Genomic DNA, 72,089 nt, shown 5'->3' with positions numbered 1-72,089 from the left:
GGAGGCGGGGTCATAGTGGTACCATCCACTAGTCGAAGTAGGTCTTCGTCCAAAGGTTGAACAAGTGTTGAACAGTATATAAGCCATGTCTACGGCCCTATGCTGTACTTTCTACAAGATTGATGGACCGAACACATCGACTCCAGGCCGAGGGACTGATTACCTCATTCTCCTCCTCTCCTTACGCCTTCCTCTTTGTATTGGACTGATGAAGCCACTGTGTGGCAAAACGTTTCCTGAATAAAGATTCCCATATGCTGCATAAGTGTCTCAATCTTCAACTTGTCGGCTTTTCAAACCATTCATCACAACTCTCAGACACTGCAGCATCATGGGATCTTGTTACAAAGAATTTTTCAACACTTGTTCAACCTTTGGACGAAGACCTACTTCGACTAGTGGATGGTACCACTATGACCCCGCCTCCACCTGCTTCACGTCACCTCACTACAGTATATAAGCCATGTCTACGGCCCTATGCTGTACTTTCTACAAGATTGATGTACTGAACACATCGACTCCAGGACGAGGGACTGATTACCTCATACTCCTCCTCTCCTTACGCCTTCCTCTTTGTATTGGACCGATGAAGCCACTGTGTGGCGAAACGTTTCCTGAATAAAGATTTCCATATGCTGCATAAGTGTCTCAATCTTCAACTTGTCGGTTTTTCAAACCATTCATCACACATTACGTTAATATACACATTTTCATTAATCCATCCATGATATTTTTTTCAAAATTATATAATAAACATGACACATAACATATAAGGATGATAAATACACCCCACAATAGAATAAATAAACATAAATATGAGATGTGGTAGCTAGATAACTTGTACAAGTGACTCCAAGAATAACATTTTCTCTAATCTAACATAAGAGAAAATGTGTTACTGGGGGTAACTGTAGAAAATTATTCCTTTCGTATGTAAGTAAGTTTATTCAGGTATACACAAATACAGTTTCATAGATTATCATACATAACAGCATATGTGTAGAGAACCTAGGATAACCCAAAAAAGTCAGACTGACTTATTTCCTTTGCCTTCACTCAGAGCGTCATTTCTTCTCAAAATGATGTTACATGAGAATGGGAGTGTTCTTCTTTATTTATTCTACCGTATCAATGTAGAGGCAACTTGTACACAATGTAACTTGTCCACAAACCAGACGTGTACACTTTGTTTGTTTACAAAACTTACCTTCGCCTGGTTTCTTTACATAACTCTCCGCCTGTCCTCTCTCATGTACTCATTCTTTCTCTCTCTCATTTATTCGTTTTATCTCATTTACTTACTCCTGATCCTACATTAAGACTACAAATATTTTAAGGTAAGTAATGAGTGAACTGTATATACATTTTATTGCTCTGGGATACTTAAATATCATAGAATATATGTGTGGGTGGGTTGGCCTGGTATGGTAGCCCGGCTGACTACCATACATACCACACTTGATTTTTTACAATAAATACTACTCATCTCACCCTAGATTAAGACTACAAATATTTTAAGGTAAGTAATGAGTAAACTGTATATGCATTTTATCGCTCTGGGATGCTTAAATGTAATAGAATATTATGTTTAGGTGGGGTGGCCTGGTATGGTAGCCCGGCTGACTACCATACATACCACACTTGATTTTTTACAATAAATACTACTCATGTCACCCTAGATTAAGACTACAAATATTTTAAGGTAAGTAATGAGTAAACTGTATATGCATTTTATCGCTCTGAGATGCTTAAATGTAATAGAATATTATGTGTAGGTGGGGTGGCCTGGTATGGTAGCCTGGCTGACTACCATACATAGCACACTTGATTTCTTACAATAAATACTACTTGTCTCACCCTAGATGAAGACTATAAATATTTTAAGGTAAGTAATGAGTGCACTATGTGTGTATTCTACTTTTTTAATGTTTTTTTGTGCCTTGTTCTATTGCTAACTTAATATATGTTAGTGTAAACTTGTTATCTAGTATTTGTATGCATTTATAAGTAGAAAAAAAGGGTGTTCCACTTTATGGTGATTTCCACTTTACGGCAGTAGCCTGGAACCTAACCTGCCGTATAAGTGGGGCCCTACTGTATAGCATATAAACATTGCATGTTTATATGCTATGTAACATGTTTCTTATAGTATAATTTTGAAGAAAATGTCATAGATGGATTAATGAAAATGTCTATATTAACGTAAAATAAGACATTTAACCCTTTCAGGGTCCGTCCCGTAGATCTACAGCTTTACGTTCAGGGTCCAAACCGTAGATCTACGCCAGGAGCTCAGCTCACTCTGATAAGCTGTGAGTGGTAAATTTGGGCCTAGATAGGAGAGAATACATCTATGTGGTATGTGTGCACCACATAAAACAAATCCTGCAGCACACAGTGTATAATGAGAGAAAAAAAACTGAGACCGTGATTTTCGATTAAAACAGCGACTTTGCAGTGTTTTTTCGTATGTTTTTTATAGTTGTATTTCAGATTTCTTGGTCTCATTTGATAGAATGGAAGATATATTACAGAAGTAGAGATGAGTTTGATTGGTTTTAGTACTGGAAATGGCTTGAAACTGAGCTCAAAGTAGCGGAAATGTTAAATTTTTGTCAGTGTTCAAGAGTAAACAAACGACCTCACACGTCTAATACACACCAGCTGGTGGGTCTAATATACATTCACAAATGTGATGATGATATTTATACAATTATTACAATATTGCATAACAGTAAATCTTCTATTTTTTGGTTTGAATAAAAATTCATTATGTGAATAAAAATCAAAATAGAATTCATTTGTAAAGCCTGAAAACATAACTAATGAGCAGAGGAAATGTTAGTTTAGTGCCAGGAATGCCTGCATTGTTTATTCTGGACCCTATTTTGAAATTGGAATATTTTGAACTTTGTGTTAAATTGGCCAAATTACCAATTTCCGATCACATTATTTTGTAGTTGAAACAGTTGACTGGGTGATTTCTTGTGCTCAGTCGATAAAATAGAAGTAATACTAGTGAAATAGCTAAGAATTTGGTCGACTGGAATAATGTAATTGGCCTAAAATCGGAGTCAAAGTCGGCAAAATCGCCAATTCGTAAATATCGTTGACACATCAAAATTTGCGAGAGCATAATTTCGTCAATTTTCCATCAAATTTCGTACTTTTTGTTTTATTACCTTCAGAAAAAGATTCTCTACCATTTCATAAGAAAAAATAAAAAAAAAATTTTTTTGAACATTTTTGGACATTGGTGCACCCTTTGAAATTTGGCCTCTGGACCCTGAAAGGGTTAATGTGCCCCAGAGTGAGTCATGAATGTATGAGTAGCCCAGAATTTTACTATTTTTGCACTGGCTGAAAACTAACTTAGGGTCCACTGTATTATAATAATACGTACATACTACTAATAATACAGGTCTGCCATCACAAATCTGGCAATCAGACATCCGGTTTCATCAATTATTTGGCACTAATTTCGGCTTGCATAATTTCAAATTTCCAGGGTCGCCACAGCAACCTGCTGGTATTGTTTGGCTGCAATAAGTCATTCCAATTTCTTTTTCTCCATTTATTGTTATAACCTGCTTACTTTTAGCCCTAGCCATGGTTCCAACGAATAAAAGAAATGCTTCTCGTGTACAGTGACCATTAAAGATAAGGTGGCTTTGAAGCCGCTGTCGGTTGCCATGAGCTCAGTCTCGTGATGCAGGGGAATATACCTTATTATTACGCTAATGTCAACACTACGGCTTACTTGGCTATCACAATTGATTTAGTATGACATAATAAACAATATAAATCACATAACATAAAAACATGTTAAATACTCCAGAATAAATAATATTTGGCATAATACCGACCATTTCAACGGAGATATGAAGAGAATATGGGATACAAGTACCATCTTCCTATCCCTGTCTTGGGGCTTATATTAGAGAAAACGAAGTATAGCACATGGATAACTATGATTTACACTTGTACTGCACCATAAAACTGAAAGAAAAAAACTATTTTCTCTACATAAATCACCACACATAGCAGCATATGTGTAGAGAACCTAGGATAACCCAAAAAAAAGTCAGACAAAGTGGCTTATTTCTAGTACAGTGGTCCCTCAATAATCGTCCATAATCCATTCGTGGAAGTGGGACTATTATCGAAATGTACAATTTACGAATCAATTTTCCCCATGAGAAATAATGTAAATTCAATTAATCCGTTCCTGACACCCAGAAGTATTAAAACAAAAAATTTTTTTACATGAAATATAGATGTAGTACATAAACAATACAGTGGCACATGATGAATTAAACATTAACAGAATAACACTTACCTTTATTGGCGATTCTTCTTTGTGTATGGAAGACTGGAGAATGAGACTGATTGGATGAATTACTGTTTGGAAGGGGAATCCCCTTCAATCAACACCTCGGGTACCAATTGCTTTTCTGGGGTTACTTCTCTTCTCTGTTTCTTAATGCCACTAGGACCACCTTGAGAGTCACTTGAGTCCTGTCTCGCAAAAAAACTGTCCAGAGAGCTCTGTTTCTGGCATCTCTTTAAAACTTCCCTAAAATGGGCCAAGACTCTGTCACTGTACAAGTTGCCGATATGGCTTGCAACATCCTTCTCTGGGTGATGTTTCTCCATAAATCTTTCCATCCTACCCCACATTTCAAAAATCTCCTTATTTTCTGAAGAAGGCACCTTCCTCCATCTCTCTTCCTCCTCCTCTGCAGCAAGATTCAGAGCTGCCATCTGTTGTTGTTCCTGCTGAAGCTCTTGCAGCTCCTCGGTGGTTAGCTCTTTGTTGTGATCCTCCACCATCTCTTCCACATCCTCCAAACTCACATCCAACCCCATTGAAGTCCCCAGTGCCACAATGGATTTAACAACTGACATAGGCTCATCAGGGTCCGCCCCAAACCCTTCAAGATCCCTCTTGTGGACACAATCTGGCCACAATTTTCTCCAAGCAGAGTTCAAAGTCCTGGTAGTCACTCCCTCCCAAGCCTTACCTATAAGGCTTACGCAGTGGAGAATACTGAAATGTTCTTTCCAAAAATCTCGTAGGGTCAAGTGAGTGTCTGAGGTCACATTCAAGCACCTTTCAAACATTGCTTTGGTGTAGAGTTTTTTAAAGTTTGCAATGACCTGCTGATCCACGGGCTGGAGGAGAGGAGTGGTATTCGGGGGCAAGAACTTTACTGTGATGAACCCAAACTCCTTCAGAATTAGGTCATCCAAGTTTGGAGGATGAGCAGGTGCATTGTCCATTACTAGGAGGCACTTGAGATCCAATTTCTTTTCCAGGAGGTAATTCTTCACACTAGGGCCAAACACTTCATTGAACCACTCTACAAAAATTTCCCTCGTGACCCATGCCTTACTATTAGTTTTCCAAAACACACACAATTTACTCTTCATAACATTGTTTTTCTTGAACACTCTGGGATTTTCAGATGGTACACTAGTAATGGCTTCACTTTGAAATCCCCACTAGCATTAGCACAGAATATTAGCGTCAGCCTGTCTTTCATAGGCTTGTGTCCTGGCATTGCCTTTTCCTCTTGTGTAATGAAGGTCCTCTTTGGCATTTTCTTCCAAAAGAACACTTGTTCAGGTTTCAGTCCTTCAGCCTCTGTGTACTCCTGGAATTCATGCACATATTTTTCAGCCGCCTTGTGGTCCAATCTGGCAGCCTCACCATGCCTTACCACACTGTGTATGCCAGTATGCTTCTTAAATCTCTCAAACCAGCCTTTGCTGGCCTTAAATTCACTCACATCATCACTAGTTGCAGGCAATTTCTTTACCAAATCGTCATGCAACTGCCTAGCCTTTTCACAAATAAGCGACGTCATAAGACTGTCTCCTGCTAATTGTTTCTCATTTATCCACGCCAATAATAACTTCTCAACATCTTCGAGTACTGGTGATCTCATTTTTGTCAGCATATTTACCCCCTTTGCAACAACAGCGTCCTTGATTTCCTTTTTCTTGGCTATGATGGAAGATATGGTTGTACGGGATTTATTATACATCCTGGCCAGTTCGCCCACACGTACGCCGCTATCATATTGTTCAATGATGTTTTTCTTAAATTCAATCATATTTCTCACCTTCTTTACCAAAGGCTTGGCACTAGGAGCTTTCTTTGGAGCCATGGTAGCTTATTTAGCACTTAAATAACTTGCAAGCACTAAAATAAATGAAATATTATGAAATATTTCGCTGGAGCACGTGAGGGGACCGTCGCTCACTGGTAAACAATGGCACACTGGCTGGGAAGGAAAGGCCGAGGCGGCTCGAGGCCGCTCAGACCGTGAGTACGCATCCGGGACGAAGGACTATTAGCGAGTTACCAGACCATTTCCGAGCCAATATTTTGACGAAAAAACAGGACTATTTCCGAAATGGACGACTTTCAGGCCAGATGATTATTGAGGGACCACTGTACCTAGCTTGGGCTAGCCATATATGCATATATGATTTTTGGTAAATATTCGATTCCCAGCCAGGGTAGAAACGTGCGTGTTTCTTTACACCTGTTGTCTATGTTCACCCATCAGTATATGGGTACCTGGGTGTTAATGGACTGGTGTGGGTGTTATCCTGGGACACTGACCTAATTTGCCTGAAATGTTTAGCATTAACAAGGGGCTTTCTATGTAGTAGTATGTCACTGATGTCAGCTATGCCTGTATTCCATGTACATGTACGTGTAGTAAATACAGTGGAACATCTACTTGTGAGTTTAATCCGTTCTGTGACCTTGCTCGCAACTGGATTTGCTCATTTGCAGTCAATTTTCCTCGTTTAAATTAATTGAAATGCAATTAATCCGTTCCATTGAAATTCTGTACTTCAATAATTTCCCTAATATCAACTCTACAGCTTTTTTATGTATGACAATTCATCTGACATGACATAATAAACAATATAAATAACATAGAAACCTGGTATATACTCTAGAATGAATAAAATATGTCATTCATGTAGTGGTAATGTCGGCAGATGAGAGTTTGTCTGGAGACCGGACAAAATACTTCTTGAATAATTTCATTAATATCATCTATACAGCTTATTTATCTATCATCTAGTATGACATAACAAACAATATAAATAACATAGAAACCTGATACATACTCTGGAATGAATAAAATATGTCATTATATACAGTGGACCCCCGGTTAACGATTTTAATCCGTGCAAGAGGGCTCATCGTTATGCGAAATAATCGTTATGCAAATGAATTTTCCCCATAAGAAATAATGGAAATCAAATTAATCCGTGCAAGACGCCCAAAAGTATGAAAAAAATTTTTTTTTACCACATGAAATGTTAATTTTAATACACACAAACTGAAAAAGGCATGCACAATTAAATGACACTTACTTTTATTGAAGATCTGGTGATGATTGATGGGATGGGAGGAGGGGAGAGCATTATCTTCTTACTGTTTAGAAGGGGAATCCCCTTCCATTACGACTTGAGGTAGCAAGTCCTTTTCCGGGGTTACTTCCCTTCTTCTTTTAATGCCACTAGGACCAGCTTGAGAGTCACTGGACCTCTGTCGCACAACAAATCTGTCCATAGAGCTCTGTACCTCCCGTTCCTTTACGATTTGTCTAAAATGGGCCACAACATTGTCATTGAAATAGTCACCAGCACGGCTTGCAACAGCTGTGTCAGGGTGATTTTCATCTATAAAGGTTTGCAGTTCAATCCACTGTGCACACATTTCCTTAATCTTTGAAGTAGGCACAATGGATTCCACAACTGGCATAGGCTTCTCAGGGTTAGCCCCAAACCCTTCAAAATCTTTCTTAATTTCCATACTAATTCTCACCCTTTTTACCACAGGGTTGGCACTAGAAGCTTTCTTGGGGCCCATGGTCACTTATTTTCCAGAAACAGCACCGAAAACACTGTAATAATACGAAATATTCCGAGTGTATGCTTGGATGTTACCGCGGAGGCTGGCTGGTAAACAATGGGACGGCCGGCACATGTGAGGCTGGCTGAGGGCACATTGGACGCGTCTCGGACGAAAATCGGTAAGCGGGTTTTTAATCGGTATGCGCGGCAAAAATTTTGCGATAAAAGTAATCGGTATGCGGAAAAATCGCTATGTGATGCCATCGTTATGCGGGGGTCCACTGTATATGGCGGCATCGGAGGCTGACGAGCGTTTGTTTGGAGACAGGACAAAATACTTCTTGAATATTTTGCTATCATCAACTCTGCGGCTTATTTATCTATCACAGTTCATCTGACATAATAAATAATATAAATAACATAGAAACCTGATATATACTCTAGAATGAATAAAATATGTCATTATGTAACAGGTGGAAGCAGCCACAACTACTCCCTCTTTGTTGTGGTAAACACTGCCATCTAGTGACAGCCTTTTGAAGCTGTCTATTATTATAATTGTTATTATGTAGTACATTATTATTGTATATGTATTATTATACATATTATTATTATTATTATTATTATTATATTATCCTATTATTATTATACGTATTATTATTATTATACAGTGGACCCCTGCCTTACGATACCAATCCGTACCTGAGAGCTCATCGTAAGCCGAAATTATCGTTTGCTGAATTAATTTTCCCCATAAGAAATAATGGAAATCAAATTTATCCGTTCCTGACACCCCAAACTACGAAAAAAAAATTTTTTTTACCACATGAAATATTAATTTTAATACACACAAACTGAAGAAGACATGCACAATTACTACTCTACTAAGAATAGAATACATGACACTTACATTTATTGAAGATCTGGTGATGATTGATGGGATGGGAGGAGAGGAGATGGTTTAAGTTGTTATTGTTTGGAAGGGGAATCCCCTTCCATGAGGACTTCAGGTAGCAAGTTCTTTTCCGGGGTTACTTCCTTTCTTCTTTTAACCCTTTCAGGGTCGCCAGGCCCTCTCAGAGACTTGTTCTCAGGGTCGCCCAAATTTCAAAAAAAATATATATATATATTTTCTCCAATGAAAAGATAGAGAATCTTTCCCCGATCATAATGACACCACCAAAAGTATGAAATTTGATGGAAAACTTACGGAATTATGCTCTCGCGAAGTTAGCGGTCTCGATGATGTTTACGCATCAGCGATTTTGCCCACTTTGAGCTCTATTTTCGGCCAATTCCTGTGTACTTGTCGACAAAAATCATAACTATTTTGCTAGAACTCTATTTTTTCTATTGAATGAGTACAAGAAACCACCCATTTACCAATTTCAACTATCCAATACAGTGGTCAGAATTTAGCAATTTTGCCAGTTTCACACAAATTTCAAAAGATGCCAATTTCCAAATAGGGTCCAGAATAAACAAGAAAGACATTCCTGGCACTAAAATAACATTTCCTATGTTCACTAGTCACATCCCCACACCCCTCTTACATTCTTTTGCTTTCCACTTTGAATTTTTATTCTCACAAAAAATAGAAGATTTACTGTTATGCAGAGTATTGCATTAGTGTAGAAATGGTATAAATAATATTGGCGCACTTGTGAAGGAATATTATACTCACCAGTTGACATGTATTGGACGTTTAGCATGATTTGTTTACTTTTGAACTTTGATAAAAATCGAACATTTCTGCTACTTTGAGCTCAATTTTAAGGTACTTTTCTTTGGAAAACCAGTCAAAATCATCTCAATTTCTGTAATATGTCTTCCATTCTATAAAATGAGACCAGGAAAACTAGAATACAACAATAAATACCATACAAAAATACAGTGCAAAGTCGCTGTTTTAATCCAAAAACACGGTCAAAGTTTTTTTTTCTCGGTACGCACTGTGTGCTGCAGGATTTTTTTTTATACTGCGCACACTGACCACATAGACCCATTCTTTCCTATGTAGGCCTACCAGCTTTCTCTCACTAGATTTGAGTGTGCTAGAATTTAGGCGTACTAGTACATCAAAAACCCTGGTGCGTAAGCTGTACTAGTACGTCCGAAACCCCGAAAGGGTTAATGCCACTAGGACCAGCTTGAGAGTCACTTGACCTCTGCCGCACAACAAATCTGTCCATAGAGCTCTGTACCTCCCATTGATTTAAGACTTTCCTAAAATGGGCCATAACATTGTTATTGTACAGGTTGCCATAACGGCTTGCAGTAGCTGTGTCAGGGTATTTGTAGTCTTAATGTAGGGTCAGGGGTGAGTAAACAAGATACAACGAATAAAAGAGAGAGAGACAGAGAGAATTCAAATTCAAATTCAAAGTTTATTCTCTATAAGGATTACAATGCTGAGTTTACAGAATTTGGTTATTGTGTGGTTTACATGTAGTAAAATAATAATTACAGAGTGTACCACTAGAACACCTAGCATGACTAGGCATTTCGGGCAGACTTAAATTAAATCTTAAGTTTAAAATATTACAAAATTATGAGGTAAGTTGGTATTATGGCTAAGTGACTAAATACTAGTTTGTGAGTTTAGCAATGTGAATGCTTTTGTTTTTGGCACTATACATAGTTTCAGTATTGGAGTATCACAGGCCAACTTATGACTAGTTAAGATTCATTATTTTGAGATTGAGATTGATATTTCTGTTTATGGTCAAATGGGTGAGTGAGTGTGTGAACCACCAGGTGGTATTCGTGTAATTAGTTGACAGGGTGTATCAGAGAGATAAGATGTTTTCTGATAGTAGTTTTGAAGGTGATGAATGTGTCTGCAGTTTTAGAATTTTCAGGTAGGGTGTTCCAGATTTTAGGGCCTTTGACATACATTGAATTTTTATTAAGGTTTAGTCGGACACGGGGAATCTCATAGAGATGTTTGTGTCTGGTGTTGTGCCTGTGGGTTCTGTCGCAGCTATCAAGAAAGCGTTTTAGGTCAAGGTTAATATTGGAATTTAAGGTCCTGTAGATGTAGATTGCACAGTAGTAAGTGTGGATGTACTGAACAGGGAGTAAGTTTAGATCTATGAAGAGTGGGGGGGTGTGTTGCCAGGGATGGGATTTAGTGATTATTCTTACTGTGGCTTTTTGTTGGGTTATTATTGGCTTTAGGTGTGTTGCTGCAGTTGAACCCCAAGCACAGATAGCATAGGTGAGGTATGGATATATAAGTGAATGGTATAGTGAGAGAAGGGCAGTTTGCGGCACGTAGTACCGTATCTTGGAGAGGATCCCAACTGTTTTGGATACTTTTTTGGTTATGTGTTGGATATGGGTGCTGAAGTTCAGGTTGTTGTCAAGGTATAGGCCTAGGAATTTGCCCTCATTATGCCTGGCAATTAGAGTGTTGTCGATCTTAATGTTAATTTGCGCATCTCCTGCTCTGCTACCAAACATAATGTACAGTGGTCCCTCGCTTTTCGTAGTTTTCGGCAATCGTAAATTTCGCCAGTCATAGGGGTATTTTCGTATAAACATGGACTCGCTTTTCATAGGTTGACTCGCGAATAGTAGTTCGTCCAGGACGCTTACGCACGGTGTGAGCAGGGGAGGCCTCCCTACCCAGCCAGTCTGGCATTGTTTACCAGTGAGTGAAGGTCCCCTCAAGTGCTCCTACGAAATATTTCATAATATTCCACTCATTTTAGCGCTTGCAAGTACTAAATAAGCTACCATGGCTCCAAAGAAAGCTTCTAGTGCCAAGCCTGTGGTAAAGAAGGTGAGAAATATGTACAGTGACCAAGTCTTGTACCATTTTAGGGAAGTGTTAAAGAGATGCCAGAAACAGAGCTCTCTCCACAGTTACTTTGCGAGACAGGACTAGAGTGACTCTAAAGGTGGTCCTAGTGGCATTAAGAAACAGAGAAGAGAAGCAACCCCAGAGAAGCAATTGGTACCTGAGGTGTTGCTGGAAGGGGATTCCCCTTCCAAACTGTAAACAATCCAATCTCTCTCCTCCTCCAGTCTCCCATACACTAAGAAGAATCTCCAATAAAGGTAAGTGTTATGCTGTTAATGTTTCATTCATTTCCCATTGTATTATTTATGTACTACATGTATATTTCATGTAAAAAATTTTTTTGTTTTAATACTTCTGAGTGTCAGAAACGGATTAATTGTATTTACATTATTTCTTATGGGGAAAATTGATTTGCAAATCGTAAATTTCGTTTATAGTAGCTCCTCCAGGAACGGATTAATTACGAAAAACGAGGGACCACTGTAGTAGGTTTTGTCAGTGTTAAGCGTAAGTTTATTGGCTGTCATCCAAGTCGATATTTTGATCAGCTCCTCATTAACAATGGTTTTGAGGGTGGCAAGATTAGGGTGAGAGATGACATAAGTCGTGTCGTCAGCAAAGAGAATGGGGTTCAGGTGTTGAGATACGTTTGGAAGATCATTGATGTATATGAGGAAGAGCAGGGGACCAAGGACACTTCCCTGCGGAACTCCAGTATCAAGTGGCTGTGTTATTGATACTGTGTCTTTAATGGTGACATACTGATACCTATTAGTAAGGTAAGATTTGAAATATGCAAGCGCATGGCCTCTTATACCATAATGGTCAAGTTTGTGGAGTAGGATGCTGTGGTCTACTGTGTCAAAAGCTTTTCTTAGGTCAATAAAAATTCCTAGTGGATATTCCTTATTTTCCAATGCTGTGTAAAGCAGATCTAGCATTTTTATGATTGCATCGTTAGTGCTTTTATTTTTCCAGAATCCAAATTGGCAGGGGTTGAGTATGTTTTGTGCCGTTATAAATGAATATAGTCTCCTGTGCACGAGTTTCTCAAAGATTTTGGATAGCAATGGTAAGTTTGATATTGGCCTATAGTTGTTTAAATCTGTAGGGTCCACCACCTTTATGTATTGGTGTAACCCTTGCCGTCTTGAGTAGTTTCGGGAAGGTGCTAGTTTCTAGTGACTTGTTAAAAAGTAATGAGATAGCATGCGAGAGGACATGGGCCGCTCTCTTGTACAATAATGGTGGGACATGAGACAGATTCCCTGAGTTATTTTTAAGTGACCTTATAATCTCGGTGACTTCCATGGGCTCAGTTGGAGCAAGATAGAAGGAATTTGGGAAATTCCCATCTAGGTAGTCCCCGGCATGGGCATTGGTGCGTGGGATTTTATTGGCGAGATTAGAACCTATGGTTGAGAAGAAGTCGTTTATCTTGTTAGCTGTGTCAGTGGGATGCAGTGGTGTTTCATTAGGTTTAGTTAGGGCAATATTCTTGGTTTTTTTCAGTTTGTGGGTTCCTAGAATCTGAGAGAGTGTTTTCCAGGTCTTTTTTATATCTCCTCTTGTGTCAGTGAATATACTGGAGTAGTATAGTTGTTTGGCTTTCTTTATTACTTTGGTGAGGACTGATGAATAGTGTTTAAGAATATCTTTGTGTATTAAGCCCTGTCTATATTGCTTTTCATATTGGTGTTTCTTATCAATGGATTTCAGAATGGTGCTGGTTAGCCATGGGCAACCAAGCCGTTTGTTTGTGATCTGTTTCGTTTTTATAGGACAATGTTTGTTGTATAGTCTAAGTAATTTGTTAAGAAAAATGTCTGTCCAGTCATCAATACCATTGGCCTGGGAGAATTCTGTAGGCCAGTCAACAGTCTCTAGGACAGCTGTGAACTTCCTTATTGAGGCCTCATCATGGAGTCTAAATGAAACTTTGTTGTATTCAAGTGGTGGTTTACTAATGTTTGTCAAGAGGAAGGTAGGGTAGTGGTCTGTAGTGCTATCTGTGATTATCCCTGATTTAAGGGGGGCTAGTATATTGGTCCATATGTGGTCTATTATGGTTGCACTTGTTTCAGTGAGCCTAGTTGGTTTAGTTATTGTTGGTATGAGAAGTGTGTTGTTCATATTGTTGATGAAATTAGTTACAGGCTGATCATCTAGTAGGCCAAGGTTGATGTTGAAGTCTCCAGCTAAGAGAAGGTGGTGCTTATTCATTTGTCTGTTTGTTGTTAGTGCCTTTAGTTTCTCACTGAAATTTGGGATGTTTGTGTGGGGTATCCGGTAAATGGCACCGATTGTTATAGGCGTCTTAAGGTTTTTTACAGTAAAATTAGCAAAAATGTATTCTCCATATTCATCACTAAAGCAAGTGGTGCTAATACAAGATAATTGGTTAGAGTAATAGATTGCAATACCACCCCCAACTTGGTATGGTCTGCAGTTGTGGATTGCTGTGTATTTTGGTAGAGGGTAGATATCTATTATGTCCTGCTTAAGCCAGGTCTCAGTAAGAATAATGCAGGAGAAGGGTGTCTTTAGTGATTCAAGGAGTGCCAGGAGGTCATCATAGTGTTTGCTTAAGGACCTAATGTTGTAGTTAAGTACTGATAGACTTTTAGCATTGTTTAGGATAGTTTAGGATAGTACATGAGGGAGGACAGGTGCAGTGTTATGTAAACAAACCAGACGAACGTAAGTTTTGTAAACAAAGTGTACACGTCCAGTTTGTGTACAAGTTGTCTCTACATTGATATGGTAGAATAAATAAAGAACACTCCCATTCTCATGTAACACCATTTTTAGAAGAAATGACGCTCTGAGTGAAGGCAGTGGAAATAAGTCACTCTGACTTTTTTGGGTTATCCTAGGTTCTCTACACATATGCTGTTATGTATGGTAATCTATATAACTGTATTTGTGTATACCTGAATAAACTTACATACATATGAAAGGAATAATTTTCTACAGTTACCCCCAGTAACACATTTTTTCTTATGTCAGACTAGAGAAAATGTTATTCTTGCCGTTACGTGTACAAGTTTTCTGGCTACGACATCTCATATTTATGTTTATTTATTCTATTTTGGGGTGTATTTATCATTTTTATATGTTATGCATCGTGTTTATTATATAATTTAGAAAAAAATATCATAGATTGATTAATGAAAATGTGTATATTAACGTATATTGGCATTTAAATGAGATTCGGTGATTATTATCGTTACTAATATGGCATCTTGAAACATAAGACACTCTTACTGATTTTAATGTGTACCTGCATGCCAGCACAGTGTGTAAGTTTATTTAGGCACAGGTATACATAAGTATAATTATCAGAGTATATATAAAATATGAAATAACTTTTAAAAACACTTGAAATTTTGTAGTTTCCAGACATAATGGAGAGACTTAGTGCTTACTGATCTCGCAGACAATGTAAACAAACCGGGTGGGGCGCGGTGACCATATTAGAAAGTCAGGTGGGGGGAGCCGTATAGCGAGTTTTGGTCATAATTTGAAATGACCGTATTAGCGGAACGCTGTAAAGCGAAATGCCGTAAAGTGGGGCCCTACTGTACAATATGCAATCTAGTCGTAGCAGAATAAGAGAGTCAGTACCCCAAGACCTAATCCTAGCACCTTCATTGCTTCTCCTCATCCTCAATGCCAACATAGATAAAAACATTATCCATGGCTTTGTATCATCCTTCACAGACAGTACCAAAACACCCATGAAAAGTACCTTGGTAAAATGCAGAAAAATGGACAATTAACCCTTTCAGGGTCCGTCCCATAGATCTACGGCTTTACGTTCAGGGTCCAAACTGTAGATCTACGCCAAGAGCTCAGCTCACTCTGATAAACTGTGAGTGGTACATTTGGGCCTAGATATGAGAGAATACATCTATGTGGTATGTGTGCACCACATAAAACAGATCCTGCAGCACACTGTGTATAATGAGAGAAAAAAATGAAATCATGATTTTTCGATTAAAACAGCAACTTTGCAGTGTTTTTTCGTATGTTTTTTATAGTTGTATTTGCGATTTCTTGGTCTCATTTGATAGAATGGAAGACATATTACAGAAATAGAGATGATTTTGATTGGTTTTAGCATTGGAAATGGCTTGAAACTGAGCTCAAAGTAGCGGAAATGTTAAATTTTTGCCGATATTCAAGAGTAAACAAACGACCTCACACGTCTAATACACGTCAGCTGGTGGGTCTAATATACATTCACAAGTATGGTGATGATATTTATACAATTATTACAGTATTGCATAACAGTAAATCTTCTATTTTTTGGTGTGAATAAAAATTCATTATGTGAATAAAAAACCAAAATGGAATTTATTTGTAAAGCCTCAAAACATAACTAATGAACAGAGGAAATGTTAGTTTAGTGCCGGGAATGCCTACATTGTACATTCTGGACCCTATTTTGAAATTGGAATATTTTGAACTTTGTGTTAAATTGGCCAAATTAACAATTTCCGATCACTTTATTTTGTAGTTGAAACAGTTAACTTGGCGATTTCTTGTGCTCAATCGATAGAATAGAAGTAATACTAGTGAAATAGCTAAGAATTTGGTTGATTGGAATAATGTAATTGGCCTAAAATGGGAGTCAAAGTCGGCAAAATCGCCGATTCGTAAATATCGCTGACACATCAAAATTCGCGAGAGCATAATTTTGTCAATTTTCCACCAAATTTCGTACTTTTTGTTTTATTACCTTCACAAAAAGATTCTCTACGATTTCATAAGAAAAAATAACAAATTTTTTTTTTGAAAATTCTTGGACACTGGTGCGTGACTCCAGATTTGGGCCTTGGACCCTGAAAGGGTTAACACCATCTAGTGGGCAAATTGAAACAACATAATATTTAGTAGTGACAAATTCAAACTGTTTAGTGATGGAAAGAATGAAAAACTCAGAGCAAGTACAGGAAGACTCATAGATTAAAAAGATCATGTAAAATATTTAGAAATAATGTCAGATGACCTATTATTTGGAGAACACTAGGAATAATGATGTCAGATGATCTCTTTTAAAGAATACAAAGGCAGATGCAGCCAAGGATTGATAATCAAACCCTTCAAAACACCAGAGGTCATATTAACCCCTTCAGGGTCCAAGGCCAAAATCTGAAGTGGTGCTCCAGTGTCCAAGAAATTTTGAAAAAAAAAAAAATTATTTTTTCTTACAGTATTAAAGAGCATATTTTTGTGAAGGTAATAAGACAAAAAAAAAATTCTGATCAGTACTTACCGAGATACAGTGCCAAGAAGTTTGTCGAAAATGATGTGGTGGCGGCAACATCGACGAATTCCACATACGCGCATTACATTATTTTGCAGTTTTTGTTGTTTTTTCTTTTCTTTTCCAATTTTTTTCTATTCCTACTAACATTTGGGGCCTGAGAGACCAATACTGTATATAATGTATATATATAAACTCACTGTTGTTTATTACAATAAACATGCACAAATCTTGTATAATACTAATGTTTTATCATATTACATATTTACAATCACTGGACATGGTTTTAGAACTGCTGGAGCTTGTGGAACTCCTTGAAACAAGGCACCATGCACAGAGGCACCTTACATTCCTCACACATAAACCAAGTGTCTTTGCGTCTTTGTTGCCGTCTTTTTGTTTGTGCACAGACGATGCATCTCTTCTGAGCAAATTTCTTCTGAGTTGAAGGAAGTTGTATTATGAAATGATCACCTTCCCTCCTCAAACGCTTGGGTATATCCTGAGGAATTCGAGGACCGTGTTGTATAGCAGGTGTTGTTACCTGGTACTTCATTATGAGTTGTCTGACAACAGACAAACAAAATTCACCATACGGTGGTCTGTTGCCAGTCTTTATTTGGTACATATTATATGCATTGAGCATTGAAATGTCCATGAGATGGAAGAAAAGTTTCATGTACCACTTGTAACTCTTACGAACACAGTCAACAAAACCAATCTGCATGTCACATTTGTCAACAAAGCGCATGTTTTGTGTATAATCAATCACTGTCACTGGTTTTCGAATACGTTCATTAGTCACTCGATCAACTTTGCCACTGTCTTGCATTTCATTACGGTGAATGGTTGTCAACAATGTGACATCTCGTTTGTCATGCCACCGTAATGCCATGATGTCATTGGCAGTAAACACCTGCACGTCATCACCACAAGCACCTGCGTTGAGCCTGGGCATATGTTTACGATTAGAACGCACTGTGCCACACACATCTGTCTTGTTCACTCGCATGAAATCACTGAGTAATGGGCTTGTGTACCAGTTATCGGTATATAATGTATGCCCCTTACTAAGATAAGGTGCCATCATGTTTCTCACTACGTCACCTGAGATACCCAATAACATCTTGGTATCTTTCAATGTTTTACTACCCGTGTATACAACAATATCCAACACCAGGCCACTGTCACAATCACAGATTACAAACAGTTTTATACCAAAGCGTTTCCTCTTGCTCGGTATATACTGCTTGAATGACAGTCTACCTTTGAACAAAATCAAAGACTCGTCAATTACAAGATTCTTGAATGGATAAAAGTATATGCTGAACTTTTGTTTGATATACATGAAAACATTTCTAATCTTGTATAACCTGTCACTTCTGTCGGGCCTGGTTTTGTCAGAGAAGTGCAACGTACGTAAGAGTAAGATAAACCTGTTCACTGGTATGATTTCACTGAAGACCGGGGTAGAAATTAGCTGATCTGTGGCCCAGTATGCTTTTATATTATGCTTATAGACGTGAGGCATAAGCATTATTGTTGCAAAAAGCAAATACATTTCTGCAACAGTCGTCTCTTTCCACCTGTGTAGTCTTGACTGTGGTGATAAGATCGTATTTGCCATGGTGTACTCAAAATACTTATTACTTTCCCTGACAATAATTTCCATCAATGGCTGGTCAAAGAATAATTCAAAGAATTCCAGTTCATTGGCCGTGGTTCCAAGGGGACAAGTAGGTAGAATTCCACTTTGAGAATCATCAAAGTGGTGAGGCTTGGGAACAAAATTGGGATTTTGCTGCCAATCCCACATACGGTTTGCTGGTGGATACTGGACATCATAGGCTGGTTGTGCGGGTGGTTGTGGTGGGCTGGTGGCTGGCGCTCCGCTTTGTCCTTGAACTGATGAGTCAGCAGCGTGGGTCCCAGCGTGGCCTGGTGAGTCACGCATGGCGGTGCCACTACCATCACCACTAACACCATCCACTGAGCCCTGTGGTCTATCCATGCCAAGTGTAGCCACATCATCCTCATTATCACTACCTAAAACTGGTGTTGGGCCACGGGATGTACTCCGGGATGTACTCCATCCCCTGGGCACAGCATAGGGTACACTACCCGAGCGCATGCAGCGGCGAACATACCAACGCTTCACTGGTGAATATGATTCCTCACTATCACTACTCGATTGATCGTCGAGTGCAACAAAATCACAGTCCATGTCACTATCATCATCATTACTGAAGTCAGTGGCCTGGCCACGCGAAAATATTAGTTTTCTCTTACGATGAGGAACAACCGACCGTGAGTCACAAGTGCCCACACCAGAGGTAGAAGGTTGAGGATCGTCAGGGTTTTCTGCACTATTATCGATATCCTGGTCATTCTTTTCGGTCACTAACTGATCAAAGCCGTAGAATTCGTCTTCATTTCCACTTCCATCAGTGTCAGAACTATCAGATAGGAAGAGGAGAGTCCCAATTTTCCGGGGAGTGAGAGCTGACTTGCAACGAGGCATGGTGAACAAGGGTAACTGAGCCGCCGTTCCCACAATGCTATGCGGGCGCCTAGATTTTTTGTTTATGGTGCACGTGCACACCCACCACGCAGACCCGTTCTCTCACATGTAGGCCTATGAGTGTTTTCGCGCTAAATTTGACGACGCTAGAATTTTGGCGTAGATCTACGGTTTGGACACTCAACGTTAAGCCGTTGATCTACGGGACGGACCCTGAAAGGGTTAATGATGGTTCAATACCATTCGAATAATGTGGGCTCTTGTGTCTCAAATGTTGTTTTCTGCTTACATCACCCTTCAGGTCATGAGAGATTGTAGACCTGGAAAATGTACAGAGATCATGTACTGCGTGCATCAAGCCAGTAAAACATCAGAACTACAGGGAATGTCTTAAAGCACTTGGAATGTGGTCTCCAGAATGGAGGAAAGAAAAATAACTATATGTACTCTGTGTATGGAAGATATTTAACCCTTTCACTGTCTCCCATGATTATATACATTTTTGAGACCAGTGGTGTTTATGTTTATGCATGTCGTAATGATAGCACTCTTCAGATGTGTTGCCTAGACTTGAGAGAATGGGACTGTGTGGTGGGTGTACACAGTATAAAACCATACTTCTCCATATAATGCGTATTGGGAACAGCTATTCTCTGACCTTGTGATTTGGTTGAAATAGGAACTTTAAGGCATTTTCTAGGATGGCTCTATTGGTTTTATTGGCTCTTCCATAGTGTCAGTTGATGGACTAGAAGACAAACTAGTGGAACGGAGGTAATTTTGGTTGGTTTCAGACTGCAGGTGGCCTGAGAGAGGGTAAGGTCTCCATCACTGTCTTGTGGGTTTTTACTAGGTCTTCCCTTAATCATGATCAATCATTTCTAGTTATAATTTATTATCTGAGAAATCGGGTAAAATTTTTATCTTATGTGTGATAGTGGATTCAAAATGGAGGGCAACTAAAATGTAGGAGAGGCCTGGGGATGTGATTAATGAACAGAGGAAAGGTTGCTGGAATGTTTACAGTGTTTTGTATTCTGTTTTTAAATTGGAATTTGTTGATTTTTTGTGTAAAATTGGCCAAATTACTAAGTCAGTTCACTTTACAAGGTAGTTCTGATAGGTGAAGGGGCAATTTCATGCCCTCAATTGATAGAATTGAAAGGTCTACTAATGAAATACAGTGGAACCCCAGTTTTCGTCCTGTCCAGTTATACAATTCAGTTTTTGACCACTTTTTCGGTGAAATTTTCCTCGTTTTCGTACATCCACTTGGAAATCATCTGTATCAGACGCATCCCCCTGCCTGCAACACGCAGCTGCTCATACACTCGTGACTCAGTCTGCCTTTGTTACTCGTAGAGGGTGGTGGTTGAGGGTGGTAGTGGTTGTGATGGTGGTAGAGGGCGGTAGTGGTTGTGATGGTGGTAGAGGGTGGTAGTGGTTGTGATGGTGGTAGAGGGTGGTAGTGGTTGTGATGGTGGTAGTGATGGTGGTAGAGGGTGGTAGTAATGGTGGTAGAGGATGATAGTGGTTGTGATGGTGGTAGAGATAACCTCTCCTCCCCCTCCCCTCCTCGCCATCTTCCATATGCCAACAAGAGTCTTCAATAAGGGTAAAGGTGATTTAAGTGTTCATTTATCCACTTCATTAGTGCTTTATATTTATTTCTTATTGTTTTCTGTATGTAAAACTACAGGTCTCCCTCAACATTCGCGAGGGTTAGGGGATCAAGAGCCTTGCGAATGCTGAAAAACTGTGAATGTTTGGTGCCCCAATATATTGTAGGGAAATATATTACAATACTGCTTCCTTAATTTGTTGAACCATGAATAATCATAAAATACATGAAAACGTCATAAATTGTACTAAATATATACATGTTATGCTTTAATAACATATGTTATTTAATAACATGTATGTTAATAACATGTATGTTATTAAATACCACAGACTCCACCACTGCCTCCACCACTGCGAGTCCCTACTACCCTCCCTCTGACCCCCGCAACTGGCAGCCGGCCCTCCCACCACTCGGTGTGGTGAGTGTTTTGTTTGTTCATTATTTGCTATTAAACTACAGAATAAATAATGTAAAGCCATTCATGACTGCATTTTGGAATGGCTATTAGGAAAGGTATTAGACGGTGACATCATGTGTTTACTCTTGAACACAGCAAAGAATCGAACATTTCTGCTATTGCTAATAATAACAATAGTAATAATAATAATAATAATAATAATAATAATAAATATGATATAATTGAAGAAGGAAATTGTACAAAAATACGAGGGAGTGGTTGACACATCGTCAGTGTGACTTTGTTTATGCTGGAGTGAACATTAGTCTCCCTGCTCTTCCAAACATTTCACAATAATTCAGCAGTTGAGGCAGTGGTATTTAATAACATATATGTTATAAATAATAATAGTACATATTATTATTAATAACATGTATTATTATTAACATGTATGTATTTAATAACATGTTATAAATAATAATAGTACATATTATTAATAACATGTATTATTATTAACATGTATGTTATTAAATACCATTACCTCAATCACTGCCTCTACCACTCCAGTCACACTCAATCTACAAGCACCAAACACAATGAATTATTGTGAAATGTTTGGAAGAGCAGGGAGACTAATGTTCACTCCAGCATAAACAAAGTCACACTGATGATGTGTCAACCATTCCCTCGTATTTTTGTACAATTTCCTTCTTCAATTATATCATATTTATTATTATTATTATTATTATTATTATTATTATTACTATTGTTATTATTAGCTGTAGCAGAAATGTTTAATTCTTTGCAGTGTTCAAGAGTAAACACATGATGTCACCGTCTAATACCTGTCCGAATAGCCATTCCAATATGCAGTCATGAATGGGTTTACATTATTTATACTGTAGTTTAATAGCAAATAATGAACAAACAAAACACTCACCACACTGGTGGGAGGGCTGGCTGCCAGTTGCGGGGGTCGGAGGGAGGGTAGTAGGGACTCGCAGGTGGCGGGAAACTTGAATATGATTTGGCGGCTGGGAATTTGGTGGCTGGGAATTTGGCGGTTGGGAATTCGCGAATGTGTGAAGCCCGTGAAAGTTGAAAACGTGAATGTTGAGGGAGACCTGTATAGTTATTCTCTATAAAATGTATTTTTTGATAATATTTTTAGGTGTCTGGAACGGATTAATTGGATTTACATTATGTATTTCTTATGGGAAATGTTACTTCAGTTCTCGTACAAATCAGTTTTCGGCCGACTTCCTGGAACGGATTAAAGACAAAAACCGGGGTTCCACTGTAGTTAAGAATTTAATTGAATTGATCACTGGAATTGGCTGAAAATAAGACTCAAAGTGGGTGAAATCGCCAATGCCAAAATTGCACCCTGACCCCCAACTTTGCATCTACATAATTCCATGAGTCTTCTATGAAATTTCATATTTTTGGTGTCATTTCTGTCAGAGATTTTCTACCATTTTAAAAGTTTTTTTTTTTTTTCCTTTTTTAATTTTGACTGTCAGCATTTAACCCTTTGACTGTCGCAACCCCCTTTTTGAAACTGTCATTCTGTGTCTCAAAATTTTTGGGAAAAAAATTATTTTTCTTGTGAAATGATAGAATCTTTTCCCGATGATAATGACACCAAAAGTACGAAATTTGGTCAAAAACTCACGGAATTACGCTCCCGCGAAGTTAGCGGTCTCAGCGACATATATGGATCGGTGATTTTGCTGAATTTGAGCCCTGTTTTTGGGCAATTCCGTTGTTCCAGTTGACCAAACTCAAAGCTCTTTCTTTAGAATTCCATTTTTTCTATCAATTGAGTACAAGAAACTGTCCATTTACCGATTTCAACTACCCAATAAAGTGGTCAGAAATTGGCAATTTGGCCAATTTCACGCAAAATAAAAAAGATGCCAGTTTCAAAATAGGGTCCAGAATAAACAATGTAGACATTCTTGGCATTAAAATAACATATCCTCTGTTCATTAGTCACGTCTCTAGGCCCCTCTTATATTACTATTGCTTTCTATTTTTATTTTTTATTCATACAAAAAATACAAAATTTGCTGTTATGCAGACTACTGCATTATTGTAAAAATAGTATAAATAATATCAGTGCACTAATGAAAGAATATTAGACTCCCAGTTGACGTGTATTGGATGTGTGGTGTGATTTGCTTACTCTTGAACATTGGTAAAAAAGGAAAATTTCCACTACTTTGAGCTGCATTTCAAGGTCGTTTTCATCGTGAAACTAATCAAAACATCTCTATTTCTGCAACATGTTTTCCATTTTATCACGTGAGACCATGAAAACGAGAATACAGCGATAAATACTATATGAAAATACACCTCGAAGTCGGCGTTTTAAGCCAAAAAAACGGTCAGTTTTTTTTCTCATTATGCACTGCGTGCTGCAGGATTTTTTTTATGTGGTGCACACTGACCACACAGACCCATTCTCTCACATGTGGGCCTACCAGCTTTCTTCTGCTTGATTTGAAGCCGCTAGAATTATTGAGTATATATACGTCTGAAACACTGGCTCATAAGACGTATATGCAGTGGAACCTTGAAAATCGAACATACCAAATATCGAACGTTTCGAAAATAAGACCATTTTTTCGGACAAACTGTACCAAAAACCGAACGCGTTTCAAATTTCGGACCGCTGGGTATGGGACCTGTCCGCTGGCCTGCTCTGTCCGCATCCCCGCGCAGGCACCGTGAGCAGTCTAGCTTTGTTTATGCTTGAGTGAACACTAACCTGCGCTCTCATTCACACATTTTATGATTATTTCGTTGTGTTTAGTGCTTGTGGGACTGTGAAATAAGCTGCCATGGGCCCAAAGAAACTTGCTAGTGGTACCCCTGTGGTAAAGAAAGTGAGAAACACCATAGATGTGAAGAAGGAAATAATACAGAAGTATGAGAGTGGTTTGAGACTTGTTGAGCTTGCCAGGATGTATGGGAAAAACAAGTTGACCATCGGTTCTGCCCTGGCAAAGAAAGAACAAATCAAGGAAGCTGATGTTGCGAAAGGTGTTAATATGCTAACCAAAAAAAATACCACAAATAGTTGAAGAGGTTGAGAAGTTGTTGCTGGTGTGGATCAAGGATAAAGAGATTGCAGGTGATAGTGTTTCAGAGATAATTATTTGTGAAAAGGCAAGGAAGTTGCATGCCGATCTGGTACAGAAAACTCCTGGAACCAGTGCTGATAGTGAATTTAAGGCCAGCAGAGGCTGGTTTGAGAGATTTAAGAAGCGTAGTGGCATACACAATGTTGTAAGACATGGTGAGGCAGCCAGTTCAGACAAACGGGCGGCTGAGAAGTTTGTACAGGAGTTTAAGGGGTACATAGACAGTGAAGAATTCAAACCTGAGCAAGTGTTTAATTGTGACAAAACAGGCTTGTTTTGGAAGAAAATGCCAAAAAGGACCTTCATCACACAGGAGGAAAAGGCACTGCCAGGACACAAGCCTATGAAAGACAGGCTTACTCTTTTGTTCTGTGCAAATGCTAGTGGTGATTTTAAAGTGAAGCCTTTACTTGTGTATCATTCAGAAAATCCCAGAGTGTTTAAGAAAAACAATGTCTTTAAGAACAAGTTATGTGTCTTGTGGAAAGCTAATCATAAGGCATGGGTCACAAGACAAATTTTCAAAGAGTGGGTCAGTGAAGTGTTTGGCCCCAGTGTGAAAAAATACCTCCAGGAAAAGAAATTGCCACTCAAGTGCCTCCTGTTAATGGACAATGCTCCTGCTCATCCTCCAAACTTATTAGACCTCTTGTCTAAGGACTTAAGTTTTATAAAAGTGAAGTTCTTGCCTCCTAACATCACTCCTCTCCTCCTGCCCATGGACCAGCAGGTCATTTCTAACTTCAAAAAACTCTACACAAAAGCAGTGTTTGAAAAGTGCTTTGAAGTGACCTAAGAGAGTTCTGGAGGAATCACTTCAACATCTACAACTCCATAAGCCTTATAGGTAAGGCTTGGGAGGGAGTGACTTCCAGGACTTTGAACTCTGCTTGGAGACAATTGTGGCCAGATTGTGTCCAAAAGAGGGATTTTGAAGGGTTTGAGGCTGACCCTGACCCTGACCCAGCTCACCCTCTGCCTGTTGTGGACTCTGTTGTGGCATTGGGGAACACCCTGGGGTTGGAGGTGAGTGGTGAGGATGTGGAAGAGTTGGTGGAGGACCACAGGGAAGAGCTAACCACTGAAGAGCTGCAAGAGCTTCATCTGGAGCAGTATCAGACCACAGCTGAGGAACTTGCTTCAGAGGAGGAGGAATAGGGAGTGGATGAGGTGCCTTCTTCAAAGATTAAGGAGATTTGTGCCAAGTGGAATGATGTCCAAATGTTTGTGCAGAAGTACCACCTTGAGCAAGCTGAAACAAGCCATCTTTGCAACAAGTTCAGTGACAGAACCATGTCCCATTTTAGGGAAATGTTAAAGCAGCGCCAGAAACAGAGGACTGTGGACAGTTATTTTGTGAGACAGGGGTCCAGTGACTCAAGCTGGTCCTAGTTGCATTAAAAGACAGAGAAGGGAAGTAACCCCAGAGAGGGCTTTACCTGAAGTCCTCATGAAGGGGGATTCTCCTTCCAAACACTAACCCCAACTCCCTCTCTCCTCCTCCCTATCTTCCATTTGCCATCACCAATCTTCAATAAAAGTAAGTAAAAATGTTATTTTATATGTACAGTGGGCCCCCGCATAACGATTACCTCCGAATGCGACCAATTATGTAAGTGCATTTGTACGTGTATGTTTGGGGGTCTGAAATGGACTAATCTACTTCACAATATTTCTTATGGGAACAAATTTGGTCAGTACTGGCACCTGAACATACTTCTGGAGTGAAAAAATATCGTTAACCGGGGGTCCACTGTATTACTATACATAATTAAGAACTATAGTATTTGTTGTATGTAAAACTGTAATTAATCTCTATAAAATGTATTTTTTGTGTGAATATTTTTGGGTTTCTGGAACGGATTAATTGTATTTCCATTATTTCTTATGGGAAATATTGATTCGAATTTCAGACTTTTCGAAATTAGAACTAGCTCCTGGAACGGATTAAGTTCAATTTTTGAGGTTCCACTGTATACGACAAAAACAGTCAAAGGGTTAATTGACTGTTTCGGTCATATATATACGTCTTACGAGCCACCGTGTTTGACTTATATACGTATACTCATAAATTCTAGCGGCTTCAAATCAAGCAGGAGAAAGCTGGTAGGCCCACATGTGAGAGAATGGGTCTGTGTGGTCAGTGTACACCATATAAAAAAATCCTGCAGCACACAGTGCATAATGAGAAAAAAAACTGACCTTTTTTTTTTTTTTAATTAAAATGTCGACTTCGTGGTCTATTTTCGTATAGTATTTATGGTTGTATTCTCGTTTTCTTGGTCTCAATTGATAGAATGAAAAACATATTATAGAAATAGAGGTAACTTTGATTGGTTTTACTATGAAAAGAACCTTGAAATGGAGCTCAAAGTAGGGGAAATTTTTTATTTTTGCCAATGTTCAAAAGTAAACAAATGATGTCATTTTCCAATAAATGTCCAAGTAGCCATTCTAATATGCAGTCATGAATGGGTTGACATTATTTATACAATTATTACAATATTGCAATAGTCTGCTTAACAGTAAATCTTCTATTTTTTGTTTGAATAAAAATTCAAAATAGAAAGCAAGAGTAATATCAGAGGGGGCTGGAGATGTGACTGATGAACAAAGAAAATGTTATTTTAGAGCCAGGAATATCTGCATTGTTCATTCTGAACCCTATTTTAAAATTGCCATTTTTTTTAATTTCGTGAAATTGGCCAAATTGCAAATTTCTGACCACTTTATTGGGTAGCTGAAATCAGTAAATGAGCAGTTTCTTGTACTCGATCGATAGAGGCTCAAAGTGGGCGAAATCGCCAATTGGTAAATATCACCGAGGTCGCTAACTTCCAGAGCATAATTCCGTCAGTTTTCCATCAAATTTCGTTCTTTTGGTGTCATTACAATCGGGAAAAGATTCTCTATCATTTCATAAGATTTTTTTTTTTTTTTTTTTTTTTTTTTTTTTTTTTTTTTTTTTTTTTTTTTTTGTGACACCAAGAGATACCTCAGGATTTGGGGTTGCGACAGTCAAGGGGTTAATTTCAGGGGTCCCAACAATAAGAGAGTTAATTTAGGGTTGTAACATTGAATGCATTAACCCTTTCAGGGTCCAAGGCCAAAATCTGAAGTCACGCACCAGTGTCCAAGAATTTAAAAAAAAAAAAATTGTTACTTTTTCTTATGAAATCGTAGAGAATCTTTTTGTGAAGGTAATAAAACAAAAAGTACGAAATTTGGTGGAAAATTGACGAAATTATGCTCTCGCGAATTTTGATGTGTCAGCGATATTTACGAATCGGCGATTTTGCCGACTTTGACTCCCATTTCAGGCCAATTACATTATTCCAATCAACCAAATTCTTAGCTATTTCACTAGTATTACTTCTATTCTATCGATTGAGCACAAGAAATCGTCAAGTCAACTGTTTCAACTACAAAATAAAGTGATCGGAAATTGATAATTTGGCCAATTTAACACAAAGTTCAAAATATTCCAATTTCAAAATAGGCTCCAGAATAAACAATGTAGGTATTCCTGGAACTAAACTAACATTTCCTCTGTTCATTAGTTACATTTTGAGGCTTTACAAATAAATTCCATTTTGATTTTTTATTCACATAATGAATTTTTATTCACACCAAAAAATAGAAGATTTACTGTTATGCAATACTGTAATAATTGTATAAATATCATCACCATATTTGTGAATGTATATTAGACCCACCAGCTGACGTGTATTAGACGTGTGAGGTCGTTTGTTTACTCTTGAATATCGGCAAAAATTTAACATTTCCGCTACTTTGAGCTCAGTTTCAAGCCATTTCCAGTGCTAAAACCAATCAAAATCATCTCTATTTCTGTAATATATCTTCCATTCTATCAAATGAGACCAAGAAATCGCAAATACAACTATAAAAAACATACGAAAAGACACTGCAAAGTCGCTGTTTTAATCGAAAAATCATGATTTCAGTTTTTTTCTCTCATTATACACAGTGTGCTGCAGGATCTGTTTTATGTGGTGCACACATACCACATAGATGTATTCTCTCATATCTAGGCCCAAATGTACCACTCACAGTTTATCAGAGTGAGCTGAGCTCATGACGTAGATCTATGGTTTGGACCCTGAACGTAAAGCCATAGATCTATGGGACGGACCCTGAAAGGGTTAAGGGCCAGGCCCCTAATCTGCATTTTACCATAACAACTTACTGGAGTGAGAGATACAGGAGAAAATATAGAATGAACTCATTGCAAAGCAAGGATGCCTTGGACACAGTTATGCAAATTTATTTCGACAGGATACGCTGTTTATACAGAAATGGGTGACACTTAAGCGCATGTTGAAAGCTCATAATTATGCAGATCATTTTGGGCAAGCTTAAGCCTAACTTAAGACTACAAGAGCACATCACTATCAACATTTGTGGCCCTAGATTTTTTAACCGGCTACTATCAGTCGGGAATATTGTCAGAACAAAGGTAGAAGTTTTCAAAAGAAAACCTGATCGCTACCTCATCCAAGTGCTAGGTCAGTCAAGGTTGTGATGGCTATGTGGGCCTGAAGGCTACTAACAGCAACAGCCCAGTTAATCAAGCAGTAAGGAAACTTGGCCTTAGGTGATGCTGCAAGGGTAGAAGAATCCTCAAAATTGGTCACACAAGATCTTAAGACTATTTTTGGGAAGTCATTGAGCCATGGTAGCCAAAAAAATACTATTTTCCTTTATCAAAGGGAAGTATTTTAGCACTCTTAAAAAGAACAAGAAGCCACAAATGTTGGACAGTATTTCTTCATAAATAATGAATGCAATTCTAAAGGAGGTAGAATGTATATGCTACAAATACTGGATTTTTTCTTATCGCTGAACGACCCTTTTGGGCCTTGTAGCTTCCATTATTTTAAAAAATATCTAAGTACTGGAAACTGAAGATAAGATCCCATAAGCATTACTCTGCTAATGTAAGCACAGTACAAATAGGTAAGCACATATTACATTGTGTACATGAGCATAAATGCACATTTTGCTTAGTGCTCTTATGATTGAGGCAACAGGACTTAGCTGTGATGTGTAACTTAAGCCTCTCATGATTATATGTTTACAATTTAAGTCAAAGACTAAATAAAACTTTAAGCCTAAAATTTATTATTTCTTCAGATTGATAACTCTCCAGGTTCCAACAGTAGCTATGCGTCTAGTGGAAACAATAATATGCAACAGCAGGTATGACACCGCATTGTGCCTCTTTTAAGTTGTTAAATTTATAGATCCAAGTATTACAATATGTATATTTTTGTCATTATCGTAGAAGCCTAAAAACAGCTAATTTTGAAGCTTTTAATAATTTGTTCAAGTTGTTCTATTCTTATAATAAAAACATTACTATATCGTTAATTTTACTCCTGTATTGGTTGATGTCATTGTCAAAAAACGTTTTCTTCATTACAGACTAGAATGATGGATATGAGTTTAGAAAGCAGTGGGGGAAGTGGTTATTATAGTAATACTCCATCTTCAAGTCCCAGCGGTCCCTCGCCAGCATATCCTATCCCAACTAGCCAAGCACACACTCAGACGCTTTCTCAGAATGTTTCATCTGCTCACTCTCAATCCCATTCCCAGCCTACGGGTCCACCACCTCCATACCCTCAGCACAGCCCAACTTCACCTGCTCACCACCAACAACAGTCTCAACAACAACAACAGTCTCAGCAGCATCACCAACAACAACAACAGCAGCAGCAACAACAACAACAACAACAACAACAACAACAGCAACAACAACAACAACAACAGCAACAACAACAACAACAACAACAACAACAACAACATCAACATCAGCAGCAGCAGCAGCAGCAACAACAACAGCAGCAGCAACAACAGCAGCAGCAACAGCAGCAGCAACAGCATCAGTCTCCTACACATCCTCAACACCACCCTCCATCTCCTGTCCAGTCCATACCTTCACATCACCCTCCATCCCCAGGTCAAGGTCCTCTTAGTCCATCTTCCAATCAAAACCCATCCTCGGTCCAACACCCTCCAACACCACAAACGCCACAAACACCAACGTTCATCCCAAGAGTGGTTTTAACAATACACGGTTAGTATTTTTATTTTATATTTATTGTGGTGTGTTTGTGTGTGCTATAAACTGAAGTTTAACTATTAAAAAAAAATTTACTTAAATAGAGTGGTCCCTCAATAATAGTCGGGCTCGATAATTGTCCTTTTTGGAAATCGTTGCGTTATTTTCATCCAAACATTGGCTCGCAAATGGTCGGTTGACTCGCTAATCGTCGTTCATCCTGGACGCGTACTCACGGCTCTGAGCTGTCTCGGCCTCCCTTCCCAGCCAGTGTGCCATTGTTTACCAGTGAGCGACGGTCCCCTCACTTGTTCATACGAAATATTTCATAATACACTGTACAGTGGACCCCTGGTTAACGATATTTTTTCATTCCAGAAGTATGTTCAGGTGCCAGTACTGACCGAATTTGTTCCCATAAGGAATATTGTGAAGTAGATTAGTCCATTTCAGACCCCCAAACATACACATACAAACGCACTTACATAAATACACTTACATAATTGGTCGCATTGGGAGGTGATCGTTAAGCGGGGGTCCACTGTATTCCATTCATTTTAGTGCTTGCAAGTACTAAATAAGCTACTATGGCTCCAAAGAAAGCTCCTAGTGCCAAGCCTTTGGTAAAGAAAGTGAGAAATATGATTGAATTTAAGAAAAACATCATTGAACAATATGAAAGTGGCGTACATGTGGCCGAACTGGCCAGGATGTATAACAAATCCCGTACAACCATATCTTCCATCATGGCCAAGAAAAAGGAAATCAAGGAAGCTGTTGTTGCAAAGGGGGTAAATATGCTGACAAAAATGAGATCACCAGTACTCGAAGAGGTTGAGAAGTTATTATTGTTGTGGATAAACGAGAAACAATTAGCAGGAGATAGTCTTATGACATCGATTATTTGTGAAAAGACTAGGCAGTTGCATGATGATCTGGTAAAGAAACTGCATGCAACGAGTACTGATATTTGTGAATTTAAGGCCAGCAAAGGTTGGTTTGAGAAATTTAAGAACCATAGTGGCATACACAGTGTGATAAGGCATGGTGAGGCTGCCAGTTCGGACAAAATTGCAGCTACAAAATTCGTAAGTGAATTCAAGGAGTACATAGAGGCTAAAGGACTGAAACCTGAACAAGTGTTCAATTGTGACGAAACAGGCCTCTTTTAGAAGAAAATGCCAGAGAGGACCTACATTACTCAGGAGGAAAAGGGACTGCCAGGACACAGGCCTATGAAAGACAGGCTGATGCTCATGTTCTGTGCTAATGCTAGTGGGGATTTCAAAGTGAAGCCGTTACTAGTGTACCATTCTGAAAATCCCAGAGTGTTCAAAAAAAACATTGTTATGAAGAGTAAATTGTGTGTTTTGGAGATCTAATAATAAAGCATGGGTCACGAGGGAAATTTTCGTCGAGTGGTTCAATGAAGTGTTTGGCCCTAGTGTGAAGAATTACCTCCAGCTTGATTTGAAGCTGCTAGAATTTTTGAGTGTATATATACAGTAGGCCCCATTTTACGGTGTTTCGCTTTATGGCGTTCCGTTAATACAGTCATTTCAAATTATGACGTAAACACTCTGTATGGCCCCTCCCCACCTGACTTTCTAATATGGTCACCACACCCCACCCTGTTTGTTTACATTCTCCATGAGCTCCATAAGCACCAAATCTCTCCATTGTGTCTAGAAACTCCAAAATTTCAAGTGTTTTTAACCCTTTCAGGGTCGAGAGGCCCTCTCCTAAACTTGTTCTCAGGGTCGAAAATTTTTCGGAAAAATTTTTTTTTTTTCTTATGAAATGATAGAGAATCTTTTCCCGATCATAATGACACCAAAAGTATGAAATTTGATGGAAAACTTATGGAATCATGCTCTTGCGAAGTTAGTGGTCTCGACAGTGTTTACGCATTTGCGATTTCGCCCACTTTGAGCCCTATTTTCAGCCAATTCTTGTGTACTAGTCGAGAAAAATCATATTTATTTCACTACAACTCCATTTTTCTATCGAATGAGTACAAGAAACCACCCATTTACCAATTTCAACTATCCAAATTGTCAATTTTGCCAATTTCACACAAATTTCAGAAGATGCCAATTTCCAAATAGGGTCCAGAATAAACAAGACAGACATTCCTGGCACTAAAATAACAAGTTCTCTGTTCGTTAGTCATGTCCCCAGGCCCCTCTTATATTTCTTTTGCTTTCCACTTTGAATTTTTATTCTTACAAAAAATAGAAGATTTCCTGTTATGCAGACTACTGCATTAGTGTAGAAATGGTATAAATAATATCAGCACTCTTGTGAAAGAATATTAGACTCACTAGTTGACGTGTATTGGACACTTGGCATGATTTGTTTACTTTTGAACTTTGGTAAAAATTGAACATTTCTGCTACTTTGAGCTCAATTTCAAGGTACTTTTCATTGTAAAACCAGTCAAAGTCATCTCAATTTCTGTAAAATGTCTTCCATTCTTTAAAATGAGACCAGGAAAACTAGAATACAACAATAAATACCATGCAAAAATACAGTGCAAATGCGCTGTTGTAATCCAAAAACAGTCAAATTTTTTTTCTCATTACGCACTGTGTGCTGCAGGATTTTTTTATACTGCGCACACTGACCACATAGACCCATTCTTTCATATGTAGGCCTACCAGCTTTCTCTTGCTAGATTTGAAGGCGCTAGAATTTAGGTGTTCTAGTACATCAATAACCCTGGTGCGTAAGCCATACAAGTACAGTGGACCCCCGCTTTACGATCAGCTCCCAGTGCGGCCAATTATGTAAGTGTATTTATGTAAGTACGTTTGTACATGTATGTTTGGGGGTCTGAAATGGACTAATCTAATTCACAATATTCCTTATGGGAACAAATTCGTTCAGTAATGGCACCTGAACATACATCTAGAATGAAATAATATCGTAAACCGGGGGTCCACTGTACATCAAAAACCCTGAAAGGGTTAAACGTTATTTCATATTTCATATATATACTCTGATAATTATACTTGTGTACCTGTACCTAAATAAACTTACACACTGTGCTGGCGTGCAGGTACACGTTAAAATCAGTAAGTGTCTTATGTCTCGAGATGCCATATTAGTAATGATAATAATACTCAATAATAATCATTGAATCTTGTTAAATGTCGTATATTAAGTTAATGTACACATTTTCGTTAATCCATGTATGATATTTTTTCAAAATTATATAATAAACATGATACATAACATATAAAGATGATAAATACACTCCACAGTAGAATAAATAAACATAAATATGAGATGTGGTAGCCAGACGACTTGTACGAGTGATGCCATATTAGTAATAATAATAATAATCACCGAGTCTCATTAAGTGTCGTATATTACGTTAATATACACATTTTTATTAATCCAGCTACAATATTTTTTTTTAAATTATATAATAAACACAATACATAACATATAAAGATGATAAATACACCCCACAGTAGAATAAACATAAATATGAGATGTGGTAGCCAGATAACTTGTACAAGTCATGGCAAGAATAACATTTTCTCTAGTCCAACATAAGAGAAAATGTGTTACTGGGGGTAGCTGTAGAAAATTATTCCTTTCGTATGCCTTCACTCAGAGTGTCATTTCTTCAAAAAAAATTGTGTTACATGAGAATGGGAGTGTTCCTCTCTATTTATTATACCGTATCACCATAGAGATAACTTGTACACAATGTAACTTGTACACAAACCAGACGTGTACACTTTGTTTACATAACTCAACAAGTGTCCTCTCTCATGTACTTATTCTCTTTCTCTCATTTATTCGTTTTATCTCGTTTACTCACCTCTGACCCTACATTAAGACTACAAATATTTTAAGGTAAGTAATGAGTGAACTGTATATGCATTTTATTGCTCTGGGATGCTTAAACGTTATAGATTATGTGTGGATGGGGTGGCCTGGTATGGTACCTACCACACTTCATTTCTTACAGTAAATACTACTCATCTCACCCTAGATTAAGACTACAAGTATTTTAAGGTAAGTAATGAGTGTACTATATGTGTATTTTACTTTTTTATTGATTTTTAATGCCTAGTTCTACTGCTAACCCCAATGGAAATAAGTCACACTGTCTGACTTTTTTGGGTTATCCTAGATACTTTACACATATGCTGCTATGTATGATAATCTATGTAACTGCATCTGTGTATACCTGAATAAACTTGCTATCTTAATGTATGTTAGTGTAAACTTATCTAGTATTTGTATGCATTTATAAGTGGAAAAAAGAGGTGTTCCACTTTACGGCGATTTCCGCTTTACAGCAGTAGCCTGGAACCTAACCTGCCGTATAAGTGGGGCCCTACTGTACATCAGACACATTGGCTCATAAGATGTATATATATATATATATATATGACCGAAACAGTCAAAGGGTTTTGGACGTACTAGTACGACTTACGCACCAGGGCTTTTGACGTACTAGTACGCCTAAATTCTAGCGCCCTCAGATCTTGTGAGAGAAAGCTGGTAGGCCTACATATGAAAGAATGGGTCTATGTGGTCAGTGTGCGCAGTATAAAAAAAATCCTGCAGCACACAGTGCGTAATGAGAAAAAAAATTTGACTGTTTTTGGATTACAACAGCGAATTTGCACTGTATTTTCGCATGGTATTTATTGTTGTATTCTAGTTTTCCTGGTCTCATTTTATAGAATGGAAGACATTTTACAGAAATTGAGATGACTTTGACTGGTTTTACAATGAAAAGTACCTTGAAATTGAGCTCAAAGTAGCAGAAATGTTCGATTTTTACCAAAGTTCTAAAGTAAACAAATCATGCTAAGCGTCCAATACACGTCAACTGGTGAGTCTAATATTTTTTCACAAGTGCGCTGATATTATTTATACCATCTCTACACCATTTCTACACTAATGCAGTAGTCTGCATAACAGTAAATCTGCTTTTGCAAGAATAAAAATTCAAAGTGGAAAGCAAAAGAATGTAAGAGGGGCATGGGGACGTGATTAATGAACAGAGGAAATGTTATTTTAGTGCCAGGAATGTCTTTCTTGTTTATTCTGGACCCTATTTGGAAATTGGCATTTTTTGAAATTTGTGTGAAATTGGCAAAATTGCTAAATTCTGACCTGTATTGGATAGTTGAAATCGGTAAGTGGGTGGTTTCTTGTACTCATTCGATAGGAAAAATGCAGTTCTAGCAAAATAGTTATGATTTTTGTCAACTAGTACACTGGAATTGGCCGAAAATAAGGCTCAAAGTAAGCAAAATCACCGATGCTTAAACATTGTTGAGACCGCTAACTTCGCGAGAGCATAATTCTGTACGTTTTCCATCAAATTTCATACTTTTGGTGACATTATGATTGGGAAATGATTCTCTATCTTTTCATAAGAATTTTTTTTTTTTTTTTTTTTTTTTGTTTTTTTTTTTTTTTTTTTTTTGAAATTTGGGCGACCCTGAAATCCAATTAATCTGTTACAGACACCCAAAAGTATTAAACAAAATAATTTTTTTTACATGAAATATACATTTCCCTCACACAAAACAATGATACATGAAGATTAAAACAATAACAACATCACACTTACCTTTATTGAAGACTTGATGTATGGAAGACGGGAGGAGGGGAGAGGATGCAGAAGTTTACAGTTGTTTAGAAAGGAAATCCCACTCCATAAAGACTTCAGGTACCAAGTCCTTATCCTGGGTTACTTCCCTCCTTTGCATTTTATTGCCACTATGACCAGCTTGAGAGCCACTGGGCCCTGTCGCTCAAAAAAGTTTTCCAGAGAGGTCTGTTTCTGGCGTATGTTAGGAATTGTGTTGGGAGACACAAGATGGTCCTTCAATATGACACTAATATCAGCTCTACGGCTTACTTGTCTAACACAATTCATCTAATATGACATAATAAATGATATTAACCCTTTGAGGGTTTTCGTCGTACTAGTACGTTTTACGCGTAGGGGTTTTTGACGTACTAGTACGCATAAATTCTAGCGGCCTCAAATCTAGTGGGAGAAAGCTGGTAGGCCTTCATATGAAAGAATGGGTCTATGTGGTCAGTGTGCACAGTCTAAAAAAAATCCTGCAGCACACAGTGCATAATGAGAAAAAAAAAACTTTGACCATTTTTTTGGAATAAATCCGCGACTTTGCAGTGTATTTTCGTATGGTATTTATTGTTGTATTCTAGTTTTCTTGGTCTCATTTTATAGAATGGAAGACATATTACAGAAATTGAGATGATTTTGGTTGGTTTTACAAAGAAAGGTGCCTTGAAATTGAGCTCAAAGTAGCAGAAATGTTCGATTTTTACCAAACTTCAAAAGTAAACAAATCGTGCCAAGCGTGCAATACACGTCAACTGGTGAGTCTAATATTCTTTCACAAGTGCACCAATAATATTTATACCATTTTTTACACTAATGCAGTAGTCTGCATAACAGTAAATCTTATATTTTTTGTGAGAATAAAAATTCAAAATGGAAAGCAAAAGAATATAAGAGGGGCCTTGAGACGTGACTAATGACTAGAGGAAATGTCATTTTAGTGCCAGGAATGTCTTTCTTGTTTATTCTGGACCCTATTCGGAAATTGGCATCTTTTGAAATTTGTGTGAAATTGGCAAAATTGCTAAATTCTGACCACTGTACTGGATAGTTGAATTTCATAAATGGGTGGTTTCTTGCACCATTCGATAGAAAAAATGGAGTTCTAGCGAAATATTCATGTTTTTTGTCGACTAGTACAGCGAAATTGGCCGAAAATGGGGCTCAAAGTGGGCAAAATCGCCGATGCGTAAACATCGCCGAGACCGCTAACTTTGCGAGAGCATAATTTCGTAAGTTTTCTATCAAATTTCAAACTTTTGGTGTCTTTATGATCGGGAAAAGATTCTCTATCTTTTCATAAGAGAAAATAATTTTTTTTTTTTTTTAAATTTGGCCGACCCTGAGAACGAGTTTCGGAGAGGGCCTGTCGACCCTCAAAGGGTTAATAACATAGAAACATGACGTATACTCTAGAATGAATATAATACGTCATTAAGTATGTCACAAGTGTTCCTGTGTTTTTGTTGTTGTTGTATAAGGGCCACTGAGAGCATAAGCCATACATGGTGGTGGAGGCAGCAGCAAAGGCAGTAGAGATGGCGGTGTTGTCCGTTGCCCTACATAACTCCAACAACATTGGAGGAGTTAGGTTTGTGCTGTCCTTTTTCTATTGATTAATCGCTTTAGTATCATACATATTGCAGAATCACTGAAAAAGGCACATTCTCCCCTCTCTTTCTCTCAGCCTTTTACCAAAGGACTGGCTGGCACTAGAAGCTTTCTTTGGGTCCATGGTGGCTTATTTAGCAGTTACAAGCACTAAAACAATGGAATAATACAAAATGTATTGCATGTACGCTTAGAATCGTCCACACTGGCTTGTAAACAATGGCACACTGGAGTGGCCAGGCGGCTCAGGCCGTGCAGACGAATGTCCTTAAGTGAGTTTTTATCATTAGCTGAGCCAATATTTTGACGCAAAAACATATCAGTAACTGATTTTATTGCTATCCGACGGCATCGTTAACTGAGGGTCCGCTGTATTTTTGTTTAATAAATGTATGAAAGAGGGGAAGGTACCTAGGGATTGGCAGAGAGCATGTATAGTTCCTTTATATAAAGGGAAGGGGGACAAGAGAGATAAAAATTATAAGGGAATAAGTTTACCATGTATACCAGGTATAGTGTATGGTAGGGTTATCAGTGAAAGAATTAGAGGTAAGATAGAGACTAGGACTGCAGATGAGCAAGGAGGCTTTAGAGTGGATAGAGGATATGTAGATCAAGTGTTTACATTGAAGTATATATGTGAACAGTATTTAGATAAAGGTAGGGAAGTTTTCATTGCATTTATGGATTTAGAAAAGGCATATGATAGAGTGGACAGGAGAGCTATGTGGCAGATGTTGCAAGTGTATGGAATAGGTAGTAAGTTACTAAATGCTGTAAAAAGTTTTTATGAGGATAGTGAGGTTCAGGTTAAGGTGTGTAGGAGATTACTTTCTGGTAAAAGTAGGTCTTAGACAGGGATGTGTAATGTCACCATGGTTGTTTAATATATTTATAGATGGGGTTGTAAAAGGATAAGTGCCAGGGTGTCAGGGAGAGGGATGGAATTAAATTATTTTTGGTGATGATACTGTGCTTATGGGAGATTCTAAAGAAAAGTTGCAAAAGCTAGTGGGCAAGTTTGGGAGGGTGTGTAAAGGTAGAAAGTTGAAAGGGAACATAGATAAGAGGAAGGTGATGAGGGTATCAAACGATTTAGATAAAGAAAAATTAGATATCACATTCGAGAGAGGGAGTTTGGAAGAAGTAAATGTTTTCAGATACTTGGGAGTTGACTTGTCAGCTGATGGGTTTATGAAGGATAAGGTTAACCATAGAATTGATGAAGGAAAAAAGGTGAGTGGTGCATTGAGGTATCTGTGGAGAAAAAAAAAACATTATTCATGGAGGCAAAGAAGGGAATGTATGAAAGTATGGTGGTACCAACACTCTTATATGGGTGTGAAGCTTGGGTTGTAAATGCTGCAGCGAGGAGCTGGCTGGAGGCAGTGGAGATGTCTAAGGGCAATGTGTGGTGTAAATATTATGCAGAGAATTTGAAGTGTGGAAATTTAGGAAGAGTTGTGGAGATACTAAAAGTATTATTCAGAGGGCTGAAGAGGGGTTGTTGAGTTGGTTTGGTTATTTAGAGAGAATGGATCAAAGTAGAATGATTTGGAGAGCATATAAATCTGTCTCATAAACACGCTAGATAACAGAGATATCTTGCTACTCCAACTTACACTTTGGTCACATTTCACAGACATGCACATGCATATATATATACATACATCTAGGTTTTTCTCCTTTTTCTACATAGCTCTTGTTCTTCTTTATTTCTTCTATTGTCCATGGGGAAGTGGAAAAGAATCTTTCCTCCGTAAGCCATGCGTGTCGTATGAGGCGACTAAAATGCCGGGAGCAATGGGCTAGTAACCCCTTCTCCTGTAGACATTTACTAAAAAAGAGAAGAAGAAAAACTTTATAAAACTGGGATGCTTGAATGTGTGTGGATGTAGTGCAGATGACAAGAAACAGATGATTGCTGATGTTATGAATGAAAAGAAGTTGGATGTCCTGGCCCTAAGCGAAACAAAGCTGAAGGGGGTAGGGGAGTTTCGGTGGGGGGAAATAAATGGGATTAAATCTGGAGTATCTGAGAGAGTTAGAGCAAAGGAAGGGGTAGCAGTAATGTTAAATGATCAGTTATGGAAGGAGAAAAGAGAATATGAATGTGTAAATGCAAGAATTATGTGGATTAAAGTAAAGGTTGGATGCGAGAAGTGGGTCATAATAAGCGTGTATGCACCTGGAGAAGAGAGGAATGCAGAGGAGAGAGAGAGATTTTGGGAGATGTTAAGTGAATGTATAGGAGCCTTTGAACCAAGTGAGAGAGTAATTGTGGTAGGGGACCTGAATACTAAAGTAGGAGAAACTTTTAGAGAGGGTGTGGTAGGTAAGTTTGGGGTGCCAGGTGTAAATGATAATGGGAGCCCTTTGATTGAACTTTGTATAGAAAGGGGTTTAGTTATAGGTAATACATATTTTAAGAAAAAGAGGATAAATAAGTATACAAGATATGATGTAGGGCGAAATGACAGTAGTTTGTTGGATTATGTATTGGTAGATAAAAGACTGTTGAGTAGACTTCAGGATGTTCATGTTTATAGAGGGGCCACAGATATATCAGATCACTTTCTAGTTGTAGCTACACTGAGAGTAAAAGGTAGATGGGATACAAGGAGAATAGAAGCATCAGGGAAGAGAGAGGTGAAGGTTTATAAACTTAAAGAGGAGGCACTTAGGGAAAGATATAAACAGCTATTGGAGGATAGATGGGCTAATGAGAGCATAGGCAATGGGGTCGAAGAGGTATGGGGTAGGTTTAAAAATGTAGTGTTAGAGTGTTCAGCAGAAGTTTGTGGTTACAGGAAAGTGGGTGCGGGAGGGAAGAGGAGCGATTGGTGGAATGATGATGTAAAGAGAGTAGTAAGGGAGAAAAAGTTAGTATATGAGAAGTTTTTACAAAGTAGAAGTGATGCAAGGAGGGAAGAGTATATGGAGAAAAAGAGAGAGGTTAAGAGAGTGGTGAAGCAATGTAAAAAGAGAGCAAATGAGAGAGTGGGTGAGATGTTATCAACAAATTTTGTTGAAAATAAGAAAAAGTTTTGGAGTGAGATAAACAAGTTAAGGAAGCCTAGAGAACAAATGGATTTGTCAGTTAAAAATAGGAGAGGAGAGTTATTAAATGGAGAGTTAGAGGTATTGGGAAGATGGAGGGAATATTTTGAGGAATTGTTAAATGTTGATGAAGATAGGGAAGCTGTGATTTCGTGTATAGGGCAAGGAGGAATAACATCTTGTAGGAGTGAGAAAGAGCCAGTTGTGAGTGTGGGGGAAGTTTGTGAGGCAGTAGGTAAAATGAAAAGGGGTAAGGCAGCTGGGATTGATGGGATAAAGATAGAAATGTTAAAAGCAGGTGGGGATATAGTTTTGGAGTGGTTGGTGCAATTATTTAATAAATGTATGGAAGAGGGTAAGGTACCTAGGGATTGGCAGAGAGCATGCATAGTTCCTTTGTATAAAGGCAAAGGGGACAAAAGAGAGTGCAAAAATTATAGGGGGATAAGTCTGTTGAGTATACCTGGTAAAGTGTATGGTAGAGTTATTATTGAAAGAATTAAAAGTAAGACTGAGAATAGGATAGCAGATGAACAAGGAGGCTTTAGGAAAGGTAGGGGGTGTGTGGACCAGGTGTTTACAGTGAAACATATAAGTGAACAGTGTTTAGATAAGGCTAAAGAGGTCTTTGTGGCATTTATGGATTTGGAAAAGGCATATGACAGGGTGGATAGGGGGGCAATGTGGCAGATGTTGCAGGTGTAGGAGGTAGGTTACTGAAAGCAGTGAAGAGTTTTTACGAGGATAGTGAGGCTCAAGTTAGAGTACATAGGAAAGAGGGAAATTATTTCCCAGTAAAAGTAGGCCTTAGAAAGGGATGTGTGATGTCACCGTGGTTGTTTAATATATTTATAGATGGGGTTGTAAGAGAAGTAAATGCGAGGGCCTTGACAAGAGGCGTGGAGTTAAAAGATAAGGAATCACACATAAAGTGGGAGTTGTCACAGTTGCTCTTTGCTGATGACACTGTGCTCTTGGGAGATTCTGAAGAGAAGTTGCAGAGATTGGTGGATGAATTTGGTAGGGTGTGCAAAAGAAGAAAATTAAAAGTGAATACAGGAAAGAGTAAGGTTATGAGGATAACAAAAATATTAGGTGATGAAAGATTGGGTATCAGATTGGAGGGAGAGAGTATGGAGGAGGTGAATGTATTCAGATATTTGGGAGTGGACGTGTCAGCGGATGGGTCTATGAAGGATGAGGTGAATCATAGAATTGATGAGGGGAAAAGGGTGAGTGGTGCACTTAGGAGTCTGTGGAGACAAAGAACTTTGTCCTTGGAGGCAAAGAGGGGAATGTATGAGAGTATAGTTTTACCAACACTCTTATATGGGTGTGAAGCATGGGTGATGAATGTTGCAGCGAGGAGAAGGCTGGAGGCAGTGGAGATGTCATGTCTGAGGGCAATGTGTGGTGTGATTATAATGCAGAGAATTCGTAGTTTGGAAGTTAGGAGGAGGTGCGGGATTACCAAAACTGTTGTCCAGAGGGCTGAGGAAGGGTTGTTGAGGTGGTTCGGACATGTAGAGAGAATGGAGCGAAACAGAATGACTTCAAGAGTGTATCAGTCTGTAGTGGAAGGAAGGCGGGGTAGGGGTCGGCCTAGGAAAGGTTGGAGGGAGGGGGTAAAGGAGGTTTTGTGTGCAAGGGGCTTGGACTTCCAGCAGGCGTACGTGAGCGTGTTTGATAGGAGTGAATGGAGACGAATGGTTTTTAATACTTGTGCTGTTGGAGTGTGAGCAAAGTAACATTTATGAAGGGGTTCAGGGAAACCGGCAGGCCGGACTTGAGTCCTGGAGATGGGAAGTACAGTGCCTGCACTCTGAAGGAGGGGTGTTAATGTTGCAGTTTAAAAACTGTAGTGTAAAGCACCCTTCTGGCAAGACAGTGATGGAGTGAATGATGGTGAAAGTTTTTCTTTTTCGGGCCACCCTGCCTTGGTGGGAATCGGCCAGTGTGATAATAAAAAAAAATAATAAAAATAAATCTGTAGGGGAAGGAAGGCAGGGTAGGGGTCATTCTCGAAAAGGTTGGAAGGAGGGGCTAAAGGAGGTTTTGTGGGCGAGGGGCTTGGACTTCAAGCAAGCATGTGTGATTAGGGTAGATAGGAGCGAATGGAGACGAATGGTTTTTGAGACCTGACGAGCTGTTGGAGTGTGAGCAGGGTAATATTTTGTGAAGGGATTCAGGGAAACCAGGTAGCTGGACTTGAGTCCTGGAAATGGGAAGTACAATGCCTGCACTGTAAAGTAGAGGGTTGGGGTATTGACAGTTTGGAGGGACTTCTAAACTGTCATATCTGAGCGCCTCTGCAAAGACAGTGATTATGTATGAATGAAGTGAAAGTGTTGAATTATGATGAAAGTATTTTCTTTTTGGGGATAAGAACACCTTAACATTTAAAATATAGGCTTCAAATCAGTTTGATTTAAAGAATGAAGAACCACTCCTTGTTAACAAACAAAAATAAAAAAAACTAGAGGATTAACCAGTTTCTAGTGTGTCTTGCTGTGAAGCAAATTTTAATTTGACTGAACAGGAAAGGGACTTCAGTCTTACATATCAAGCAGACCCCTCCTCATACTGAAGAAGAATTTAACCCTTTGACTGTTTTGGCCATATATATACGTCTTACGAGCCAGTGTTTCGGACGTATATATATATATACAGTGGACCCCCGCTTAACGATCACCTCCAAATGCGACCAATTATGTAAGTGTATTTATGTAAGTGCGGTTGTACGTGTATATTTGGGGGTCTGAAATGGACTAATCTACTTCACAATATTCCTTAGGGGAAAAAATTCGGTCAGTACTGGCACCTGAACATACTACTGGAATGAAAAAAGTTCGTTAACCGGGGGTCCACTGTATATATATATATATATATATATATATATATATATATATATATATATATATATATATACACACACACACACACACACACACACACACACACACACACACACACACACACACACACACACACACACACACACACACACACACACTCACACACACTCACACTCACACTCACACTCACACTCACACTCACACACACTCACACACACACTCACACACACACACACACACTCACACACACTCACACACACAGGCCTAGTGTCTAATCGACATGTGCCTAGGACAAAATGGTAACTAACTAACACACACACACACACACACACTTAATTCTAGCGGCTTCAAATCAAGTGGGAGTCTGTGTGGTCAGTGTGCATTGTATAAAAAAATCGTGCAGCACACAGTGCATGAGAAAAAAACAACTCTGACCATGTTTTTGGATTAAAACACCAAATTTGAGGTGTAGTTTTTGTATAGTATTTATGGTTATATTCTCATTTTCTTGGTCTCACTTGATAGAATGGAAACCATATTACAGAAATAGAGATGAAAACAACCTTGAAATTGAGCTCAAAGTAGCAGAAATGTTCGATTTTTGCCAGTGTTCAAGAGTAAACAAATCATGCCACGCGTCCAATACACATCAACTGGTGAGTCTAATATTCTTTCACAAGTGCACTGATATTATTTATACCATTTTTACAATAATGCAGTAGTCTACATAACAGTAAATCTTCAATTTTTTTGTGTGAATAAAAAATTAAAACAGAAAGCAAGAGTAATAATATAAGAGGGGCCTGGAGACATGACTAATGAACAGAGAAAATCTTATTTTAGTGCCAGAAATGTCTGCATTGTTTAATTTGGACCCTATTTTGAAATTGGCATCCTTTTTAATTTGCTTAAATTTGGTCAAATTTGCAATTTCTGACCACTTTATTGGGTATTTAAAATTGGTAAATGGGCGGTTTCTTGTACTCAATCGATAGAACAAATGGAGTTCTAAAGAAATAGCTATGAGTTTGGTCGACTGGAACAATAGAATTGGCCGAAAATAGGGCTCAAAGTCGGCGAAATCGCCAATGCATATATATCGCTGAGATCGTTAACTTCATGAGAGCATAATTCCGTAAGTTTTCCATCAAATTTTGTATTTTTGGTGTCATTAGCATCGGGAAAAGATTCTCTATCATTTCATTTTTTTTTTTTTTTTTCAAATATTTTGCGACACAGAGACACTAGGATTGGGGGTTGCAACAGTCAAAGGGTTAATGATAATGTGCTTCATTACCTGAGTTAAGCCCCTCAGATGATGTGCCTTGATGGTAAGGGGCTCTTATGATCCAAGGAAGTAAATCTATCTTTCTCTTCCGTGGATTAATCCTAATTGCTTCTCATTCCCTCTGTTCGGTATGACCCTTATGATTTAGTGCCTCCCCTAATTATAATAATAGCAATAGTAACCTGAATTAAATACATTTATTTTACTTAACAATTTTAAATGCTAGTATTAGAACCATGTTTATTTTTAAGTGAAATAATAGTTGTTGTAGGTGATGTAAGAAATAATTAGGCCTGTTTACAATGCCATGTCTTGGAAAATGAAAGAGAAATGAAAAAAGTCAAAGAAATATTGTTGGGTAAGTACCAATGTATAGTAAATATTAACTTTTTTTTTTTTTTAACACTGGCCATCACCCACCAAGGCAGGGTGACCCAAAAAAGGAACACTTTCACCGTCATTCACTCCATCACTGTTTTGTCAAAAGCACAAGAGTACCACAGTTCAGATGCTTCTCCAAACTGCAAATATCCCCTCACCTTTATAATAATGAATTTATTTTGATTTGCAATTGTTTATTACTTGTTGTATGTTCCTGCAATGATATCTATATTCCAGCCAGTAATTTTTGTTGACTGTATATTAACAACCCACCTCCCCCCTCTTTCCCTTCCAAAGGGAAGTTCCTTGATGCTAGTGAGAGGCTCTTGTTCTAAGGATTTGTACTTGTGCTCCCCTTCCTTGGATCGAACCTGAATGTCTCCTAGTCCCCCAGGCACTGCATGACCCCTAAGGACTTCGTACTCAACCAGGAATGTAATAATTACATATATTAACATTATGACATAATATACATGTGCCAGGCTTTAATTTTGCTAAAAACATTAATTCAAAAGTTGTACAATAGCTCTTTCAAAAGCTCCAAAAGTTTAAATGCAGTTTTAAGATTTTTTTTTTCTCTCTAGCACACTTGTGGCTGAGGATGTCTCCTGTATCTCTCCTCAGATGATTTTTTTTTTCAACTTTATACAGACTACTGACTGTACTAGAATATGGATCCATGTATATTAGGAATAAATTATAAATTAATCCCAGTCATAAATTAACTTTTTTATTGTCTGATAAAAGTAGATGACTGATGGTGAATGTTTCCTTCTTTAAGTTTCCATACCGAGGTAGACTAAATATTTATCTTTTCAGATGGAAACGAAAGTGAAGGTCTACTACAGGATGAGATCAATTTTGGAGATGTATTTGGCAATTCAAATTCATATGAACAAGGCTCCTTTGAATCAGATATTCTTGAAAATATGAGGTAAATTTTATTATTGTTTTAATTTTATTATACTTAAAGCTGCCTCTATCATGAATGATACTTTTGGCAAGGCTTATTTCTATCTGCTGATTTGTTAATATGTAGTCAGCCCTCGTATTAACCCTTTCAGGGTCCGTGCCATAGATCTACGGCTTTACGTTCAGGGTCCAAACCGTAAATCTACGCCATGAGATCAGCTCACTTTGATAAGCTATGAGCAGTAAATTTGGGCCTAGATATGAGAGATTATATCTATGTGGTATGTGTGCACCACATAAAACAAATCCTGCAGCACACAGTGCATAATGAGAGAAAAAAAACTGAGACCGTAATTTTCGGTTAAAACAGTGACTTTGCAGTGTTTTTTCATATGTTTTTTATAGTTGTATTTGCAATTTCTTGGTCTCATTTGATAGAATGGAAGATATATTATGGAAATAGAGATGATTTTGATTGGTTTTAGTACTGGAAATGGCTTGAAACTGAGCTCAAAGTAGCAGAAATGTTAAATTTTTGCCGATGCTCAAGAGTAAACAAATGACCTCACAAGTCTAATACATGACAACGGGTGGGTCTGATATGCATTCACAAATGTGGTGATATTATTTATACAATTATTACAGTATTGCATAAGAGTAAATCTTCTATTTTTTGGTTTGAATAAAAATTCATTATGTGAATAAAAAATCAAAATGGAATTCATTTGTAAAGCCTGAAAACGTAACTAATGAACAGAGGAAATGTTAGTTTAGTGCCAGGAATGCCTGTATTGTTTATTTTGGACCCTATTTTGAAATAGGAATATTTTGAACTTTGCATTAAATTGGCCAAATTACCAATTTCCAGTCACTTCATTTTGTTGTTGAAATAGTTGACTTGGCGATTTCTTGTGTGCAATCGATAGAATAGAAGTAATACTAGTGAAATAGCTAAGAATTTGGTTGACTGGAATACTGTAATTGCCCTAAAATGGGAGTCAATGTCGGCAAAACCGCCAATGCATAAATATCGCTGACACATCAAAATTCGCGAATGCATAATTTCGTTAATTTTCCATCACATTTCATACTTTTTGTTTTGTTACCTTCAGAAAAAGATTCTCTACCATTTCATAAGAAAAAATAACAAAATTATTTTTTGAAAATTCTTGGACCCTGGTGCACACTTTGAAATTTGGCCTCTGGACCCTGAAAGGGTTAAGCTTCTCTCTGGTGCAGTTTTTCCTAAATGTAATTGGAAAAATGCATAAAAAATTGAGTGAAGGGATGTAAAAGGAGAGCAAATGAGAGAGTAAGATACACTATCAAATTTTGCCGAGAATAAGAAAAAGTTTTGGAGTGAGATTAATAAGTTGAGAAAGCCTAGGGAATGAATGGGTACATTAGTTAAAAATATGAGAGGAGAGTTATTAGATGGAGGGAATATATTTCAGGAACTGTTAAATATTGATGAAGATAGGGAACCTGTGATTTCATGCATTGGGCATGGAGGTATAATGTCTTGTAGGAGTGAAGCAGAGCCAGTTGTGAGCATGGGGAAGGTATGTAAAGCAGTGGGTAGAATGAAAGGGGAGTAAAGCAGCTGGGATTGATGGGATAAAGACAGAAATGTTAAAAGCAGGTGGGGGAAATAGTGTGAGCAGGGTAATATTTTGTGAAGGAATTCAGAGAAACTGGTTAGCCAAACTTGAGTCCTGGAGGTGGGAAGAACAATGCTTGCGCTTTAAAGGAGGGGTTTGGGATATTGGCTGTTTGGAGTAGCATCTAAACTGTTTTATCTGGGTGCCTCTGCAAAGACAGTGATTATGTGTGAATGATGGTGAAAGTGTTGAATGTTGGCAAAAGTGTTTCTCTTTTGGGTCACCCTGCCCCAGTAGGAAATGGCTGATGTGTTAAAAAAAATATTAAGTAAGCAATAAAGGCAGACCTAAAAAATGCAGTACATACATTACTTACCTTAAAATATTATCATCCTTAGCTTACAGCGAGTTGTGAATGTATTTATTGTATAAATCTGAATAAATTAAGAATGGTTATAATTCAAAACTGCTGTATTAACAAAATGTTGTAAAGTGAAATGCTACATTAGAGAAACGCTGTAAAGCAAAGCGCTGTAAAATGGGGCCTGCCTGTATAAGGTTTGGCTAGAAAATATAGGTAGTTGAGGAGTTAGTTTGTGAGGGATGAGGAGCAGAAATCAATCAATCAATGAAGTTTATTCTCTATAAGGATTACAAAGCAGGGTTTACAGATTTTGGTTATTGTGTGGTTTACATGTAATAAAATACTAATTACAGAGGGGGCCACTAGGACACCTAGCATGGCTAGGCATTTCAGGCAAACTTGATTAATTCTTAACCCTAAATTATTACAAATTATGGAGTAAGTTGACTAAATACTAGTTCGTGAGTTTAGCAATGTGAATGCTTTTGTTTTGGCACAATACATAGTTTCTATATTGGAGTATCACAGGCAAACTTATGACTAGTTAGGAATCATTATTTTAAAATTAAGATTTGTATTTCTGTGCTTATAGTCAAATGGGTGAGTTGAGTGAGTGTAAGTGTGAACCACCAGGTGGTTTTTATGTAGTTAGTTGATGGGGTGTATCAGGGAGATAAGATGTTTTCTAGCAGTAGTTTTGAAGGTGATGAATGTGTCTGCAGTTCTAGAGTTTTCAGGTAGGGTGTTCCAGATTTTAGGGCCTTTGACGTACATTGAATTTTTGTAAAGGTTTAGTCAGACATGGGGAATGTCGTAGAGATGTTTGTGTCAGGTGTTATGCCTGTGGGTCCTGTCACAACTATCAAGAAAGCATTTTAGGTCAAGGTTAATATTGGAATTAAAGGTCCTGTAGATATAGATTGCACAGTAGTAAGTGTGGATGTTCTGAACAGGGAGTAAGTTTAGATCTATGAAGAGTGGGGGGGTGTGTTGCCAGGGATGGGATTTAGTGATTATTCTTACTATGGCTTTTTGTTGGGTTATTATTGGCTTTAGGTGTGTTGCTGCAGTTGATCCCCAAGCACAAATAGCATAGGTGAGGTATGGATAAATGAGTGAATGGTATAATGTGAGAAGGGCATTTTGCGGCACGTAGTATCGTATCTTGGAGAGGATCCCAACTGTTTTGGATACTTTTTTTGTTATGTGTTGGATATGGGTGCTGAAATTCAGGTTGTTGTCAAGGTATAGGCCTAGGAATTTGCCCTCATTATGTCTGGCAATTAGAGTGTTGTCGATCTTAATGTTAAGTTGCGCAAAACCTGCTCTGCTACCAAACATAATATGGTAGGCTTTGTCAGTGTTAAGTGTAAGTTTATTGGCTGTCATCCAAGTCGATATTTTGTGTCCAAGGACACTTCCCTGTGGAACTCCAGTATCAAGTGGACATGTTGATGATGCTGTGTCTTTAATGGTGACATACTGATACCTATTAGTAAGGTAGGATTTGAAATATGCAAGCGCATGGCTTCTTATACCATAATGGTCAAGTTTGTGGAGTAGGATGCCGTGGTCTACTGTGTCAAAAGCTTTTCTTAGGTGAATAAAAATTCCTAGCAGATATTCCTTATTTTCCAATGCTGTGTAAAGCAGATCTAGCATTTTTACAATTGGATCATTAGTGCTTTTATTTTTCCTGAATCCAAATTGGCAAGGGTTGAGTATGTTTTGTGCCGTTATGAATGAATATAGTCTCCTGTACACGAGTTTCTCGAAGATTTTGGATAGCAATGGTAAGTTTGATATTGGCCTATAGTTGTTTACATCTGTAGGGTCACCACCTCTATGTATTTGTGTAACCCTTGCTGTATTTAGTTGTTTCGGGAAGGTGCTAGTTTCTAGTGACTTGTTAAAAAGTAATGAAATAGCATGCGAAAGGACATGGGCTGCTCGCTTGTACAATAATCGTGGGACATGAGACAGGTTCCCAGAGTTATTTTTAAGTGACCTTATAATCTCGGTGACTTCGGTGGGCTCAATTGGTGCAAGATAGAAGGAATTTGGGAAATTCCCATCTAGGTAGTCCCCAGCATGGGCATTGGTATGTGGGATTTTACTGGCAAGATTAGATCCTATGGTTGAGAAGAAATCGTTTATCTTGTTAGCTGTATCAGTGGGATGCAGTGGTGTTTAGTTAGGACAATATTCTTGTTTTTTTTTCAGTTTGTGGGTGCACAGAATCTGGGAGTGTTTTCCAGGTCTTTTTTATATCTCCTCTTGTATCAGTGAATCTGCTGGAGTAGTACAGTTGTTTGGCTTTCTTTATTAATTTGGTGAGAACTGATGAATAGTGTTTAACCCCTTCAGGGTCCAAGGCCAAAATCTGAAGTGGTGCTCCAGTGTCCAAGAAATTTTGAAAAAAAAAAATTATTTTTTCTTACAGAATTAAAGAGCATATTTTTGTGAAGGTAATAAGACAAAAAAAAAAATTCTGATCAGTACTTACCAAGATACAGTGCCAAGAAGTTTGTCCAAAATGATGTGGTGGCGGTAACATCGACGAATTCCACATACGCGCATTACTTTATTTAGCGGTTTTTGTATTTTTTCTTTTCTTTTCAAATTTTTTTCTTTTCCTACTAACATTTGGGGCCTGAGAGACCAATACTGTATATAATGTATATATATAAACTCACTGTATTTAACCCCTTGACTGTAGCGGTCGTATATATATGTCATGGGAGATACCGTGTTTGACGTATCTATACGCATAAATTCTAGCGGCTTCAAATCAAGCGGGAGAGGGCTGGTAGGCCTACATGAGAGAGAATGGGTCTCAGTGGTGGGTGTGCACCCTGTGAAAAAAATCTGGGACTCAGCGGTGCATTGTGGGAACGCCATCTTGGTAGTCTATTTTCACCATGCCTCGCGGTAAGAAGTTCCTCACTCCTCGGCGGATTGGAGATCTTTTGTTCCCAAGTGATAGCTCAAACAGCAATGAAAGTGTCAGTGAAAGTGAATTCCCTGGTTTTGAAGCAGGTGTGACCGAAAAAAGTGCCCAGGATAACATAATTAGTGATGAAAATCCAGATGACCCACAACCTTCCACCTCTGGTGCTGGGCCGGCTCATTCATGTTCACCTGTACCAGGATGAAAGAGGAAACTATTTGCCCGTGTACAAGACTCAGATGTGAGCAGTGTAAGTGATAGTGATAGTGATTTCAAGGTTATTGAAAGCAGTTCTAGTTGTGACAGTGAGGGTGAATATTCCCCAGTGAAGCGGCAGTATATACGACGTCGCATGCAGTCTGGTAGTGTGCCATATGCTCTTCCAAGAGGAAGGAGTACATCTCGGAGCACATCCCGTGGCCCTACACCACGACCTCATAGTGAAGATGACGATATTGTTACGATGGGTATCAATGATGCAAGTGAGGCAGCAGGCGGTGGTGGTGATAGTGATGGTGGCACAAGTCATGTGACACCAGCAGCGGGCCACGCTACTACCCGCACTGCTGACTCTGCACAACTACAACCAGCCTCACCCGACCCCCACACTCCCACAGCAACCACAACCTGCACAACCACAACCACATTACAATATCCAGAACGCACCAGCTGACCGCATCTAGGATTGGCAGCAAGATGACGACTTTGTTCCCAATTCCCACAATTTTGATGGAGGACAAAGTGGAATACGGCCATCATGTACACTTGGGAACAATCCCACTGAACTGGAATGCTTTCAGTTGTTTTTCGATGAACCCCTGATGGACATTATTGTCAGGGAAAGCAATATATACTATGAGTACACCATGGCAAACACTATTCTGTCACCAAGATCACGCCTACACAAGTGGAAGGACACAACTGTGGCAGAGATGTATCTGTTCTTTGCCACAATAATGCTTATGCCACATGTGTATAAGCACAGTGTCAACACATACTGGGCGACAGACCGCCTGATTTCAACCCCTGCTTTCAGTGACATTATACCAGTGAATAGATTTGTGTTACTGTTACGTATGTTACACTTTTCAGACAAAACAAGGCCTGACAGAAGCGACAGGTTATATAAGATCAGACATGTGTTTATGTACCTGAAACAAAAGTGCTGTATGTATTTTTATCGCTTCAGGAAGCTTGTTATTGATGAGTCTGATTTTGTTCAAAGGAAGACTCTCATTCAAGCAGTACATACCAAGCAAGAGGAAACGCTTTGGTATAAAGTTATTTGTTCTGTGTGATTGCAAAACTGGTCTGGTTTTGGATATAATTGTGTACACTGGCGATAAAACATTGGAAGATACCAGAAAGTTACTGGGTATCTCTAGTGATGTGGCTAGAACAATGATGGAGCCATATCTTGGTAAGGGGCATATTTTATATACTGACAACTGGTACACAAGCCCTATACTCAGTGATTTCTTGTGAGTAAACATCACAGATGTGTGTGGCACAGTGCATGGAAATCGTAAACATATGCCTAGGTTCGATGCTGGCAGTCGTAGAGGTGAAGTGCAGGTGTTTGCTGCCAATGACATCATGGCATTTCGGTGGCATGACAAACGTGATGTCACACTGTTGACATCAGTTCACCTACACGAAATGGTAGACACTGGCAAGCAGAATAGAGAGACCAATGAACCCATTGTAAAACCTGCAGCTGTGATGGATTACAACCTCAATATGCGCTTAGTGGACAAATGTGACATGCAGATTGGGTTTGCTGACTGTGTTTGCAAGAGTTATAAGTGGTACATAAAACTGTTTTTCCATCTTCTTGACATTTCCATGCTGAATGCTTATAATATATATAAGTTGAAGACCAAGAACAAACCCAAATATGGTGAAATTTGTTTGTCAGTCATCAGACAAATAATATTCAAGTACCAAGGAACAACACCTGCAATAGACCAGCGCCCACGAAATTATCAAACATGTCCTCTCGTCTGAGGCCTGATGATCACTACCCCATACCACTGCCTGTTACTGCTGCCAAGAAAAATGCTCAGAAGAGGTGTTTTGTCTGTGGACATACCACAAAATGCCCACAAAAATGCAGAGACACTCATTTTATGTGTGAGGAGTGTAAAACACCATTGTGCTTATACCTATGTTTCAAAGAATTCCACAAGCTGCAGCAGTTCTAGAAAAGTGTCCAGTGATTGTACATATGTTTATATACAGTGGACCCCCGCATAACGATATTAATCCATTCCTGAGAGCTCATTGTTATGCGAAATTATCGTTATGCGAATGAATTTTCCCCATAAGAAATAATGGAAATCAAATTAATCCGTGCAAGACACCCCAAAGTATGAAAAAAAAATTTTTTACCACATGAAATATTAATTTTAATACACACAAACTGAAAAAGGCATGCACAGTTACATGACACTTACCTTTATTGAAGATCTGGTGATGATTGATGGGATGGGAGGAGGAGTCTTAGTGTTTAGAAGGGGAATCCCCTTCCATTAAGACTTGAGGTGTCAAGTCCTTTTCTGGGGTTACTTCCCTTCTTCTTTTAATGCCACTAGGACCAGCTTCAGAGTCACTGGACTTCTGTCGCACAACATATCTGTCCATAGTGGCCTGTACCTCTCGTTCCTTTATGACTTTCCTAAAGTGTTTCACAACAGTGTCAGTGTAATAGTCACCAGCACGGCTTGCAATAGCTGTGTTAGGGTGATTGTCATCAAAAAAGGTTTGCACTTTAAGCCACATTCCACACATTTCCTTAATCTTTGAAGCAGGCAACTTCTTCAATTTCTCTCTCCCCTCCTCCGAACCAGTTTCCTCAGGTCTGGCCTCTTGCTGTTGAAGTTGATCTAGCAGCTCATCAGTGGTTAGTTCTTCATTGTCCTCCTCCACTAACTCTTCCACATCCTTCCCACTAACCTCCAACCCCAAGGACTTTCCCAATGCCACAATGGATTCCTCAACTGGCATAGGATTCCCAGGGTTAGCCTCATACCCTTCAAAATCCCTTTGGTCTACACATTCTGGCCACAGTTTCTTCCAAGCAGAGTTCAAGGTCCTCTTAGTCACTCCCTCCCAAGCCTTACCTATAAGGTTTACACAATTGAGGATATTAAAGTGATCTCTCCAAAACTCTCTTAGAGTCAGTTGAGTTTCTGAGGTCACTACAAAGCACCTTTCAAACAGAGCTTTTGTGTACAGTTTTTTGAAGTTTGCAATAACCTGCTGGTCCATGGGCTGCAGGAGAGGAGTGGTATTAGGAGGCAAAAACTTCACCTTAATGAAGCTCATGTCCCCATAAAGTCGCTCTGCCACATCTGTAGGATGACCAGGGGCATTGTCTAACACCAGGAGGCACTTAAGGTCTAATTTCTTTTCAGTTAGGTAATCTTTCACATTGGGGGCAAATGCTTGGTGTAACCAGTCATAGAAAAAGTCCCTAGTGACCCATACCTTACTGTTTGCCCTCCACAGCACACACAAATTAGCCTTGAGGATATGCTTTTGCCTGAATGCTCTGGGAGTTTCTGAGTGATACACTAATAAAGGCTTCACTTTGCAATCACCACTAGCATTGGAACACATCAACAGAGTAAGCCTGTCTTTCATAGGCTTATGTCCTGGGAGTGCCTTTTCCTCCTGAGTAATGTAGGTCCTGTTTGGCATTTTCTTCCAAAACAGGCCTGTTTCATCACAATTAAACACTTGTTCAGGTTTAAGTCCTTCACTGTCTATGTACTCCTTGAATTCCTGCACATATTTTTCAGCTGCTTTGTGGTCCGAACTGGCAGCCTCACCATGCCTTATCACACTATGTATGCCACTACGCTTCTTAAATCTCTCAAACCAACCTTTGCTGGCCTTAAATTCACTCACATCATCACTAGTTGCAGGCATTTTTTTAATTAAATCCTCATGCAACTTCCTAGCCTTTTCACTTATGATCACTTGAGAGATGCTATCTCCTGCTATCTGATTTTCATTTATCCATACCAATAAGAGTCTCTCAACATCTTCCATCACTTGCGGTGTCTGTTTCGAAAACACAGTTGAACCGTTGGCAAGAACAGCTTCCTTGATTGCCGTTTTGTTGGACACAATAGTAGCGATGGTTGATTGGGGTTTACTATACAACCTGGCCAGCTCGGAGACACGCACTCCACTTTCATACTTAGCAATGATCTCTTTCTTCATCTCTATAGTAATTCTCACCCTTATTGCTGTAGGGTTGGCACTAGAAGCTTTCTTGGGGCCCATGGTCACTTATTTTGCAGATAAATTCACCAAAAACGCTGTAATAATACGAAATGTTCCGATTGCATGCTTGGATGTTACCGCGGAGGCTGGCTGGTAAACAGTGCCACCGGCGGAACATGTGAGGCTGGCTCAGGCCGCACATTAGACGCGTCTTGGACGAATAGCATTGAGCGGTTTTTTTAGCGGTATGCGAGGCAAAATCTTAGCGATAAAATGTATCGGTATGCGGATTTAACGTTATGTGATGCCAACGGTATGCGGGGGTCCACTGTATTACAGAACAAACGTAATAAACAATTTTTTACATTGTTTGTTTGTGTAAACAAACAAACAATTAACAATTATAATGATATGAGTGTTTTTGCTATAATTGTGTTACATTCAACGAGTGTATATTTGAACATTGCACAATAATTTGGTCTCACAGGCCACAAAAGTTATGTGAAAAAATAAAATAGTTAAAAAAACAAGAAACCATCAAATACAAGTAAATCAAAGTTTACCAGGTGAGCGGCAGTTGCCGCTGTTGCCGTTGACAGATCATTTTCAGCAAACTTCACGGCTCTATATCTCGGTAAGTACTGATGGGAAAATTTTTGTTTTTTTGGACTAAAACAATCAGAAAAATAATCTTAACATTTTCATAAGAAAATTTTTTTTTTTTTTTGAATATTTTACGACACCAGGAGACACTTCAGGATTGGGCCTTTCGACAGTCAAAGGGTTAAGCCCTGTCTATATTGCTTTTCATATTGGTGTTTCTTATCAATGGATTTCAGAATGCTGCTGGTTAACCATGGGCAACCGAGCCGTTTATTCGTGATCTGTTTCGTTTTTATAGGACAATGTTTGTTGTATAGTCTAAGTAATTTGTTGAGAAAAATGTCTGTCCAGTCGTCAGTACCATTGGCCTTGGAGAATTCTGTAGGCCAGTCAACAGTCTCTAGGTCTGCTGTGAACTTCCTTATTTAGGCCTCGTCATGGAGTCTAAATGAAACTTTGTTGTATTCCAGTGGTGGTTTACTAATGTTTGTTAAGAGGAAGGTAGGGTAGTGGTCTGTAGTGCTGTCTGTGATTATCCCTGATTTAACCCTTTGGGGGTCGCCAGGCCCTCTCAGAGACTTGTTCTCAGGGTCCCCAAAATTTCAAAAAAAAAAAAAATTTTTTTTCTTATGAAAAGATAGAGAATCTTTTCCCAATCATAATGACACCAAAAGTATGAAATTTGATGGAAAACTTACGGAATTATGCTCTCGTGAAGTTAGCGGTCTCGACGATGTTTACACATTGGCGATTTTGCCCACTTTGAACCCTATTTTCGGCCAATTATAGTGTACTAGTTGACAAAACTCATAACTATTTTGCTAGAACTTCATTTTTTCTATCGAATTAGTACAAGAAACCACCCATTTACCGATTTCAACTATCCAATAAAGTGGTTAGAATTTAGCAATTTTGCCAATTTCACACAAATTTCAAAAGATGCCAATTTCCGAATAAGGTCCAGAATAAACAAGAAAGACGTTCCTGGCACTAAAATAACAAGTTCTCTGTTTGTTAGTCACATCCCCAGGCCCCTCTTATATTTCTTTGGCTTTTCTCTTTGAATTTTTCTTACAAAAAATAGATTTACTGTTATGCAGACTACTCCATTAGTATAGAAATGGTATAAATAATATCAGCACACTTCTGAAAGAGTATTAAACTCACCAGTTGACATGTATTGGATGCTTGGCATGATCTGTTTACTTTTGAACTTTGGTAAAAATTTAACATTTCTGCTACTTTGAGCTCAATTTCAAGGTACTTTTCATTGTAAAACCAGTCAATATCATCTCAATTTCTGTAATATGTCTTCCATTCTATAAAATGAGACCAAGAAAACTAGATTACAACAATAAATATCATACGAAAATACAGTGCAAAGTCGCTGTTTTAATCCAAAAACACTGTCAAAGTTTTTTTCTCATTACGCACTGTGTGCTGCAGGATTTTTTTTATACTGTGCACACTGACCACATAGACCCATTCTTTCATATGTAGGCCTACCAGCTTTCTCTCACTAGATTTGAGGGCGCTAGAATTTAGGCGTACTAGTACGTCAAAAACCCTGGTGTGTAAGCCGTACTAGTACGGCCGAAACCCCCAAAGGGTTAAGGGGGGCTAGTATATTGGTCCATATGTGGTCTATTATGGCTGCACTTGTCTCAGTGAGCCTGGTTGGTTTAGTTATTGTTGGTATGAGAAGTGTGTTGTTCATATTGTTGATGAAATCAGTTACAGGCTGATCATCTAGTAGGCCAAGGTTGATATTGAAGTCTCCATCTAAGAGAAGGTGGTGCTTGTTCATTTGTCTGTTTGATATTAGTGCCTTTAATTTCTCAATGAAATTTGGGATGTTTGTGTCGGGTATCCGGTAAATGGCACCGATTGTTATAGGTGTCTTAAGGTTTTTTACAGTAAAATTAGCAAAAATGTATTCCCCATATTCATCACTAAAGCAAGTGGTGCTAATACAGGATAGTTGGTTAGAGTAATAGATTGCAATACCACCCCCAATTTGGTATGGTCTGCAGTTGTGGATTGCTGTGTATCCTGGTAGAGGGTAGAAAGGGATTATTGGTTGAAAGTTGGGTGTTATGGTATCTGAGGATAAGGAATATACAAGTGGAAAAGGGGATTAGGTGGAGTGGCTCTGGATGGAAAAGGGAAGTTATTCATCTCTACATATTACCTTCTCCCTGCAGCTCTGTCTCATCGTGGTGGACTGCATAGGTGTCATTCTTATTGTTTGTATTGTCACCATTTTTACCCTGAATTCCTTTCTTTTGCCTCCATTTTCTGCTTTTCTTAAATTCATCTATTTTGTCTTTCTGCAGAAATTCCATACTGCATTTCTCTGATTTATGAATGTTTTTTCTTTGTTCTGTAGCACTTGTTTCCTGTTAGCACCTTATCAGTGGGAGCACTTAACATGCAAAACTCCATTTTCTTAAAATTTAGTGTTTCATTTGCCTCTTGGCTCACTCCTGCATTTATAGCCAAGGTGTCCTAACACATCACAATTGTCATTTAGTACTCCTGCATCTATCAGTATATCCCCTGTGTATTTTATGTGTAATTATTTTTATTCTTGCTAATTAAGATAGAATCAATCCCCTTTCTTAATGTATTTTGTATAATTTTGTACTCATTGCAGAATTGGCACTCTTGGCAGTTCATTGCTTAATGGGTTCAGTTTATATTATCAGAAGTGTAATGAATGTGTTTCTTAATCAACAGTAGGCTTGATGAAAGTGAGCTGAGTATGATGGTGGTAGAGGGTACAATAGACCAGCTTGTGGACCAAGAAACAGAGGAAAGTTTTCGAAGAGACCACCGTACCACATCCTCCACGTCTTCTGGACCCTAACCTCTGCCTACATCTTCATGGGTTATTGACTCTCTTACAAACATTGCCAATACAGACTCAACCATGACTGCTGGTAACCACCTGAAGCTACCAACCACCTGCGTTGTAATACCTGTAGCTACTAAATCTATTCAGGGTTGCACCCCTCTACTGCCACTACTATCATGTAGATTATGGGGAGTGTGACTTTAATGCTGTGGTGGCAACAGTTGAGTTATTTCCAGGTAATGGTGGTGTGTTCTAAATGCTCCTTCCATTGAAGTTTTTTGCAAGTATTCCGTATTCTAAACAGGTAATTTTATTATCTACTAAATAAATATACTTGTATGTAAAACGGTGCTTATTTTCTCATGCAATAACTTAACTACAAAATTCTAGGTCACTTAATAGCATGTTTACAATGAGGTATAATCCATCTTAGATTGCCCATAAAAATCCAAGATATACTGCCAGTAATTCCAGTGTTTCATAACACAGCTATATTCAGGGGAGACACTCAACTAAATTTATATATTTAAATACTGTCTGCCTTTATACAATTGTAAAATTTTTACTATCTTAACCAAACCATAATGCATCCAAAGCCCTCCGGACACTTTAGTTACTTTTTGTGCTTATCTTCACCCTTGCTTAATTAATTTTACTTTAGATTAGTTTAGCCTTAATATTCACAAGTGCATTGTTATGTGCCCCTGTTTATTAATTTATAATTTTCTTCACTCCTCATATCATTGCAGAAGTCTTTCACTCTGGTTATTACAGGTAAATACTACACAAATAACCCACACATAAAAGAGAGAAGCTTACTACGACATTTCGGTCCGACTTGGACCATTTACAAAGTCACACTAACCAGAAGTGGAGCAGGACGGCTATATATAGGCAGGAAGAGGTGGTGGTAGTAGTAGTAGTAGTACAAGAATGGTATATAATACCCACAAGATGAAATTAAGACACATGCGCAACACCCGGGCATCCCCATCGTAGATGTTTCGCCATCCAGCCAGCCACTGGATGGCGAAACGCCCACAACAAAGACAACCAGACGCCGCACATGTGTCTTAATTTCATCTTGTCGGTATTATATATCATTCTTGTACTACTACTACTACTACCACCACCTCTTCCTGCCTATATATAGCCGTCCTGCTCCACTTCTGGTTAGTGTGACTTTGTAAATGGTCCAAGTCGGACCGAAACGTCGTCGTAAGCTTCTCTCTTTATGTGCGGGTTATTTGTGTATCGTTACAGTCACAGTATTGTGCCTTTTTTTGTTATTTACAGGTAAATACTCTTAGTAATTTACATCATGATGTACTATTTTCATTTTTTTTATTTGCTCTCCATATTCCAGAACATCCTTGCAAAAGGTTAACTAAATTAAAATATATATCACTAAAAGTACATGTAAGCAAATGGTGGCTGGTATATCCCATTCAAAAGTTAGTCACACAGGAGTACATGCCATATTCAGTACAAGATGTCTTTATCTGTTTATAAATGCATTTTTTTTATTTGCTCCTCTTATTGCTTAGTCTTCAGTTGACTGTGGGGGCAGGATGTTGTTTTTGGTTCCTGCTCTGCATATCTATCTCTTTTTGGTTTTCTCTGTCTGTGTTAGCAAAATAAAAAAAAAACTGATGGTTAGGTTTGAATGAAATTTTGTGGGAACAATGGGCTAATGGCAAGGAGTATTTAACTACATTTTGGAGGATATAAATTATTTGAAACTGTAAAGTGTTGCCATGAAAGCCAAAATCAGCAGTGTGTGGCAGATTTTGCATGTACAGTATCCACAAAAGCAAAAATTTAAGATTTTACTGTTTTTCTTTAACCTTACAATGTTATTATCTCTTTGTATTAAATAAAATCTCACTCCTCATCCGTGTTTCAGCTTGCATCGGGTTTCTTCACACTGTATCTATCTACTGTATATCTTTGATGCCATGTTTCCTTTGGGAACTTCTTTTTCTTAGGTGGTGGCCTCACACTGAATATATTCCAGACATTGCACCTAGCATTAAGCATTACAAAAGTATGAAGCACCACTTGAAGCTTTTGTTAAAAATTTACACATACTGCTTTCCTATCCAACATATAAACAGTATAACCCCCCAAAATTTTAAAACTTGTTCAAGATTTGTTCTTTTCACATGGTGTTTTATAAGTGGATATGTCTCATTTCAGATCAAGTAAATATCAGCTTTAAATACAGTAGGGCCCCCAACTTACAAGATTTTGAGTTACGAAGTTTTTCACAGATGACGTTGGTATTTTGGAACCAACTAATTACTTACAAACAAGGACTCACTCTTCCGATGTCAGGACAACTATGTTATTTTTCTTAAGGATGAATTATATATTTTTCTTGGTTAGTTTTTACCAGACTATGTTCATTTTATGCATATATAGAGTACTCACATTTGTTTGGTAAAAACTGGTTAAGAACTAAAGATTCAGTATTTACTTTGTGTCAATATGTCAGTAGTTTGCTTGTGAAGAAAGACTGGTGGAGGTTGGTAAGGCAGGAAGGTGGGTGGGTTGGCTAGTTGCCAGGATGGTGGCCCCTCTGGCTCTGCACTGCTAGCTGTATTGGTTGTGAACATGTTCAGTAAACAGTTGGACTAAGATACAACAATGCAGTGGCAACACTCTCTCACACTACACACCTATCATCATCACATCACATACCCACACCACCTACCTACTACCCCTAACACCCATACCACCTGCCTACCCCATAACACCCATACCACCTGCCTACCCCTAACACCCATACCACCTGCCTACCCCTAACACCCACACCATCTACACACCCCCAACACTTATACCATCTACCCACCCATAACATCTACATCACCAACCCCTAACACCCACCCACCCATAACACCTACACTACCCACACATCCCTAACACCTACCCAACTATGACAGCTACACCACCTACCCACCCATAACACCAGCACTACCTACATAACCCTAACACCTACACCACCTACCCACCCATAACACCAACACTACCTACACAACCCTAACACCTACACTACCTTCCCACCCATAACACCTACACTACCCACCCTTAACACCTACACCACTTATGACAGCTATACCACCTATTATTATTATTTTTTTTTATTATCACACCGGCCGATTCCCACCAAGGCAGGGTGGCCCGAAAAAGAAAAACTTTCACCATCATTCACTCCATCACTGTCTTGCCAGAAGGGTGCTTTACACTACAGTTTTTAAACTGCAACATTAACACCCCTCCTTCAGAGTGCAGGCACTGTACTTCCCATCTCCAGGACTCAAGTCCGGCCTGCCGGTTTCCCTGAATCCCTTCATAAATGTTACTTTGCTCACACTCCAACAGCACGTCAAGTATTAAAAACCATTTGTCTCCATTCACTCCTATCAAACACGCTCACGCATGCCTGCTGGAAGTCCAAGCCCCTCGCACACAAAACCTCCTTTACCCCCTCCCTCCAACCCTTCCTAGGCCGACCCCTACCCCGCCTTCCTTCCACTACAGACTGATACACTCTTGAAGTCATTCTGTTTCGCTCCATTCTCTCTACATGTCCGAACCACCTCAACAACCCTTCCTCAGCCCTCTGGACAACAGTTTTGGTAATCCCGCACCTCCTCCTAACTTCCAAACTACGAATTCTCTGCATTATATTCACACCACACATTGCCCTCAGACATGACATCTCCACTGCCTCCAGCCTTCTCCTCGCTGCAACATTCATCACCCACGCTTCACACCCATATAAGAGCGTTGGTAAAACTATACTCTCATACATTCCCCTCTTTGCCTCCAAGGACAAAGTTCTTTGTCTCCACAAACTCCTAAGTGCACCACTCACTCTTTTTCCCTCATCAATTCTATGATTCACCTCATCTTTCATAGACCCATCCGCTGACACGTCCACTCCCAAATATCTGAATACGTTCACCTCCTCCATACTCTCTCCCTCCAATCTGATATTCAATCTTTCATCACCTAATCTTTTTGTTATCCTCATAACCTTACTCTTTCCTGTATTCACCTTTAATTTTCTTCTTTTGCACACCCTACCAAATTCATCCACCAATCTCTGCAACTTCTCTTCAGAATCTCCCAAGAGCACAGTGTCATCAGCAAAGAGCAGCTGTGACAACTCCCACTTTGTGTGTGATTCTTTATCTTTTAACTCCACGCCTCTTGCCAAGACCCTCGCATTTACTTCTCTTACAACCCCATCTATAAATATATTAAACAACCACGGTGACATCACACATCCTTGTCTAAGGCCTACTTTTACTGGGAAAAAATATACCACCTACCCACCCATAACACCTACCCACCCATGCCACCTACCCACCCATACCACCTACACCACCCACCCACCCCTAACACACCACATGCCCCTTACATTCAACCACTCTCTCACAAACCTTCTCTTACCCTCTGTTTAGTAGTGAAAAGAAACAGTACTGAATGTAAACTATTGGATAAAATTTCTTTGGAAAAAAGTAGCTGAAATTAGATAGAGAATATAACATCTCAGAAATGCAGTAATTCCTTTTACATTATTTATTGTATGAAAATAATTTCTGAGTACTGAGCATCTGACTATGAATTTTCTGGAATGCATTAACATCATAAGTTGGGGTCCTACTGTACTATCCCTAGTTTGGCCTTAGCTTTGAGAGCTCATTACTCTCACCCAATCACTAAATTTCATCGCCACAGCAAATAATGTATACTTCACATTCATTCATGTCTCACTCTCATCATCAGTTTAATTGTTGTACATAATAACCTCACTCAAGAACATTCCTCTTTAGTCGTAAAAATTATTTTCTATTAATGGTAAATATTGCTTTTAAAATATTTCCAGCTTAGTTTATTTGATGCTTAAGATAACAAGCATCAAATAAATTAGATATAAGATATTGCATTAAAATGCAACATATCAAATAAAGTATTAAATCACTTTTTTTTTTCTTTTTTTAAAGGCTTAAATTTGAAGACTGGACTTTGAGTAATGTTTTAATATACATTGTTGTAGTGTATGTTTTGCATTGATATTGCTATCTTGAGTGTCTCTCCTTATTAGAGCATAAATACCCAAATACTGAAAGTGACAGTAGCTTTCGTACCATTTTCTCAAACCTATGCTTTATCATACTCAGTCCATGGATGATGTGATTGTTAGGATACCAAAGTCTGTACAAGAAAACTTTCAGCAAAGCAGTTATTCCTCTTTACTCACAAGAATTTTTTTTTGGTGTGTAATATTTTTTTTTTACCTTTAATCGTGGAAAGCACTTCAGTATCAATATGGATAAATCTTCATTACCGAAGTGCTGTCTAGAGCAAGACATAGAGTATCATACACAATGCCATAAACAGGTTTGACGCTTTACTGGGGTTGTACTTAATGGCCACCGCTCTCTTATAGGAATATACCTTTTTCACAAAGCTAAATTTTAATACATTTACTTGAGTCATCCAAGGCTGTTGGCCATACTCATCTTGACATAATTTTAATAGGTCATTTTTTTCTGTGCTGTATTATAATCAAAAGATTGTTGATGAAGTATTTGTAGTTTTGTCCGTTCTCCATTGTTCTTGGAGGAGAAAAAGTACAATGAAATGTGTTTGTGTTTTATGTAACATACTGCAGTTTTTACAGAACATTTTGTGTGTTCATTTGTTGCTGCATTTCTTATTTCAATAGTGAAAGTTCTTTAATTATTTTCTTATGTATTTTTCATAAGGAATCTTTGCATGCTGGGCTGGAAGCCAAATATCATCTACAAGGAAGAAAAGTTAGCTTGTAAGCAGTTGTATTTTTATGCAAGTTGGCAGTGAGAGGCAGCTCCTTTATGCCAAGCAGCTGAGGAGCAGCCATATTGGCATATAATTATTTTACTTATGCAGATCTACCAAAGGTTATAGTTCCCCTGGAATGCAATAATGTTGCAATTGTTATTTGCACATTTTAATCTCATTAACAAAGACTCTATCTTGCTAAAACACTGCACTGTCAACAGGAGGCTTTTTGTGTAGAACCCTTGCTGCTTCCTGGTCTGAGCTGGCCATCCTATGCATTAAAGACCAACAGTCAAATGATAATAATACTTAATTATTACAATGGCTCTTTCTGTTTCTTGAAAGCCACTTACATGTTGTTACCAGAAAGTATGTGGGGGTGTTTTTAGCTTTCTACTTCTCTTAATAGGATTACTCCCAAGCTTTGGTGGCAACTTAATTCCACATTATCATGTTTATGAATTTCTTCACTGTTTCCATGTATTTGGATGTGAGAGTTCTTAGTGTCTTATCATTGTGTTGACATTAAGTGTAAACTTACAGTCATTCAAATATTTATTAATAATAGATCTCATGCAAGTCCCAGCCAGAAGCAAATAATGTTATAGGACTTATTGTGCAGTTGAGCCTGAGCAAGTGTTTGGTAGAATTTTTATAAATAGGAAACCCAGTGAAACTTTTTATATGATAATTTTAGAAAGCATAGGTTTGATATGTATACAAAGTGATCCGATGTTTCTGTATAGCTGTGGTATTGGCTGTTTGTTTTCCTTGTGATTGAGGCATCTAGCCTTATGTTAATTTTTATTCCCAAAGGTTTATATAATTAATAATTCAGATGCTCTGGGCTGCAGTAGTGTGTATCACAAAGAAGACAGGCATTTGGCTGATTATGCTTAAATGTATATTTTTTTTATGTGTTCAATTTTGAGCAGTTGTAATTTATGGGTACTGCCGCCTTGGAGATGGCATCACGTGTGTTATATTATTATTAAGTATATTTAATTTAGATGTTCAAGTTTTCCATTTGCCTTGAGAAGGGAAAGGAATAATTTTGTTATATCATACCAGGGCTGTTAATTAGGAGCCAAATATATATTAGTTGTTAAAATGAAAATAATAGCACAAGAAAATTATATTGTAAACATGATGAGTACAAATTCATTAGATGTACATATTTTACAGAAGTACTATATAGATACATGTATTGAGATATTCTATCAGTTGTGACTTTCACCATGACCAATATTCACTGTGATGAGGGAATTTGTAAGTGTATTTAAGGCAGTTTTCACCATGATTGGGAACTTGAAGCACAATATTCCTCACAGAGATTAATAGTTAAATATTTGATATAAACAGTGTTATCTGTAATTAAAACATCACATACATAAGTTATGCTTCTACTTTGTAAGTTTGTCACATTTTGTACACATTGTACATGACTAATGGATGATGTCACCATAATTCAGTATTAACATAAACAGATATACTGCATCTGATTACATGAATAGCATTATATTTTGTTATAGAACAGCATGTGTTGAACTGTGTAACTACCTATTTGTAATTACTGGTTTGTGATTACATGAGTAGAGCTACACATGTACATGTGGGAGGGAGTGTGCATTTGTGTAGCGTGTGCATGCATGTGGGTGTGTATGTGTATGTTTGATTACCTATTTTAGTACAAGAGTAGAGCTATGATTGTAGTTTTTTTTTATAGATATTTTTAAAATTTCCAGTGGTTGTGGCACATACTACCTCCTTTTGGAGCCCATTCCAGCTATCTGCCATGCTTTTTTGAATTTGTGGCCTCTTATCCTCTCTATTGCTTTTTCCATTAAATTTTCATTACCTTATCTGTTTTCTCATATCCTTTTGTGGACATAAATGGTTATTGCATCTCTTTTCTTCTTGTCTTATGAGGGTATTTTTCAGTGCCTTCAGTTTTCGTAATTCATTTTTATTAACTCAGGAATCCATTTTGTTACAGGTCCTTAGACTTTTTCTATTTTTATACAGGCGAGCATCATTATTCCAAACTTGTCTTAACCAGGAGCTTTTTGGAACGACCAAAATTCCTGTATGAATGAATATTGTGAGTTTATACCAAACAGCAGTATTTGAAAAATTTAAGTGTAAATAGCACTCAGTAAGAAATATGTCCTCATTCAAATATACAGTATTTAGCTACTTACAGGTGTTGTGAAACATCTAAGCATTATCTGGAGTAAGCATGGGAACTGTGTAATTATGGCATAATGTGTGAACAAGTGACTGCTGCTCAAAATATACACTAGGGTAGAGACCGCTGAAAATGTTACGTACCCACTTCCGTTGGTTACAGATAATATATTGCTTATATGGTATAAAAGGCAGTGTGAGAATTGCATATTTATAGCATAATACAAGCAAGAATGGCTGCTGATCAGAGCATTGATTTACACTCTGTCACTTGACACTGCAACATCTCAATAAGTTAGGCTTAAAATCCTATTATACTTGACCTCTTCCAAACATTTTGGTAAGGCATTATCTGAAGTAGAAGTTGTGGGAACTGCATATTCATTATAAATTTCACATTAAAGCAAGCACTAATGCTGTTTTAATAAATTTAGTACGTATATCACAGCATCATTGTTACCTTCTGCTGACATGGAGCATCATCCGCAATGTTTTGATCCGTTTCATCTTGAAAAATTCATATTTTTATGAAAAGTGTAAAGAAGCTGTGGGAATTTGTGACTTAGGTTGCACCACTCATCACTCCCTCACCACTCAACCCTCCCTAACCATCCTCCACTTTTCTTTCATTACTCTGTTCCTTATCACTACCTAGAGTAGAGACTAGGAGTAGTTATTAGATGAAAGTCAATGTAAATGAGACAAATTTACATGTACATTTACACTGGTGCATGTAATGACCATCCTCCCTCCTGCCTCACTTCCTCTTCACATACACAAACACATACATACTAGAGGCTTGTACTCTTTAAGAAGCAAGGGTGTTCACCCTATGAAAAATTCTTCCCTTCAGAATTAAATTATCTATTTTAGTTAAATATTATTTAATTGTATGAAACTCTGTCCTTGTGGTACTCAACATGGGATCTGTATTATTGTCTGCTCTCTTGCAGGGTAAAATAATGTAACACTCCCAGGCATAAGATGAAAACTGTAAATTTAAATTATGTTACATAACTTTTCCCAAATTTATATACAGTGCTTGTCATTAAAATATGTTGGCCCACTCTCAAACCATGATCACAAACTATAGAAATAAAAAAAACATTATGTATTTACCAGTGATTTAGTATTTTGTAGGTCGTCCCTTGCTCATTAGGACATCCTTCAACCATCTAGAAAGCGATTCACATAAATTCTTGACAATTTTACATGGTAAAGTCTCCCATGACTTGCAAATGGTGACTCCAGTCATAGGGTGAACTGATGTTCTTTCCCTGTAACTTCATCACAGCCCAGAGGTTCTAAGTGGGGGTTCAAGTTTGGCCAGTCATCGAAAAAGGGTACTTCACAGTCACAAAGGCACTGAACAACTGATTTAGTCCCTTGTGGCTTAACGCTTCTTTTTGATTATAATAATAACTGATTTAGTGAACTGGTAAGGAGCACTATCTTGCATAAAAATCTTTGCACCACACTGTGAAAGATTCGGGCCAATGATCACAGAGCAATTCTGAATAGTTGTATGGGTTCATATGTTGTTGTTTGGGTAGTATAGTTAACTCACCAACACTTTTAGAACTAAAACAAGAAAAACTGATTAGAGATTCAGGGTGTTTTGTGGTACCACAAGTATAGCATGGTTCAAAGGGATTGCTACCTGGGCACCTGTACGTGTTCCCGCAACAGTTACGGGTCACTGTTAAAGTGGCTTCATCACTCAAAGAACCTTACTCTGTTCTTTTGTCCATGTTTGATTTAACAGTGCTAGTAGACACATTATGAAGCAGTTCTGGATTCTTTTTTTTTTTTTTAAATCTTCTGTGCAGTCTTTCTCGGTTTGGTCTCAAGCTGTCACTTTTTTATAATAACATATGTGGGGAAATTTTTCTAGACTTCCTGGGATGTGCTTTTGGTGTGGGCATGTCATCACTACTGTCCTCATGGAACTGACACAATCAGTTTCTCACTGAATGCTCACACACGCCAATGGCTTCACATATATCCTTCATTTGATGGCTTGCCTCATGTAATCTGTGCAATTGTCTCTCATATCAGAAACTTATTCTTGCCAATATTAATTCATTTATAGCTGAAAATGTCCAGCAAACTCAGTACAGTACGGCCCTACTTTACGGTGTTTCGCCTTACAGCATTCCACTAACATGGACATCTCAAATTATGACAAAACTCACTATACGGCTCCCCCCACCTGACTCTCTAACGCGGTCACCACACACCACCCGGTTTGTTTATATTCTCCGTGAGCACCACATCTCCATTATGTCTGGAAACTTCCCAGAATTTCAAGTGCTTTAAAGTTATTGCATATTTTATATGTACTCTGATAATTGTACTTACGTACCTGTACCTAAATACACTTACACACTGTGCAGGTACACAGTAACCTTTAACCCTTAAACCATCCAAATGTAGATCTACGTTCATACGCGTAGCGCTCTGAACGTAGATCTACGTTCAATTTTGCATTTTCACGTAAAAAACAATCTACGTTCGGAGCGCTATGCGTATAAATGTAGATCTACGTTTGGACAGTTTAAGGGTTAAACTGTCCAAACGTAGGTCTACATTTATACGTGTAGTGCTCTGACCTTGATTTTCTCCATTTGAAAGTATGTAAAAATAAAACATAGCTCTACATTTGGACAGTTTAAGGGTTAAAATATAACTAGACACCATATTAATAATAATAATAATCTCTGGGGCGCATTAAATATCATATGTTACTTTAATATAGATATTTCCATTAATCCATCTGTGATTTTTTTTCAAAATCATATAAAAAACATGCTATATAACATATAAACATGATACATACACCCAGAGTAGAATAAATCTGAAAAAACACGAGATGTGTTAGCCGCCCAGCTTGTTGGCGGTGATGACAAAAATTGTTTCCTCTAGTCCATACCACCACCACCACTCGTAGGTATGGAGCGCTTTAAATGTCATATATTATGTTAATACAGACATTTTCATTAATGCCTTTCATATGCACTAACATGAAGGCAACTTGTACAATGTAAATGATTATATTGTGGGGTAAATGCTTCACCAACTCATGCAGATGTACTTTTATGAACAAAAACTGGACAGGTATTAATACTTGTGTGAACAAGTGACTCCCCTTATGGCTCAGTCTTGTTTGTTTACATTCTGTGTCATATATTTTGTGAAGGTATGGTGTGGGAGCTATCTCACCTGACTTTTTTTTTTATAATAATCAATACTCGCCCCACACCCTACAGTAAGACTACAAATATTTTAAAGTAAGTAATGAGTGTACTGTATATGCATTTCATCACACGGGACGCTGTCAATGACGTATATTGCTTGTGGGTGGGGTGGCTAGGTGGGCCACCCCATCCACACACAATAAATACTAATCACTTCTCACCTTACATTAAGACTACAAATATTTTAAGGCAAGTAATGAGTGTACTGTGTGTGTATTTTACTTTTTATTGTTTTTTACTGCCTAATTTTACTATTAACCCTTAAATGGTCCAAACGTATATATGTATACGTTTTTTCAACATCTGAAAGTATGTAAAAAAATGTAGATCTTTTTTTTTTTGTTTTACATGTGAAAACGTGTAAAAAAAACTTTTATCTATATTTTTTTGTTATATTTGAAAATATGTAAAAAAAAGTAGATCTACTTTTGTAGCACTACGAATTTGAACGTCGATCTGTTTGGGCCGTTTAAGGGTTAACTTAATACAGCCTCTCCTCACTTACCAACGTACTCGTTTACTGACAACTCAGAATTACGATGGGCTCTCCAAGTCATTATTGTATGCTGTATGAGAACTTGGGTCATAGAAACGGGCAGTGTAGCATCTCAGCGTCAAGCATTCCAGTCTCCTTCCTTCAGCCACTCAGCGTACTAGCTTTTAAAGTCTCCAAGACTACATATTTGTTCAAATTTGTACTTTATTGTGCACCCCAAGTGCAGCAGCACTTGGAAGAGGAAAATGGAAGAAATACAAAAGAAGTTCACAGTAAAGGGGTTAGCTGGTGTGTTCGTCTGTGTGTTAACATTCTCTGTCTCTCCTGGCAGCTTAGGTAATTAAGAAATGACTAAATGTAGTGAACAAGGTATGTCAATAGTAATAATAATAATGATAATACAGCCTCTCCTCACTTACCGACGTACTCGTTTACTGAGTTATGACAGGCTCTCTGTCAAGTTGTTACTGTATACTGTATGAGAACTTGGGTCATGAACAGGCAGTGCAGCATCTCAGCGTCAAGCATCTTAATCTCCTTCCTACAGCCACTCAGTACAATAACTTTCACAGTCTCCAAGACTACATCTTTCTTTCAACACACCGGCCGTATCCCACCGAGGCAGGGTGGCCCAAAAGGAGAAACGAAAGTTTCTCCTTGTACATTTAGTAAGGAGAAGGGGTTACTAGCCCCTTGCTCCCGGCATTTTAGCCGCCTCTTACAACACGCATGGCTTACGGAGGAAGAATTCTGTTCCACTTCCACTTTCCTGTTGTTTTTTTACTTGGAAGAGGAAAATGGAAGAAGTACAAAAGAAGTTCATTGCAAAGGGGTTAGTGATGCATCTCAGCATCAAGCAATCTCCAAGACTACATATTTCATCTATAAATTTGGTTAGAAGTGCAGCAGCACTTCGAAGAGGAAAAACAAGAGGAAAATGGAAGAAGTACAAAAGAAGTTCACAGTAAAGGGGTTAGCTGGTATGTTCGTATGCGTGTTGTGTTCGTATGTGTGTTTACATTCTCAGTGTATCATGGCAGCTTAAGAAATGATTAAAATCTATGAGCAAGGTATGTCAATTGTAATAATAATAATTAATAATAGTGGACGTGTCAGCGGATGGGTCTATGAAAGATGAGGTGAATCATAGAATTGATGAGGGAAAAAGAGTGAGTGGTGCACTTAGGAGTCTGTGGAGACAAAGAACTTTGTCCTTGGAGGCAA

At 38.3% G+C, this 72,089-nt stretch overlaps 1 protein-coding gene across 1 annotated transcript; it reads left to right on the top strand.

Moving 5' to 3' along the window:
• Positions 1-29,661: 29,661 nt before the first annotated feature.
• Positions 29,662-60,920, top strand: LOC128695714 (probable serine/threonine-protein kinase tsuA). The gene is made up of 4 exons (XM_070093375.1): positions 29,662-29,878; positions 30,104-30,758; positions 46,390-46,504; positions 58,973-60,920. The coding sequence occupies exons 1-4, from the start codon at positions 29,867-29,869 to the stop codon at positions 59,100-59,102; spliced, it is 912 nt and encodes a 303-aa protein (XP_069949476.1). The 5' UTR covers positions 29,662-29,866; the 3' UTR covers positions 59,103-60,920.
• The last annotated feature ends 11,169 nt before the right edge of the window (positions 60,921-72,089 follow it).

Source organism: Cherax quadricarinatus, chromosome 42 (genome assembly GCF_038502225.1).
Source record: "Cherax quadricarinatus isolate ZL_2023a chromosome 42, ASM3850222v1, whole genome shotgun sequence".
In the NCBI taxonomy this organism is placed as follows: Eukaryota; Metazoa; Arthropoda; class Malacostraca; order Decapoda; family Parastacidae; genus Cherax; species Cherax quadricarinatus.
This window is presented reverse-complemented; position numbering and strand designations above follow the sequence as displayed.

What these genes read in the sequence shown, in the direction of transcription:
- LOC128695714 (XM_070093375.1), top strand. An exon ending in AGTGGTTTTAACAATACACG is followed by an intron (nt 30,759 to 46,389) that starts GTTAGTATTTTT and finishes TTATCTTTTCAG; the next exon opens with ATGGAAACGAAAGTGAAGGT. An exon ending in GATATTCTTGAAAATATGAG is followed by an intron (nt 46,505 to 58,972) that starts GTAAATTTTATT and finishes CTTAATCAACAG; the next exon opens with TAGGCTTGATGAAAGTGAGC.